Source organism: Lepidochelys olivacea (assembly GCF_965140295.1).
Source record: "Lepidochelys olivacea isolate rLepOli2 genome assembly, chromosome: 15".
In the NCBI taxonomy this organism is placed as follows: domain Eukaryota; kingdom Metazoa; phylum Chordata; order Testudines; family Cheloniidae; genus Lepidochelys; species Lepidochelys olivacea.
In genome coordinates, this window is record NC_140425.1 from 12848280 (window position 1) to 12910017 (window position 61738).

The following is a 61738-nucleotide window of genomic DNA, read 5'->3' on the forward strand; positions in this document are numbered from 1 at the left end:
TCACAGGAAGCCTGGATCTCACAGTGAATCAGAAAAACAGGAGGCAGACTGTTGCTGGTGCAGGACTTAGAAAGAAGACACACATTTTAGTTCAATCCTAGCCTATGCAGGGAATTTAACCAGAATAGCATCTGTGCTTTAAATTCGCACCCTATCATAATCCAAAATCACTTTCAAATGAAGACAAGCCCTCATCAGAGTAGAGAAGGTAAAGATGGGACCCACCCTCCCTGGCCCCTGCGAATAAGGTACTAAGTGCCAATCAGGCTTTCTGGGATCAGCTAGGTGGCTTCATTTGGGAGGAACTGCCAGGTTTCAGGGACAAAGAAACACTCCACCTTGGATGGGAAGGTAAATAGTCAGAGTATTTTACGAGAGAGGCTGGGGGAAAAAGAACAGTACAACTAGTTGGGAGAGATCTGAAAAAGTTGATCAGGGCTGGGGGCTAGTCTGGGGAGGGGAAGCTAAAAGATGCTCCCACCCTTCACATAAAACCCTTCTATGTCCTGTGTCAGAGACCTAGCACATAAGAAACCCCAAATGTTTTGATTCACAGTTATCTCTGCAGGGGAGAAAGCAGACTTGCTCATTTTCAGTAACAGCAAAAACAAACCTAAATGAAAGAGAGCTAAAGGGCGATCTCCGAAGCAGCAGCTGCTCTGTCCTGTCCATTTTCAGTCTCTACCTAAGCAGCAAAGAGTCCTCTGGCACCTTATAGACTAACAGACATATTGGAGCATAAGCTTTCATGGGTGAATACCCACTTCTTCAGATGCATGCCCAGACATCCTTGTTCAACTATGTTAATTTAGCCACAACAAATTTTCCATTGTATATTAACAAATACTTCCCTGATTTAGGCCTGATCCTATTCACAGTAAAGTCAATAGCAAAATGCTCATCAACTCAACTGGTAACAGGATTTGGCCCTTAATTATTATTTTTAGAAGACTGAAAAGGTATTTTTCTTTCTGAATGTTAGCAAGCCACATGGAACACAAACACAAGCAATCACCTCCTAGACCAACCCAGGCTACTCTAAATCCCCTTGATCTCCTCTGTTTGAAATTACATAGGTAAAAGACATCCTGTGTGTTTCAGAGGTGAGTTTGTGGATCGTGTATGTTAGGGAAATTTTTTCCTGCCTATTTCAGAAACAATATGACCCTTGGAGACTTGCATCTCCAGGAGTGATCTTATCTCTTTTAGATGATGTTTAATCTCTTGTCTATGTCAAATGAGAACCTATCCTCCTGTTTCAGAATTTTGGTGCCATAGGAGCTTTAGAGGCAATACTGTCTCCTGCATGTTTCACTAAAGATCTCATCTCCTTCATATGTCTCCTGGCTGGTCTGGATCCCACATTCTGTCTATTCTATAATCAGATCTCCTCCCAGTGCTGTATGATCCATGAGCCTTTCAATACAATCAGTCACAATCTATGGGACCATTATATTCCCCTAATATCAACTATGTCTCACATACCCTCCCATGATATAATCCATACTACCTTCCCAAATGATCCAGAGCCTCCGTTTTCTTGCATTATGATATATGTACACATATACATCTTGGCTCTAAGTAAGTGTGCTTTCCCTATTAACAGTTCCTGTTAGCCACGTTCCAAATAGGATTGAATTCTATGTTTTGCAGAAGATTTTTACCTGTCTTCTGGGTTAAACCCATACACCACATTCCACATGTTGTCACTTTACTGTGCCATTATATGCTAGAATCAACAGCTAAGTCTGAACCTTTTGTCTTTATAGTAAAAAGCTACTAAAAACTGCTACATGTCTTTTCTTTCTCTCTCCCTTGCCCCGCATGTTCCAGTGTTCTATGATTCGCCAGCCTCCTTTATGTCTTAACAATGCCAGGCAGGCAGTTTCATGTGCACACAGATGAACTAGCTCCTCAAACTCACAGTAACTCAGCATGTTTCTGTGATTCCCAGAGACTGCATTCTTCTGTGCCCATGTCGGATGTCAAACTAGTGCCCTGGACTCACATCCCCACCGCCAAACCAGTCTTAACCTAACTCGCAGCTCTCCACAGGTCTTCAGAATGATCCCACCATCAGGTTTCTTCTCTTTAGGCTCATGTTACACATACTAAGGGAAACCTGGGTGGTGTTTCTAGGAAAGAAAGAACAGGCTTTCCCCTGAAGTAGTAGTGTGATTATGTGTCTTTTTTTTCCTGCAACTTACTGATTGTGGCTCTGCTCCATCTCACACAGTTCAAGTATCTCGTAACAGATTCGAAGTGTGGACAGTCCTCCTGAGGTATTTAAAAGAAAATGGAGACAGAAGCCACTAAAAACAATCTTTCACACATGGTGAAGATTGAAAAATAAAACTTAAACTTAAGCCCATTTGCCTTTCCACTTGTTTTCTAATTTCCTTCCTAAAACTGCTACATGATTTCTCTGAGCACGTGTCTGTCGCTCTCACTCTCCCTGGACCCAAGTCTCCAGTGCCTTGCACCCCTATACTCATTGGCACCGTTGCAAAGGCAGTGTAAAATGCTACTCTTCTGATCATGCATCACTTTATATCCACTTTGCAGAAGTGTAAATGATGACACAAGGCATCACATTGTGGAGAATCAGTCTCTTTGTCTTTGTTGCCCCCATTCTGAGCTGAATTCAGCAAAGATCAGGATGTGATGGCCAAAGTGGCTTTATGCCACCTTTGCAGACCCCTGGATTATGAAGGCAGCTGGGGACCATTCCAATCCTTGGTGTGTAAATTAGGCTATGTCTACACTGGCAATTGAACAACAAAACTTTTGCCTTTCAGAGGTGTTAAAAAAACCAAAAACCACACCTCCTGAAAGACAAGTTTTGCCTTGACAAGCATCAGTGTTAACAGCGCGTTGTTGGCAGGAGTGCTCTTCTGCTGACAACGCTAACACCACTCATTGAGTGTGGAAGTTGTTTGTCGCTAAAAGCTGTGTAGTGTAGACATAGCCTTAGAGTTGCCCATGGAATTCTCTAACTTTTGGTTGCCTAACATGGCTCTATATAGGCTGTTACAGCAGCCAGGAATAGCCAGAGCATAGTTCACTCTGACCTGGGCCTCCCTCCCTGACACATCCCTCCCTTCCCTGGTACACTCCCTGACCATAGCTTTGGCAAGTCAGGAGCTGCAAGGGGAAAGGAGCAGTGCAGAGCTGTTTCCACAGCTGTACTCCAAGAGGGAAGCTCCATCATACCAGGGGATTCCTCAGCAGCTATTTCCATCCCCCACCAAGAGAGATGGCATACAGATCACACATAAGCTAGAACTGGGGCCTGTGTCACTTTTTAAAGTAAATTCTCCGGTTTGAAATCATTGTTGCCAAACTTTTTTGTGCCATCATAACCTGCCTGTATAACATCACATATCAAAAATGGTTCCACTGTGATCTATAAGAGAAACTGAAGGTGCAAGTAGTGGGAGATGAAAGTGAAAGTGCCTGTTTGAAACAACTTTGTCCTAAACAAGCAATTTGTGGGAGAGGAGAAAAAAATAACTGGCCGCAAACAGACACGTCTATCCTACTTAAATGTTTAACTAATAAAAATACTCCGCTTTTACACAGCACAGTTCATGCAAGAATCTTAAAGGACTTTAGAAAAAGTGTGTCAAATATTATCCCCATTTTATTGATGAGAAAATGGAACCACAGAGGTTCCTGACTTGCCCCAGCAAATTACGGATGGAGTCAAAATAAGTTAGGTGTCTTGATCCCCATTCCCTTGATTATGTACATTATTTTACACCTAGCCCTTCAATTTACTCACACTAGAATGCAGGTTACAGGAAAGGCAGTTCTGAAACAGAGTCAGATATGTTTCAGAGTAGCAGCCGTGTTAGTCTGTATCCGCCTAAAGAAAAGAAGTACTTGTGGCACTTTAGAGACTAACAAATTTATTTGAGCATAAGCTTCCAATGAAGTGAGCTGTAGCTAATGAAAGCTTATGCTCAAAGAAATTTGTTAAGAGTCAGATATGTGTGTTCTACAACATAAAGACAAGATGCTCCTTGTGGAATTCTAATGAAGAATGCCATGAAGCCAGATGTTTTCCATGTAGTTCTAAACCACCCATTTCCCTGGCTCTGCTCAGCTAGGGAGGATAACTCTCATTGCATATACATTCACAGTGCATGGAGTGGAGGGATATGACAACAAAAGCTGTGAAAGAACTCCATCAGGAAAGTCCTTTCAGTCCCCATTTCCATCAGCTCATAAAAGGAACTGCCAGTGCCCACATGCTGGTCTCTGCTAAGGCTGCTCCAGCTCTTCATTTGCAAGAGAAATGATCCATTCATTTCCCTCTGACCTCTTCAAATGCTTCAGACTGCTGACCTCATCTGGGATGGCTCCCATGACTACTACTTGCTGGGACTGCTTCCTCAAACAGGTGCTCCCAGACAAAACAGCCCAACCCTTCCTATACACCTTAGTTCCTGCAATTTCAAATCCAGTGTACTTGGGAGTCGGGCTTCCCTGGGGCCATTCCATTAATATTCTGAGTGGGGCTGATTTTCAGCCCCTGAACAGTTTAATTTCTAATCTAGAAAGGTGGAGGCAACCTGAACAGGGGCGGCGGTGGAGGGAGATAAGAGGAGGCAATTTGACTCTGTGGCAGATGAAGGAAAAGATATGTTTTCGGAGGGGGGGGGGTGTTGTGCTGGACAACACATCTAATCTCTGATGCAAATGCTGTTTGCAGTTGCCTCGCAAATCTGGGTGTGGTTGAAGAAGAAAGTCTTGTGGTTCAGGGATAGGACTGGGGGGCAGGAGATCTGGGTTCTCTGCCTCACTTCCCTGTCTGTGAAAAGGAGAGGAGTGTCATGAGCCTTAGTTCGTTAATGCCGGTAACAAACTGTGAGAGGCTCTGAGGGAAGGTATTGCACGAAGGCAAAGTGTTACTACTGAGGGGCTCTGTCTTTATGGAGACACCAGCAAAGGGGATGTACAAGGTTTTGTTCTGTGACCTGATTTGCTCTGTTACCTTGAGATAGTCATGTAGCCTCTCAGTGCCTCAGTTCTAAATCTGCAAAATGGAGAGGTGGTAGCAAAGTACCTCCACTGCATTCTGAGAATTACATTTAAGCCCATACCTCCTCTTTACCAGCATCTCCATCCAGGTACTTGCAGTGGCCTATCACCACAGGACCTAGAAATCTCACAGTGCTCAGTGGATTTTTACCCTCACAATACCTTTGTCAGGTAGGAAGTATTATCCGCATTTTACAGATGGGGAACTGAGGCACTGGATCATTTAATTTACTTACCTAAGGTCTGTTGATGAGCTAGGACTTTAACCCATGCCTCCTGAGGTCAAATCCGATGCTTTGTCTACTGGCCCCCTGTCTATGTGTACAATAACACTCCTCTGCCTCACAGGGGAACCTGGCAGCTTCATATAAGTGAAGTGCTTTGGGCCCTCAAATGGAAGGCTGTAAATGTGCACAGTAAATCCAGCAGGTATAAGTGAATGAGTTAAACTGACTTAAAACAAAACTAGTATTAAACAAACACATAAAACTAACTCAGCTGGCTTATCCTGTGGTCCCCGGGGAGCACCTGCTCTGTTTGTGAGAACGAGTATAACCTTTCCCCATGGGAAGAAACCCAGTGTGGAAGCTGATCTCGTTTGCTCCCAGTTGGCAGTGTCATATATGCAGCATCTCAGCTGGAGGAGGAAGAAGGGGCCTCTGCAGAAACACTCTCCCAAGGTTCTGACACAAGAGAAGCTTGGGTGTCTCAAACTCCTTTCCCTAGTAGAGAACAACACTCTTAGCTTGAGAAAGCCTCCTGTCTGCTTTCTCTCAGAGTAATTAAGAGTGAAATCCTCCTCTCGATGACCCCAATGCTCCCAGCCTGGACTGATTTACACATGAAAGGAGCCCTCTGAGGGGCTTTCTCCCTTTCACATTCACAAAGAGGCAGGGCCTATAAATAAAACCTTTCTGAAAACAAGAGCTTTTTAAAATGTCTGTGTGTGTGGGAAAGAGAATGGATGTGTGTGTGACAGAGAGAGAATGTGTGTGCACGCATGAGAATGTATGTGAAAAAGAGTGAGAGCTTGTGTGAGGGGAGTGTATTCTTGGGTGTGCAGTGAGAGTGTACGTGAGTGTGTGTGCAGGTGTGAAAGTATGGGAATGTGTATGTGTGTGTGTGTGTGAGAAAATGTAAAGGGGCTACATTCTGATCTTAGTTACACCAGTGTAAATCCAGAGTAAGTTCACTGAAGTCAGTGGAGTCACTCTGGAGTTACACAGGTGTAACTGAGATCAGAATCTGGCCCCACGTGTATTTCTGAGCATGTGAGAGACAGATAGAGGACCTGAATCACTCACTTGCAATGTAGTTATTTACACCTGCGCAAAGTAGTTGAAATGGCAACATTTTACACTTGCATCAGACAGGCTTAAATAGCTACATAAAGTGCAAGGCCATGGAGAATCAGACCCACTGGTTTGTCTATGAGTGTGAGTGTACATGTGTGAGAGTGACAGTGAATATGTGTGTGGTTTCAAAAAAGCACAATCTCCTCCTGAGATCCAGGATTGAGCAAATGGTGCTGGGCATTACTGATTTGTCCTCATTCAAAGGCCATTTTTACAGTTTGTTGATAAAAAAAAAAGTTAACAAAACAAACAGTGCAGCTGTTGCCACTTCTAGAAGGGAAAATGAGCATCAGAAAATCAGGCAGAAAAGAGTGCCCATGGATGTCTTGGTGTGGACCTCTTCATGTGAAAATGCACAATTTGAATCTCCACTCTCTGTCCCCGATACCCCCACTCACCGATGTGTCTCCATGTCTTGGATGTCACATGAAGCCTGAGAAGGACCCAACACAGTTTCCAGAAAACTGGCAGCTAGTGTGACCCTGTCTTAATACAAAACAGGTGACACAGAGCCCTGAGCCAAGCCAGGGCAGAGCAGACTGTAGGATTTCCTAAAGCAGGTACTGGACTCTACCATTATCCCTGACAAGGGAGGGCTTTTAAGGAGATGGCTTCAGTATGATAGTTTAAGAAGTAAACTAGAACTGTTTCAGTAGAACTGTTTTACCCCATTTCTCCTGATCAGCTTAACCATTTGCTTACCGAGACTGTCTATGCAGTGGTATATAAATGCCAGCAGCCATCTACACTAGCACTCCCACAACTGCTAACGTGATAGGAGTTGCACCACTATTAATGAATGGTGGGAGATTTTCAGCTAAAGTTCAGTATAGACAGGGTGAGAGAAGGGAGACTGGGGAGGGGACACTGAAGTGTACAGATTTAACAACTTTTACATATGCCTCTTAGACTCCCCCAGATTCTCATGCAAGAACGACAGGCAGCAAGCAGAGAAACACACAGGGCAGTTACACGTGGGAATGAGAACATACCCTCCCATGCATGCACAATGCATGAAATGTTTCTTCAGCCTGTGAAAAACAACAGCCCTCTTCTTAGCTACTGACACTGGGCAGGAGTGTGTGTTGTGTGACCAGAGATGCACAGCTCCCCCTCCTCCAGAGTTTGCAGCTAAACTCCTCCCCCGGTTCCCAGGGTCTTCAAATGAAAATTTGCATAGTACTTCCAGATCATTCCTGAGAGAAGGGACAATGGCTTTCTGCTCTCCCCATTTCCCCCTCCTGCCTTAACATACAAAGCTGACAGTGCTCTGGTAATGAGACAGACAAAGAATTTGGGGATGACTGAATATTTATTTCTGATCAGTCATTTTTCTGACCTGTAGGGAGATGAAATGCTCCCTGAAACTCTGTGCCTAAACATTCATTGTAGTATGGTCTCTGCACTGGTCAGGTCAGTACCCCTTCCCATAGCTGACTTTGGACATGTTGCTTTTCTGGAGGTCTGGTAATTTCTCTCCAAACTTGAAAATGCACAAAACTGAGATTGTCCCTTGGAAAATCTCACAGTGCCATTTGTGTGTGGCCTTGGAGTTCCAAAATCCCCACTGAATGCATAGCTTGCCACCATGTGGAACACGGACATACTACACCCCGATACTACTATTTGTACTTGTATAGTGCCTTCCATCTGAGGATTTTCAGTGTTTTTGGAACATTAATTTATTCTCACATTACACCAGTGAAATATGGATGCATCATTATCCCCACTTACAGGTAGGGAAAATAAGACACAGAAAGATCAAAGCCAACATTGTCAATGGTGATCTTTGATTTGGAGTTACTCAATGTTTGGATGACAAATTAAAGACACTTGAAACCAGATTATCGAAAGAGCTCATGGGCATATTTTCCAGTACTCAGTATCCACAACTGGGACTAAATTTTCAAGCATGCTCAGCACCCAGAACCTCCCATGGTGATACTTATGGTCAGATTTTTAAGAGCTCAGCACCCAACATGCAACTGAATTGTTGGGCTTTTTTGAAACACTAGCCCAATTTATGAGTAACGAGCCTTAAGGATGGACTTTATGAGTAAAAGGTTGGCCTTAAGGATGGACTTCCAGAGGTGATGAGAAGCTCCAAGTAGCTTCCAAATCAGACCCAAGCAGGCCACTTTTGAGAATACTTGTCTTCTGCAACGTCATGCAGCATGCTAGGGAATCCAAATGGCAGTTCACATGCCACATTTCTCTAAGATAGAAGAGCCTAGTGAGTCAGTGGCAGAACTGGCTCCTTGTCCATTGATTCTCTGCCCTGTCCTTTGAGGAAGTCATGCAATATGAAACACAGTCAGGATGATACTAATAATAATACCTTACACAGCTATAGCACCGTTTATCCAACCATAATACTCAAAATGCTTTTCCAAATTCAGAAATTTAGGTCCAGATATGCTACATAACAGAAGAATGGCCAGCCAGAGTCAGACCAATGGTCCACCTAGCCCAGCATCCTGTCTTCCAACGGTGGCCAGCGCCAAATGCTTCAGAGAGAATTAACAGAACAAGGCAATTATGGAGCAATCCAGCCCCTGCCATTCAGTGGTTTAGGGACACTCAGAGCATGGGGTTGTGTCCCTGGCCATCTTGGCTAATGGCCATTGATAGACCTATCTTCCATGAACTTATCTAGTTGTTTTTTAAATCCAATTATAGTTTTGACCTTCACAATATCCGCTGGCAACAAGTTCCACAGACTGACTGTGTGTTGTGTGAAGAAGTACTTCCTTATGTTAGTTTTAAACCTGCTGCCTATTAATTTCATTGAATGACTCCTGGTTCTTTTGTTATGTGAAGGGGTAAATCATGCTTCCTTATTCACTTTTTCCACACCATTCATGATTTTATAGACTCACTTAGTTGTCTCTCTGTCCTAAGCTTTCACTTACAAGGGGTTTTACATTGATAGGTTTCAGTGACTTCAGAGAAGAGCCACAAGAATGATTAAAGAATCAGAGACCATTCCTTATTGTGATAGCCTCAAGAATTCAATTTAGCTTAACAAGGAGAAGGTTACCTGGGAATACTCACTATCAGTGCCACCTAGTGGTCAGTCAGGGGTATGGCAAGTTGTTTTCCAGCCATTCCGCTTTCTCAGGTTTCAGAGTAGCAGCCTTAGTCTGTATTCGCAAAAAGAAAAGGAGGACTTGTGGCACCTTAGAGACTAACCAATTTATTTGAGCATAAGCTTTCGTGAGCTACAAAGTGAGCTGTAGCTCACAAAAGCTTATGCTCAAATACATTTGTTAGTCTCTAAGGTGCCACAAGTTCTCCTTTTCTTTTTGCGAATACAGACTAACACGGCTGCTACTCTGAAACCTTTCTCACTGTAACTCCACTCTGTGGTAGGTTGTCATTTTAGTGACTCCATCCTCTGGCCAGGTTACACCTTCAAGTCCACCCTTCAGGATACACATAAAGAGTTCACTAATGTGGAACTCCTCAGAAGTCAGCAAGGGATTCAGGGCTTTCCCCTTTATTTGGGATCTTGGGGCCTGGACCCTTCCACCTTCAGGGTATTCCCCGACTTGGTTCCCTGTCAAGGTATAGACTTCTGTCATTGTCCCCTCTTTAGAGGTTGATAGGGGAGTCTAGGTCCACCCTCTCCACAAGGCTCTGATCCAGGGCCCAATGATAGGCAGCTAAGCCCTGCACTTTAGGGTGCTATGCAGCTGCCTCCCAGGAGCACGTCCTATCAGTGCCCCTCTTCCCACTGGGTAAAATAAAGAACTAACACAAAAATAATGTTTCTGACCTTCAAAAGTCACTAGTTCCTCCTTTGCAGCTGCAGGTTTGTTTAAGTCAGCACTACCAGACCTCTTAACAACAAGAGCTCCTATGGTGGTCCTTCCCAGGAATACAGGTCATCTCACCTCCCCTCTCTGCCTTCCGGCAAGCTACTCTGCTTCCCTTTTAAAGCTCTTCCCCTACCTTGCGCAGACTTTACATGTATGGTGGGGAGGGGCTGCCTGGGCCCAGAGCAGGTCCATAACCCTCCTTCTACAGTGTGGGATTTGTATACCCCACCACATTTGATCACAGTCTGTAAGTACCTACATGGGGAACAAATATTTGATCATGGGCTCTTCAGTCTAGTAGACAAAGCTATACCAAGATTCAAGGGCTGGAAGTTGAAATTAGACAAATTCAGACTAGCAATAAGGTGTACATTCTTAACAGTGAGGGCTATTAACCACTGGAACAATGTACCAGGAATCATGGTGGATTCTCCATTCCTGGCAATTTTTAAATCAAGATTAGATTTTTTTTCAAGATACACTTAGTTCAAAAGGAATTATTTTGGGGAAGTTTTATGCAGGAGATCAGACTAGATGATCACACTGGTCTTTTCTGGCCTTGGAATCTATGAATCAGTGAAGTCTCTCCTGATTTACCGCACTGACTGTAAGTGAAAAGGGAATCAGACCTTTAAGTCTCCCAACATCCCTAACAAATATGGATAAGAACTATCATCTTCATTTATACAGACGGGGTGCTGATTCACCTCTACAGTACTTCAATTTTAAATCAATGTAATACACAGATTTCAATGGAGTCAAACCAGCACAATGCGGAGGAACATATGGGTAGTGAATCAGATTCAGGATAGCTAAGCCACAGAAGGCCAGATTCATATTTGCTATCCTAGGGCTATACTAGCCTATATCAGAGATGACAATCCCAAATAGCAAAGGGAGCTGATAGCAACCTGGCCCAGAATGACCTGCCCAAGATTACACAGAGTCAGTGTTAGAGGCAGGAACAGAACCGCAAACTCTTACGTCTGTTCTCTAACCACTAGATGAAGCACACATCTTTCTTCCACTTTATGTTTGTTCTGGACGGGATAGTTTACTTCCAGCATTAGGGAGATGAGTTTCCTTGTCCGTTGAGACTCTTAATCTGCTAGATTAATAAAGATGCCAAGTACTATCAGTGCCAAGAGCAGGTTAGTTTTTGTGTACTTTCGTTACAGTGTGTATGGTAATGCCCATTATTTCATGTTCTCTATGTATATAAATCTCCCCACTGTATTTTCCACTGAATGCATCCGATGAAGTGAGCTGTAGCTCACGAAAGCTTATGCTCAAATAAATTCGTTAGTCTCTAAGGTGCCACAAGTACTCCTTTTCTTTTAACAATTTGTGGTCATTACAAGTGTGGGCCAGGTATGAACCACTGATATAGAAGTGAAAGAGTTCTTATTCCATGAGCAATTATTTGAGTTATTCAACCGAGATAATGCCAAGTGATTGAAACTGCCACCTAAAGAAAATGTGAACCCCAAAGTTTGGTAAAAAATTGTGACTAATGGCGGAAGATATTAATAATAATGAACAATGACTAATTGCATTCTATTAACAAAGTGCCACTCTCCCTTTGCCAAGGATTGCTGTACATCAATAAAGAAATTAGAAAACATAATTACATTTAAAAAACTCTCTTAACTAAAACCCCAGAAACCAAACATTGGGAGTGGTATGAGAGGGAAGGAAAAAGGAAGGTTCTACCCCTAAGGCCAAAAGTGCCCATGATACACAAAAAACCCATCTTTGAAACAGAAAAGCATTCAAGTGTTTCTTAAAAGTGGGGAGGTATGATATCAACTCTAGATGTCAGTCTAATCAGGATTCAGCATACATTACTGAAACCTGAGCACATTTAAGTCCTTGAATTTGTGATGAAATTGCCTAGGACTCTACCCAGAGCACTAAGATCTTCAAACTTTTGCTCACACAGCTACTTTGAATATTCCCATTTTATGCTTTTCCTCTGATCTTGGTGGAGCAACTTGCTGTTGGTTTAGCTAATTCACCTTTTCTGGTTTCTCTCCTTTTTCTTTGCTCGACTGGTTCCATTTGTATGGCCAGCACTGATGTTAGCCGGGGTATGGCTTGAAAGTGTAGATGTCTGTTACTTCTTTACATTTCTCTTCTCTGGCTGTAAATATAGGAGTGTACTGTCTATATGGAACTTGCTACACAAATGGTATTTTGTTTTATAACTATAATAAAGCACTTAAATCTTGGTCTAGTCATTTAAACAACATTATAAAATATGTGCCTTCTGTTCATAAAAATATTAACTTCAAAACCTCTTCTTAGAGCCTGATCCTGCAAGCCTGCCACATGCTGAACTCCAAATGAAATCAAATGGGAGCTCTGTATTTGGAGGAGCTGCAATATCCAGGCCCCAAATCCAGAAAGAGTTTAAGTATGTAATAATCCCATCCTGATTCAGCAAGCCTTAAGCATGTGCATAAATGCTTTGATGAACCAGGGCCCAAATCCTTGGTGTACAAATGTGTATTAATCAGGGGCATGCAACGTACTTTGAAGCATAATGGTCAGGGTCTTACAACACAGCTAGTGAACTACTGTGTAATAAAATAATCTTGACAAAATTTGCCTGTGTATTTGGGTCCTCACTGTTCTTTCTTTCTGTGCCTCATCATTTCTCACTGACTTTTTTCAGCAGACACCAGCACCTCTTTTTCTCTTAGGAAGTTTCTTCTCTATCATTCACACACAGATCAAACCTTGCTGTTGTCCTTAGTTTGAACTCCACAGTCTCTCTACTTTCCCTGTTCTCTGTTGCTACCTGTACTACCAAGAACAGGAATCCTCTCAGTTTACTGCAGAGTTGATGAGTCTTTGAAACTGTACCTGCTCCGTTTACATAGCTTCTCCCTGAGGTCTCATGGGCATCAGTCAGACTCCAATAAAATGGTGCTACTAGAAGAGAACTCAGGAACTGTGCTGCTTAAGCACACAAAATTGTGTTGGGGCCAAATTCAGACATCGGGAAGCAGGCACAACATCCTTTGACTTCAATGGAAGCTGAATTCTTTTTACAGCAGGGCTAAATTTGACCCTTGAAATTTAGTACAAAGGACTAGTGATTAATTCAAGGGTGGACAGAGAAGAATGGGTTTTCTCTTTTAAATTTAGTTCTAAAAGAGCAGCCAGCAAGAGAGAAGGCAGTGTTTGTGACTTTTTTATCTTGTGATCGTCTATCCCAAACTCTTTTGTGCTTTCAGTCAATAAACCAACAAACCCCAAATGCAATACTTAAAAAAAGAAAAGTGCCATATAGGGCCCGTAATAGGGTGACTTGACATATGGTCTGGAGAGCCTGGGGCTAAGTAAACCCTTATTACAGGATAAGTCCACCTGAGAGGAATCCGGTGATTCCAGTGTACAAGGAACATGATGTTTCAGTTGAAAGAGGACAGGAGGAGGTGCTCAGGAAGCTGTGGTAGAAAGTACAGAGTGAAGAAAGCTCTCCAGGCAGGATGGACTGGGAGAAAATCTGACCATGTAGGAAAGTGATTGCAAAGGTCCAAGACAGGAAAGCCTGGGAGGAGGAAGAAAAACTTTGGGTTGTGTGGACTTGGACTTTGTTCAAGAGGTTTATTTACAGTTTCTTTGATATTAATAAACCCAATCCCCAAGGAGGGGTATTCTGACCAAGAAAAAGCATCAAGTGAAGTTTATTTGAATAGTCCAAGACGAGAAACTGAGTTGGACTGCCATGATCCTAGACCACGAGGGGGCACACGGGAGACAGCTGGACAGGTTACAAGGCCTACGCAGACATTTACATTCCATCGTTCAAATTATATTCTTGTTTACATCAGTGTAAACCCAAAGTAACTCCACTGACTTCAATGAAGTTCCTTAGGATTTACCTCCATCTCGCAGAATGTAGGATTTAGGCCAATACATATACAGCTGATGATTTAATAATGTACAAATAGTATCAGAATGTATAATTTATATATTTTTAGGAAAATGTCATAAAATACAGAGGTCCCAGTCCTATATATTTATTAGACTCAAGTTCTGCAGCTATTTGCATTCAATATGTTTTCTTTGCAACCACAGAGTCTAGAATTTTTTTTTAAATGAAAACACAGTATGTAGAAAATAAATTAAAAAAAAAAGAACAAAACAGAAAAGTTTGTCCACTCCAAAGATGAGAACCACTCCTTTACTTCTGTCTAGTTGTAAAAGGGGCAAAAGACTGTATACTTCTTTTAGACTGTACATTTATTCTATTTGTGTAATCAAATAAACATTAGAACCAGAATATGAACCAATTTTTTAGAAATGAATCAGTGGGGATGGTAAGAGTATGTTTCATTAAGAAAATGTACTTTTACTGACATGGTCAGCAGTCTTCACATCCCAAAGTGATAAGTTAAGGCCTAGCAGAACAGTGGCTACAGAGGCAAATGCAGCAGCCATTCTGCACTCAGAAGTGGCTCACACAGAGCTGTGGGCATTGTGATCTCTTTTACTGGGCTAGAACCAGGGCACCAGGATTTTCTCCTACTCTTCCAGAGTGCTTGAACGGACCAAAGATCCACCTTGATAGCAAGGTTTTCCCTGCAGCCCAAAGGGTAACAGCTTATCATACTTTCATTTCTACCCCACTTCCATACAGCTATTTTCAGTTTCCTGAAAATTATGTAACTTGCTCTAAGTAACACCACTGTTTCTCTTGTCACTGGGGCTTTAAAGAAAACGTTCCCGCTTTCTGGCCACACCTCGCAGAGAAGAGGGTTTGAGTTGCCCCACCTCCGCTGGCTTCTAGATGAGAGCTCATGCTGACTTTGGATACTGTGCAGGGCTGCTAGAGTCAGGGGACTTGTTTTGCTGCCCCTCTCCATCCATCACCTCCTACTGGTACCTGTAGTTCCAAGAGTCACATTCTTCTTCGGCTCCGGCTGCTCTAGAACCCCACAGTGCTCTTCTGGAGCCATCTCCGGCCTCTCAAGAAACCCGCCTTGACTCTCCCCCATGCTGCTCCAGAACGCCCCCTCAGGCCCTTTCACTGTCCACAGCACCTTCCACCCCAAGCCTTGCTGTTCTAGCGCCCGCCCTTCCCTGCTCTGGACCCCCTAGGCCAGCCTGCTGCTCTAGAACGCCCCATCCTGCTAGAGCCACCGCCCTCGCGCTCTACGAGCCTCTCCAGTTCCAGCCATGACGCTCGGCGGCGCTACACCGCAGGGGGCGCTGTCGGTCTAGCTGAGCACCCAGCGCAGCGCAGGTCCCTCTCAGAGGGCGCCGCGGACAGCTCGACGTCCAAAATGGCTGTCAGCCAGGTGAGGCGCCAAAAGGAACCACGTGATTGATGAGAGGCCTCCCATTAGCGCATGCGCAGTAAGGAGGACTTTGAAAACAGTCGAGTGCAATCCTCAATGTCAGCCTCGAGGTGGAACCCGTTCGGAGCAGGACGCATGCTCAGTACGAGTCTAGGGGCAATCGTCACGTGGGTGCGGACGTAGATGGCGCCCGCATTGGAGCACATGCGCATGGTGTGCCGGCGTGTCCCACGCAGGCCGCCGTCTTCCCGCCCGGTTATTGCCTGTTCCGGGGATTGGGGAAGCGACCCCACCCACAGCCGAGCCTGAGCGGTAGAGATGGCGGCGCTCGCAAGAGTCTCCCGGCTGCTTCTCGCCGGCGCTCCCCGGGCCCCGTTGGGACGGCTCATGTCGGCAGCGGCTCACGGGGAGGCTGGGGCAGGTAACGGGGGCGCCGCGACCGGGCGGGGCCGGCGACGGCCGGGTGACCTTGCGCTGAGCGAAGCGCCCGCAGGCCAAGCCCCTCAGCGGCGTCTCTGGGGCCTGGGCTGAGCCCGCTTCCCCGGGCGCGCAGCGACGCCACCCCTCGCTGCGGCCAGGGAGACCCGGACCCAGCCCGAGGGAACGGGCCGTAAGCCGCGGTTCGAGCCCGTCCTTGGCCGGGGGCATTTCCCCGTGTGCGGCGGAGACGCCTCTTCCCTGCCCCTCCCCAAGTCCGTGCGTCTCCCTCCCCCTGGGCTGGGGGTCTGTGCCTGCCGCTGCCGTCTTGCTCCCACAATAACTGTAGAAAATCGCAAGGGTGTTCCTCTTTGGTCCGAGGGCCTGCTGCCATTAGGGACTCTGCGGTGATGAGCTTACGTTGGTGCAAAACCCTCATGTCCCAGAGAAGTCTTCTCTGGTGCAAGGGTGTGCACCGATTGGTGTCGTGGGGATAGAAAACGGGAGTCAAGCGGCTACTGCACAAGAGATCCTAACCCTTATGCAGTAACTGTTTTGTGCAGTGACACTGAGAATGCAATGCACCATACAACCAAATGCATTCCTCCTTGGCCACGCTCTGCATAGTTCTCTAAGTGCATCAATTTGCTGATAAGGAAAGTGTTTGTAGAACATTGGTAGTCCTGTTCGAAAACCATTGTATCCGGAGAGGTCTGTCCAGGGTGCTTCTCAGCTGAATTAGTGCTGCACAGATGTATGAAATATTCAGGGAGTTAGTGCAGTATAAGACCCTTGCTACTGTCTCAGAAATTACTGTTAACTAGCACTGATCAGAAAATTTTAATTAAGTCTTCTGCCAAAACACTTGATTAAACCAACTTTTTTTCACAACACTGAAGACTTTGAAACTTCCTTTCAAAATGTTTTCAATACAACTTGTTTTGGAAAATTTTCAAAATAGAATTTTTGAATATGGTATTTGATTTGTCATTTTGTATGTAATACCAGATGCTATATCATGTGAAATCATCACAACTGCTTTAATATAAAAATTGAATACAAATTTTGAAAAACTGTGTTCAAACCTCAAATTATCCAAAACCAAAATATTTTCATAATCTTTCAAGTCTGAAAACTTGTTTTCATTCTAATTCAAAACAGATTTTGAAATGCATCACCACTTGGAAATTCTCATTTTTTGGATAGCTGTACTGTTGAGCATCTTCATGGTATTTTATTTCCTTCATTAGCTCAGACATGGAAGATCTTGTCTTTTGTGGTTGCTCTTCCTGGTGTTGGTGTATGCATGCTGAACTGCTACTTAAAGATGCAGCATGAACATGAAAGAAACGAGTTTGTTCCTTATGCTCACCTCCGCATCAGGACCAAGGTATGTGCAACAGTGCTTATAAAGGTGCTCTTATCTTCTCCAGTCACTGAATTATTTATTCCAAGCTGACTACTGCTTGTATCGTTTTTTGCAGTAAGTATAAGTGATGTGAGGTGGAATTGACTGATTGGGAAATATGTGTATTTGTAATACCATGAATAAGAGCTCACACCTGTTAAGGCAGGGGGAGAGCTTTTAGGCTGTCAGCTGTGGTATTTATATGTAGATGTGGAGTTCTCCTTCCATCTTAAAGTTTCTTACACTCACGCATGAGTGTAAAACTTTAAACATCATCAAGGTTTTGGTCCTAAATAGTTTTTCCACTTAACTTACATTCACGCAGCTCAAAGGGCAGCTTTGTCATGAATGAGAGGGTGGAAGGAACTGGAGTGTGAGTTCTCAGTCAAGGGGTCACATACAAGTGTTGGGTTGAGATCACCCTGTCTTTCCCAAATTACTAAATGGGAGGGGAGGACTTGCTATAAAAACTATTGAGAATGCCTGAAGTAATGTCAACTAACTGGCATCCCTAGCAGAAGCTATTGATAAAAGAACCCTAAAGGGGTGGAAGTAGTGGTGGGCTCTTTATTATTCTTGAGTCTACTGCTACTTATAAGTAGAATGAATTTGTAATATACTGCCTCTAGTATTTAGTTCAAAATACCATGGCTTAGATTTTGTCTTGGGATATTGGTAAATCAAATTCATTTCTACATTTGTGTGTCTATTTACCATAGTTGCTTGTAAACATTACAAGAGGTGCAGTGCTGACTAGATTATCAAGTTTAGAATTGTAGATTTACCCAAGCATTCAAGAAAGAGTTCTGCTCTGTTACCACAAGTGGTGGGTGTAAATTCAGCTTCAACTTACTTACTCCAGGCTTTCAAATTCTGTAATATGTACAGACCCAAACATTGTTTGACAAATCTGCTAAGGCACAAGAAGTCAACTCCTATAACAAACAGTTACCAAGCAATCTTGTCAATTACTTCTTTCAACAGCCCTTCCCATGGGGAGATGGGACCAAAACTCTGTTTCACAACCCTCATACAAATGCTCTCCCGACTGGCTATGAAGAGGATCACTGAACACTTGGACCACAGCATCAATTGCTCTCTTTGGACCAGAACATCGTATGGGACCCTCAATCTAAAAAATATTCTGCATTCCTTGTACTGTCATTATAAAGGCATTCTGACCTTTGGCTCTGTACTTGAAGGGGAGGTCACTTAACATAAATAAATCCTAAACTTCCATTTGTGTGTGGACCTTTGTAAAGAACTAGAAATCCTTGATCTAGTCTTTTCCCAATTACAGAGTTTATTGTTATTTTTCTTGGGTGGCTGGAAAAGGTTTTGTAGGCAGTAGTGTAGTGAAGGATTTAATTGCTGCTTATCTCCTTTAAGCAGCTGTTAGAGGTAGGAGTGGCCTATAACACTAGTGGTAGGAATGCATACTAGAAAACCAAACTCTAATGCAAGCAACAGGATTGGATCTAAACTGCAATTGATTTTCTCCCTAAGCCATTACTCATGTTGAAAGGAGCATAAGTGCTAGATAAAATTCTTGAAAGCTATTGAACTGAAGTTGTTTAATGGGAACTGTCATACCATATCAAGGCAGTGGTCCATCTAATATAGTATGTGGTCTGCTGAAAACTACTGCTCTTAAAGAAAGATGCAAGAAATCCTACACTGGATAACTCTGGAAACACATCCATAAACAAACCTTGTCTCTGTGAGAGGTATGCTCTACTGGATAGCACTGTCTTCCCCAGCTGTAGTGCTCCTATATTGTGGCAGAGCAAAGTTCTATTCTTGCAGCATCCTGAAGAATTTGCACTGTTCTGCACCTTGCTAGTACTTGTGCCTTCTGTTTTCCCTATGCAATTTTGCCAAATGACTTCATAATCTAATACTGCTTCATACGTATGTTACTGCATAAGTTAGAACCTAACATGCCCAGTTAGGAATGAGGTGCTGTGCAAATTCATAAAAACTAAGATGTCCATCATGGACAACAAAGTAGTAACACCTGTGAAAGAAGCTTCCTTTTAATTCTAACTAGTTGGTTCTGAAGCAGCAGTGTTTTCATATTCTATCATAAAGTCTTATCCTACAGAAGTAGAGAGGAGTGAGCTCTTTAGTTATGACCTTGTAGTACTAATTAACAAGAATCTATGCTGTAATGCAAACAATTCAGTTTAGCCAGAGCTGAATTCTCCTTGACCCTGCACTTTCCATGAATAGGTCCCACCCATTCATTGTGGCAAACTTAAAAAAAATAAAACAAGCTTAATTCACAAATGAAGGGTGGTACCATATAGATGACGCAATGGAGCAACAGCTTGTTTTCTACTATGTTCCTGTACTTACCAGTCACTTTACCAGAGTCTTATTTCACTACTGCTCCTTTATAACATTAAAAGCTAAAGCACAGGTCACGAGTACTCTAGCTGCAGACTTTGAAAAACAACTGTATGACTACATATAAAACATAATATGGGCCAGAAACTCTTAAATGCTGCAGGACTGAAGGCTTTGTCCTCACCATGAGTAAGTTATACACTATTGTAAAAATAAAGTTAAAAGTAAGCATATATTCCTCCAATACAGTAAGGGGAAAAAGCTAATTTATACTGTTTAGGGATCACTACTACCCTTCTCTAAAGAACTTCAGCTATTCTATTTCTACCTATCTTCTAGCTGGAGGGAGAATGACAAATAAGCCAAAAGAAAAATTCTAAAGTGAACATTACAAGACACTATTTACCCCCATTTCACAATATTTATTTCATCCCCATTATTACAGCCCACACAGCATCTTAGCAGAATACATGTGGTTGCTAAAGCAAGTTTCCTCCTATGTTAAAGCTCAGTATAAGGCACTTTCTGGCTTAATCGTATTAGCTGATGAAACAGTTTTTCCAGAGTTGGGATAGTAATACTCTAACGTTAGCATAACTGCCTCTTTCCTCCCACCCAAAACACTTCATTGAGGTGAAGTGCAAGTTGCAGACAGGGCTAGAGTGCACATTATCCTTAAAGAATGTTAAGTTATATCTCAAACAGCATTCCCAATAAACATTAACTCTGGCTCCAAAGATGCCATCCTACCATCTCCCTTTCTCTGTATGGAGTGCTCCAAAGAAAACTAGCTTTATAACTTGTTTCATATATAAATGCCTGATATTTATTGGTGACTTTTATCATACTATTTTTTTTCATGTTAGCTCTCATGAGTGTATGAGGCTGAAATATAAGCTAGTGCTGTTTTTAATAATACAGCTAGTGCTGTTTGGAGAACAAGGTGCTAGCACCTTACAGGATCAAACTGATTCCATCTAAGTTTTTGCTGTAGGAAGCTGAATGCCCTCAGTAGCTGGCAGGATCAGGCCCATACTGAAGATGGGGGGAAGGATTGGCTCCCATACACTATGATTATTTTTTTGGGGTGCTATGTATGGCCTAACAGCCACACAACCCCTTAAGGCATTCTGAAGTGTTCTAGTCACTGGGCTAATGAATCTTCTGAATATATATCACATCACAGGAGTTTGCTATTCTCAGAGCATCACTAGGGACAGTTAAGGTAGATCAGGGACTTTGTTTGAGAACTGCAACCTTAACTGTATTTTCTGGAGGTTTTTTAATGGTAGCATGTACTTACAGCAATTAAACAGCTGAAATATTAACTTCATCTTACTGAAGTTATGGACATTTCTTTAATGAGTTTTTTTAAAGTGTTATGAGGACTAGGAGACAAACTCAATTCCTGCAAACTCTAGTAACCTACAATAGTAGGCACACTGCAGCCTCTAGAACAGAGGTGGGCAAACTATAGCCCATCCTGCCCATCCCCTGAGCTCCTGGCCTGAGAGTCTAGCCCCCAACCCCTTCCCTGGTGTCCCCCCTCCCCTGCCGCCACACAGCACAATACTCTGGGCGGCAGGGCTGCAGAGCCCGGACTGACCCGGTGCTCTGTGCTGTGCAGCTGTGCTGCCAGCCACCGGTGCTCCAAGCAGCACGGTAATAGGGCAGGGAGGAGTTGGATAGAGGGCAGGGGAATTCAGGGGGTGGTGAGGGGTGTGAACAGGGGTTCCAGGGGGGCAGTCAGGAAGGAGAGGAGGGGTTGGAAGGGGCAGTCAGGGGCCAGGGAGGATGGATGAGGCAGGGATCCTGGGGGGTAGTCAGGGGCAAGAGGTCTGGGGGCAGTCTGGGAGAAGGGGGGGGTTGGATGGGGCAGGCGTCACAGGGGGGGCAGTCAGGAAGGAGACAGGGGGGTTGGATGGGACAGCAGGGGCAGAAGGTGCAGGATGGGGCAGTAATCCCAGGGGGGGGGTCAGATAAGGGGCAGCGGCCAGGCCATGTCTGGCTGTTTGGGGAGGCACAGCCTCCTCTAACCAGCCCAACATACAATTTCAGAATCCCGATGCAGCCCTCAGGCCAAAAAGTTTGCCCACCCCTGCACTAAAAAGTCTAGGAGAAGTCTGTTTTCATCTGTTGGTCAAAAGGCTCACGCATCATCCTCTGTGCCAGAGCACGGTAGCTGCAGTTCTCCTCTGGCCTGTAATAAAGAAGTTCCAATTTTTACAAAAAGTCTCATTAAGATAAAGGTTTGTCCCCTTGTTTAGATCCTACAAGGTGCCTAGGAACAGAGCTCCTGTCCTATTAACTCACTCATTTCCAAAGGACTGAAACCGTCCTATGGTCCAAAAGAATGGAAACAGTTAACATGTCTGGTGGAGAGGAGAAGCAACATCAATAGAGGAGACTCCTCCTCTCACTCCTTCAGCTTCTCCCTGTACTCATGATGGGTTCTTGGGGAGGAAACTTCCTCCCCCAACTCCTTCATAAGGCTCAGGAGGGATTTTCTCCTTTTGCAAACCTTAGGTTCAGAGAAGGGGGAAACTAACTGCTGTTCTGAGTCACCTACACCTCTTGCTTTCTCCAGCTACATTAAGGTCTGCAGAAAAAAGGATCCATTCTTGAAGACCTCCAGAGGGATTTAGGGAGGAAAGGCTGGGGGCAGAAGGGGGAAGCTTTGTTTCTCATAGACTTCAGGTTGACTTGAGTTAAACACCATTAGGAGTCTCCTTAGGGGAAAAAGTCTTTTTCAGTAGGAAGGCTAAAGGGCAAGGTGCATGGGTGTAAGGAAGGAAGCTAAACAGAAGTCTCTAAAGAAATTTGGAAAACAAGCTTGGTTCTTGATTAATCCTTTACATGCTACACTAAGCTCACCACTCAACATTTCCTGATGTTACTAAATCAAATTTAAATAACTCTTGAAAACAGACTTCAGCCAGCTACATTTTGGTTTAGGACATCAGTTTTCATGCAGAGGTATATCGTAAAGTTGCATTTCTCCCTCTCCTTTCAGATTTCTTATTACAAAGCAGGAAGACAAATTTCCAACTGACAGTTGGGTACCGTTTTAGAGTGTCACAGAGCAGGAATCCCTTGTCTAATTCAAATATTTAACTTAAGCAGACATTTAACTTCATGATTTTGAGGCTAATCTGTGGAGTGTTTCTGGGCATGTGGGGTGGGGGCACCTGTTAGAGAAGGACAAGTGAAGTGTAATTGAATCACTGTTGAAACTTTATTTATGGGGCAACAGCCATTCAGTAGTATAGAGTTAAGTTCAAGGTAGTGTCAGTGCCTTTTCAGCTCTGTGCATGAACTGCCCAAGGCTGCTGAAAATACCTTCTGAAAGCAGTTGCTCCTATTCACTTCTGTGACAGGCTGGCCCCTTCCCATCTTAAAGATCACAGGCAGGTTTAACCGGACAGTTGTCTCATTTAGTCAAGCATAACTTTAGTTGACTGATGTGTATTCTATATTAAAACAACACCTTGTGCATTCAAACAAAAATCATTGCAACTTCAGCAGTGGGCCTTTCATGGCAGCATTACAGTTGCACAATATGAAGCAAAGGTGTAGCACATCAGTTTTCAGGAAACTGAAACCAACCCTATCCCCAATAAAAATCCAGCAGCACACTCCAATACGTAAATTAACCCCTTTCACATTAATTTCAGTATTTAAAATGGTCTTAATGTTATATAAATAAAAAAGCAACTGATCATAGATCAGCTAATATCTAAACCCATTTCAATAAATATTCCCCTGTTCAGAGTACATTCACTTATGATTATAAATTGATAAAAAGGCTATTCACACACCGCATGATGCCAGACCACCAACAACATTCATTTAGGATGAAACAGTAATTGCCACACAACCTAGCTGAAAGGAACTGCAGAAAAGACTTCTTGCTTCTTAAAAAGCCAGGCAGAAATAACAGCTAATTCAAGGCAATCATCTAGTCTTTGTGACGTTCTTTTTCCAAGTCCAAAAAGGTCATTGTAATGGCACAAGATGTCCAAACAAGATCAGGAGGAGTTTTCAGCTTTTCCTTTCCTGGGACCCATGAATTCCAGCCCTTCGATGGGTATGTCTTTCTCCTTAATAGCTTTCTAGGAAGGGGGGGAAAAAAGCAAATTTGTTTTAGTAATGTTTTGTGGTTCTACATAAAGACATGTTCCCTGCCTGGTATAATTTAAGACCAATCAAGGTTGCTATTAAGGTTTCCATCAAACCATACCATCAGACACGCTCAAAGAGCTACCGTGAATATAGTATGACTTGTAGCCAAGACTCCATCAGATAAATTTATCCAAGCCCTAGACCAACACTTCTCATCCATATGTTGAGAGGAACACCTGGTGCAGTGAGTGAAAGAAGCTAGAGGGACCTGAAGATGAGGTCTCAGTGCTGTGAGCAGAAGAACCAAGGCAACAGATGAAATCTTCATGGAGTAATGTATCATGAAAGAAATTGACAGGATGACTGTTACAAAAGCACTGACTGCTCGTTCTTTCAACTGGAATGTCAATAGTAGTCTGTAAAGCTTCATGTAGGAGGGTCATAGAAGAAAGGGAGGAAAGAACTAATACATGTTAAAAATGTGTATATATGGAGTAAAAACATAAGTAAAGGTGACTGCAATTAAGCTTTATAGGAGAGATTAAGGAAGGTACAAATTTAAGTTTTATATCATAGAAATGTAGGACTGGAAGGAACTTTGAGATGTCATGAAGTCCACACTGTGCCCTATCTTCAGTGGACACAGAGAACAATTCATCACCATCCTTTTTATAAGAGCCCTTAACATATCTGAAAGTTTTATCAGGCCACCCCTCCCCCCTCAGCCTTCTCTCAAGGTGACACTTAGGTTTAAAAAAAAAAGTTTCTTCGTAGGTCAGATTTTCTCAATATTTTATCATTTTTGTTACACTCCTCTGGACTTTCTCCAGTTTGTCCACATCTTTCCTGAAGTGTGGCACCCACAACTGGACACAGTACTCCAGCTGAGGTCCCACCAGTGCCAAGAAGAGTAGGACAATTACCTCCCACGTCTTTATATACGACACTCCTGTTAATACACCCCAGAATGATATTGGCGGTTTTTGCAATTGTGAATTTAAATCACATTGTTGACATGTATTAAATTTGTGATCTATTATAAGCCCCAGATCCTTCTCAGGAGTACTACCTCCTAGTCAGTTATACACTATTTTGTAGTTGTGCATTTTTGCCTTCCTAAATGAAGTACTTTGCACTTCTTTATTGAATTTCATCTTGTTTAATTCAGATCAATTCTCTAATTTGTCACAGTCCTTTTCAATTCTAATCTTGTCTTCCAGAGTGCTTGCAACCCGTCCCAGCCTGGTGTCATCTGCACATTTTATAAGCACTCTCCACTCCATTAGCCAAGTCATAAATGAGAACATTGATAAAGAACTCTGAGTACATTCTTTCAACCAGTTGTGCACTCAACTTACTGTCATTTAATTTAGACCATATTTCCATAGTTTTCTTATGAGAATGTCATATGGGACTGCGTCAAAAACCCAGAAAATCAAGATATATCATATCTACTGCTTTACCCCTATCCACTAGGCCAGTAACCCTGTCAAAGAAGAAAATGAGGTTGGTTTGGCAGGATTTGTTCTTGACAATTCCATGCTGGCTATTCCTTATGGCTGTATTAACCTCTATGTGCTTATAAATTGATTTTTAAACATTTGTGCCAGTATCTTTCAATGTATCAAAAGGCTGACTGGTCTATAATTCCCTGGGTCCTCTTTGTTCTGCTTTTCACTAGGGCCATATCTATTGTTGGCCCTTCTCCAGTCTTCTGGGATCTCACCCATCCTCCAGAAGTTCTCAGACAATTACTAACGGTTCAGTAAAAAGAAAGGGAGTACTTGTGGCACCTTAGAGACTAACCACAAGTACTCCTTTTCTTTTTGCGAATACAGACTAACACGGCTGTTACTCTGAAACCTAACGGTTCAGTGTTTGCTGCAGCTAGTTCCTTAAGTATTCTAGGATGAATTTCATCAGGCCCTGCTGACTTGAATACACCTAACTTATCTAGATAGTCTTTGACCTGATCTTTCCCTATGTTGGCTTGCATTTCTTCCCCCTTGTTGTTAATATTGTGTTGAGTATTTGGTCACCATTAACCTTTTTTAGTGAAGACTGAAGCCAAATAAGTGTCAGAAACCTGAGCTTTCTTGAGGTCATTAGTTATTTGCTCTCTTCCCCTGCTAACTAGAGGACCTATACTTGCCTTCATCTTTCTCTAGTTCCTAATGTATTTAAAAGGACTTCTTATTGCCTTCTATGTCCCTTGCTAGCTGTAACTCATTTTTTGCTTTAACCTTTCTGATTCTGTTCCTACATGCTTGTGCATGTCTTCTGTACTCTTCCTTAGCAATTTGTCCAGGTTTCCACTTTTTGCAGGATTCCTTTTTGATTTTCAGGTAATTAATGAGCTCCTGATAGAGCCATATTGGCCTTTTACTGTTCTTATCTTTCCATCACATGGGGATAGTTTGTCTCCTGGAGAAACTGCCAGCACTCCTGAACTACTCCCCCCATCCCCACCACACCCACCACTTTAGATTTTCTTCCCATGGGACCTTACCTACCGGTTCTTTGAGTTTTGTTAAAAAGTCTGCTTTTTTAAAGTCCTTTTTCCTTACTCTGCTGCTCTCACTCCTTCCTTGCCTTAGGATCATGAAATCTATCATTTCATGATCACTTTCATCCAAATTGCATTTCACTTTCAGATGCACTATCAATTCCTCACTGTTAAATCAAAATCAAATCTAAAAGGGTAGTCCTCCTAGTTACTTCCTCTACTTTCTGGGAAAAAAAAAAAGTTGTCTCCAATACTTTCCAGTAACTAATTGGAAGTTTTGTATTTTGCCATATTACTTTTCCAACAGATGTCCAAGTAGTTAAAGTCCCATGATTCTACCAGGTCTTTTGGATATGGAGATGTCTGCTTCATTTATAAATATCTTATCCACCTTCTCTTCCTGATTTGGAGGTCTATAGTAGACCCTTACCATGTCATTTTTTTTAAAACACCTTTTTTCTTTACCCAGAGATTCTCAAGTGGCCTGCCTCCCATTTTTTAGACTTCAGAACACATGTATGTGTAATATATATACTGTAAGTCAATAAAAGTACAAAAAGCATTTCTTAATGAGAAGAGCATCAAGAAAGTAGCCAGTCAGCAATTTTAGCTACTCAAGTGCTATACCTATTAGTGAAACACACACAATCAATTTTATAATAGAAGAGTTTTGTCCCGTCCCCCCCGCCGCCAACTTTGTTCAGGATCATTTATTTCAGAACATTGTGAATGCAACAAGGTGAGATATCCTTTCCTCTCAATACACAGTCAAAGGCTAACAGATGTAAAAGCAAAGGCAAGGGACCACAAATTAAATGAGTTTAGAGAAGAAAATAAAGGAATGAGTCAAATTAAGGTACACCCCTTAAGAAGATAACTTTAAACAAAAAAAAGAGCATAAGATCATGCTAACCAGGAGAGTAAAAGAACATAAGATACTTGTCCATATACATCTGAAGAATGATTAAGAGTTAGGATGAAAAATAGGAATATTAAATATAAAGCAACCAATAAAGTGTTTAACCATAAGGAAGAAGAGAATGCATATTATGAGCAAACGTAAGAGGAGGACAGCAAAACAAAAACTCAGCTGGAATCCATAGGTTTGGAAATAGTAAATGTCTCAAAACAAAAGGCCTGAAGAGGGCATCCAAAGATTTTTAATGAATAGAAGGAAGTACCACCAGTTGTAATTTTTGATTTGGAATACAGATGGAATAATTTGCAATTGAACAAAAAAGCCAAATATTGTCACAATTTTTAAACAAAGGAGACCCAGAAATATATCAACCAATTAGACTTCAATTTCAAGAATGCAGAAATCTAGGGGGCAACAAATCAGGCCCTGATCATGTGGTCAGACCTCTATGCCTGCATGGAGTCCCAATGAAGTTAATGAGGCTCATAGCACAGGGATTCACCCACTTGCAGCAGCATGTAGGACCTGGGCCCTTACATGAGCCAATAGTGAGATGAGCCATGTAAGAAAAAATAAAGTAATAATGCCTCTTTGGACAGCCGTTCTAAGTCCATTGTTTTAAGAAATTTCAGCCATTCAACCCCCCCCACAATCCTAGACATAGCTAGCACTCAAAATAACCTACTATACTGAATTACATAGGGCACCCATAAATTGTATCAGCTTTTCACTATCACTGCACTTCCAATAAAGATATCTTCATTTCACTGAGCTGTTCTTTATGGAAAGCTCAATATAATGAGGATGTTTCCTCTTCTTGTTAATGAAAAACAAAACACTGGAGAACATACAGAGAAAGACAAATCAATGATGCAGAGACTACAGAATATGGTATACTAAGGGACCTCTAAAAAGGCTCCAGAAGTGACCCTGGCAATTACAGGCCGGTAAGCCAGACTTCAGTACCGGGCAAACTGGTTGAAACTATAGTAAAGAACAAAATTCTTAAACATAGGTAAACACAATTTTGTTGGAGAGGAGTCAACATGGTTTTTGTAAAGGGAAACCATGCCTCACCAATCTACTAGAATTTTTTGAGGGGGTCAACAAGCATGTGGACAAGGGGGATCCAGAGGATATAGTGTATTTAGATTTTCAGAAAGCCTTTGACAAGGTCCCTCACCAAAGGCTATTAAGCAAAGTAAGCGGTCATGGGATAAGAGGGAAGGGTCCTCTCATGGATTGGTAACTGGTTAAAAAAACAGGAAATAAAGGATAGGAATAAATGGTCAGTTTTCAGAATGGAGAGGTAAATAGTGGTATCCCCCAGGAGTCTGTACTGGGTCCACTCCTATTCAACATATTCATAAATGATCTGGAAAAAAAGGGGTAAACAGTGAGGTGGCAAAACTTGCGGATGATACAAAACTACTCAAAATAGTTCAATCCTAGGCAGACAGTGAAGAGCTACAAAAGGATCTCTCAAAACTGGGTGACTGAGCAACAAAATGGCAGATGAAATGCAATGTTGATAAATGCAAAGTAATGCACATTGGAAAACAATCCCAACTATACATATACAATGAGGGGTCTAAATCAGCTGTTACCACTCAAGAAAGAGATCTTGGAGTCATTGAGGATAGTTCTCTGAAAACATCCACTCAATGTGCAGCAGCAGTCAAAAAAGCAAACAATGCTGGGAATCATTAAGAAAGGGATAGCTAATAAGACAGAAAATATCATATTGCCTCTATATAAATCCATGGTATGCCCACGTCTTGCATACTGCATGCAGTTGTGGTCGCCCCATCTCAAAAAAGATACATTGGAATTGGAAAAGGTTCAGAAAAGGGCAACAAAAATTATTATGGGTATGGAACGGCTGCTGTAGGAGGAGAGATTAATAAGACGGGGACTTTTCAGCTTGGAAAAAATATGACTAAGGGGGGATTTGATAGAGGTCTATAAAATCAGGACGGTGTGGAGAAAGTGAATAAGGAAATGTTATTTACTCCTTCTCATAACACAAGAAGTAGGGGTCACCAAATGAAATTAATAGGCAGCAGATTTAAAAACAAACAAAAGGAAGTATTTCCTCACACAACACACAACCTGTGCGACTCCTTGCCAGAGGGTGTTGTGAAGGCCAAGACTGTAACAGGGTTCAAAAAAAGAACTAGATAAATTCATGGAGAACAGATCCATCAATGGCTATTAGCCAGGATGGACAAGGATAGCATCCCTACCCTCTGTTTGCCAGAAGCTGGGAATGGGCAACAAAGGATAGACCACTTGATGATTACCCATTCTGTTCATTCCCTGTTGCACCTGGCATTGGCCATTGTCAGAAGACAGGATACTGGGCTAGATGGACCTTTGGTCTGACCCAGTATGGCCGTTCTTATGACTGAAAGTTAAATTCCCCCTGCATAAGAGGCAATTAAAGAGAGGGGAAAGAGAGGTCATCACTAATGTTTGAGAATTTAATGATGTATGAGTGAGTGAAATATTCTATCAGTACTGACAGTAACAAAACAGAATACACACACCATGGAAATCGTGAATAGTCTCTATAACATCAAGTCTCTCAGATTAATGTGAGTCTCAAACGAAGAGAAGTTTGAAGAAAATTAGTCAAATCTGACTGATTCCTGTCCCAAGAAGTCTTGCAAACTATGAACATTTTAATAAGATTTTAAATGTCTCATCACAAGTGATTTCTTCATCTTCAAAATGATACTTAACAATAGTGAGACCTACTGTAATACCTAGGTCTCAAAATACTAAGGAATTTAATCTTCACACCACCACCCTTCTGAAGTGGATAAGTTTATCCCCACTTCACAGAGTTAAAAAAAACAAACCAAAAACCAAAAACCCACAACAAGGAGTCCTTGCAGCACCTTAGAGACTAACACATTTATTTAGGCATAAGCTTTCATGGGCTAGAACCCACTTCATCAGATGATCAGCCACAAGGCCTCCCCGTTGTTTTTGCTGATACAGACTAACACAGCTATCCCCGAAACATTTCACAGATGCCTTTTCTGAGCCCTGGGTTTGCTAAGTGATTTCACCAGGGTAACACAGCAAGCCTTCCTCTTCCATCTATGGTACTCCCCAGTCACTCTGCCCCAATGAACCCAAAGGTAACCACGCCTTCGCAGCCGCGCTCAAGGGCAGGCGGGGCCGGAGCGCCGCCAGCTGAGACGCCAACTTGCCCAACGCAGCGCTTGGCTAGGCAGGGTTTGTGCGGGGGAGGCCTCCCCCCGTGACGGAAGAGGAAGCCAGGGGACACCCCCACCCTCCCTCTTCCCTTCGAGGGTCCTTCCCCACGGTCACTCGCCCCGCCCAATGGCGACTCGCTCCCCTTCCTCTGCGCCGGGCCCACTTCCCCCACCTGCACGCAGAGCTGGTAGCGCTTGAAGAGCTGCACGCAGGGGTCCCCCGCGTTCTCCCCCTTGAGGAACTTCTCGGCGAACCAGCGGTTGAAGCACTGGTCATACTCGCGCTTCAGCTCCGTGCACGCCTCCCCCACGCTGTTCATGACGGAGCCGCAGGCCCAGGGAAGCGACAGGGCCTTACGCCGCCCTTCCCGCCGCCGCCGCTGCTAGGAAGTGCGGCGTTCCCAAGTGACGTAGTTCCTGTTCACCTAGGACGCTAGTGAGCGCAGCGCGATGACACACATCCGCTCAGCTGCCTAAGAATGGATCCCGGATGCGGAAGTCCGGAGGGGGGGGGAGGGAATGTGGGCTCTGCGGTTCAGCCGCTACATCAGGGGCGCTCCCCTAGGAGGAGGCTCGCACTGGGCCGGCCTTTCCTTAGGAAGCCGCTTCACGCAGGCTGCTTCGGGACGGAGCGACAGCCGGCAGGAAGCGGCGGGGGACCCACGGCAGAGAGGCCTGGTGAGACCCCGGAGCTACAGAGGAGGGGTTAGGTCCGCGCCCATGACATCCGAGTGGTCTTCATACATTGCGGGCCTTATAGCAAGACACGTGGGGACATCAGCCGCCCGCCCCAGGAGGGAAGGAGAAGCGGGGATTCTGTCGTGAATGGGATGTTTAATCGACTGCCCCCATCCAACCTCCATACAAGCGGTGGCAGTAGCATAGAGACGCCTTGTAGGAGTGGTGGTGAAAGGGTGACCGTTATAAGCGGGAGCCTTATGGCATTATGGCAGCAGAATACATAACACTGGATAGGTCAGTCTCCACTCTGTGGACTGGAGCAAATCCCAAAGCTGCGTAGAGGGATCAGGATCTATTCAAGGGGCTACACTTAGGGTACTGTCACATACAAATACAGCAAGGAGACTGTAGCTAGAAGACAGAATTTCTAACGCAACTAATTTTCAAAGCTTTTATTAGTCAAATTAAAAGGTGCAAAACAATAGATTACAAAATATAATCCACTTTTTACGTCAAATTAATAAGCATGAGTATTATACCAGCTAGCAAGTTTCAGACAGCAAATATTGTTTAATGTTTAAAGCATACGACTGGGAGTTAGACTCCTGGGTTCTGAACCACAACCTTATTTGTTCCTTTGGCAAATCACAATTTCAGTTGGCTTCCCTGTCCTTAAAGCATTTTGAGATGCCCTGAGCTGCAAAAGTGCAAACTATATTTTGGTTTGCATCTTCTGATTCATCACTACAGCCAATCTTTCAACTTTATTTCTTGGGACATGTGGGTTTAGTTTCATTCTCTCTAGAACTAATTTCCCCTACAAAACAGAATCCATTTACAAGTATTTAAGACAATGTGTCTATAATCTGAGATTATTCACGCTAAATATTTAAACAACTGTTGCATATTTATCACTGCCCACCTCTTCCTCTTTAGGTCTACCAGAACCCAACATGGCAGCATGTGGAACAGAGACCACTCCCTCAGGTATGGTGAATTCAGCAAAACATTTAAACATAGACCTGGCCAATGTAACTTTCTTCTGTTAGCTAGCAATTGCAAATTTGAGAGGAAATAATGGTAAAATTAATCAAATCAAAACTCAGGACAGTTTCTCTAAACCAGGGGTCTCAAAGTCCCGGCCCCGGGCCATCTGCAGCCCGAGAACCTCCCCACTACGGCCCGTGGAGGAGAGACACATGCGGACATACTGCTGGCAACATCTGCTGCAGGCACCGTCCCCCACAGCTCCCAATGGCTAGGGGAGAGGGACAGAGATACCATCACTAGTTGCCGGGCCGAGTCAGCCATGGAGGCAGCATCATTAGTTGCCAGGCAGAGTCAGCCATGGAGGCAGTGTCACTTTTTTCCCCCACAATGAATATAAACAAGTCAAAATAGCGAACACAACTATCTGATGCACACCTTGCTGCAATCCTGAAGTTTTCAACTGCTCAGTCACGGAGGCCAAACATCAACAAACTGACAGAACTGAAGCGTTACCAGGTGTCTGACAAACACTAAACTCCCCAGCAGGCAAAGAATTGTATAAAATTTTATGACAATTTTATTATTTCTAAGAAATTTGAAATAAAAAATACAATATAAACGTTTTCTTTTCTGAACACCATCTTCAGTGATGTTATTGGCCTGCTGGGAGGATTTGGAGGACTGGCACTGGCCCTAAGGTAAATTGAGTTTGAGACCCCTGCTCTAAACTCTATACCCAATAATTCTGCCATGTTAGTGCAGATTGGAACTTGGAAGACAGAGCTACACAAAATCAGTTTACTTTGAAAATTAATGACAACCTAAATAATTAAACTAACCTGATGGTGTTCTGGGGCAGCATTTGTTTAAATCAAGTGTTCTTGTGATAGCATGATAGTTCACAGATCACTCAAACTTAGACAGATCTCAGCTGCTATAAATTGTCAGGCTCCACTGAAGTCAACAGAACAATGATAGTTTACCCAAGTTGAGGATCTGCCCCACATTGCTAGGTCTATGGAGAGAAGATCAATGGCTCCTCTAGCTCAGTGGTTCTCAACCAGGGGCACATAGAGGTCTTCCAGGGGGTACATCAACTCATCTAGATATTTGCCTAGTTTTACAACAGGCTACGTAAAAAGCACTGCCAATGTCAGTACAAACTAAAATTTTACACAATGACCTGTTTATGCTGCTCTATATACTATACACTAAAATGTAAGTATAATATTTATATGCCAATGGATTTATTTTATCATGATCAAGGTAAAAATGAGAAAGTAAGCAATTTTTCATTAATAGTGTGGTGTGACACTTGTATTTTTACGTCTGATTTTGTAGGCAAGTAGTTTTTAAAGTGAGGTGAATCTTGGGGGTACTCAAGACAAATCAGACTCCTGAAAGGGGTACAGTAGTTTGGCAAGGTTGAGAGCCACGGCTCTAGCCAGCTACCTTGTGGAGTTCTGTGTATTGGTTATAAGAGTAACAGCTCTTTTGACTTACCTTTGCTAGACACCAAATGAGGAGGGGAAAGATAGTGGGAATGCTGGTTCATACAAACAGCTGGGCACTCATGCTACATTGCTGTATCCATTCGGCAGTGTGCTTTTCAGGAGCTTCCAATCTGGTTTCACTAAAAATATGAGGAAATATAAAATACAGCAAAAGAAATCAAGATGCTTAAATATAATATTTCTTGAACAAGAAATGCTTTTACACTAAAGAATTTTAGCAGCAATATTTATAACTTACTCATCTCTGCCCACACCAACTCATCAGTATGTGGCAGCCTCCTTCTAGGACCTAGATCTGTGACTTTGTTTCCTTCTTTCTGCAGAAAAAAGTAACTGTGGAGGTGCTTGATCACCTGGAGCGTCTGGCACTAGTTGACTTCCGCGACTGGGAGGGTGTACAACGGCTGGAGAAAGCAATCCAATTTGCTGATCAACTTCATGCTGTCAACACAGAAGGGGTAGAACCCATGGATTCAGTACTAGAGGATAGGTAATAAATCATGGCTAGTGACCTGCTTATCTGTTAACTTACCAAGACGTTTATATCCATAGTCTCAACAGAAACACTGTTTTCACTAATCATCCCAGCTATGAAACTGGTTCCTTTTCCACAAAAAGCTTTATCTAGTGTTCTATGTCAATGTGGTTCTATGTAGGAAAAGCATCTGTGTAGCATCCCTGAACTAGGCACAGAAGCATGACAAAGATGTACTTCAATTCCTTAATGTATCTTGCACGGATTCTTCATGTCACAACATGCTGTCCCCCAAATGCCCTGGAAAAAGATCCTCAGTCACTTCAAAATGTGCTTATCCCTGCTGCTCTTGTTATAAAGTAGGTAGCCTGTGTATTGCTGTCACATCTTCTGCAGCTTTAGTTGGTCAAGAAGTCATCTTGACTGTACACTTTCATATAGGGTTTGTCTCACTCAGCTTTTTACAAAGTAGTGCCAACAATCTTCAGCAGTAAGTCCAATGCAGCACTTCTGTGCTTGTGTCCATGTACAGCTCAGTGCTGAAGGTCCTGCTGATTTGAGGACATTAAGAAATTTCCCAAGGTTTCACTGTAGTTTACAGTAGATCATTTGTATGGTTGTATGTGGAGCCTGACAGGCAGGAGGGAAGTTGAGGTTGCTCACCTACCTGCCAGTGGCTCCAAACAAGAACTATAAGATATGCTAATAGCATTTTGAACTGGAACAAGGTTAGAAGATAAATGTTAATTGTTTCAGAGCCAGGCAATCTCCCCCTGGCTCTAGGGGCATGACTTTATATCCAGTACCAGATGCTCCTGTACTTAGTTGGCAAAGAAGGTAGTGTCTCAGAAATTGCTAGTAGTCTCCTATGCTCCTCAGATGTCTGTATCTCAGAGAAGATAACATCACAGAAGGCACTTGCACTGAGGAGCTTCTGCAAAATGCCAGAGAAACAGTTGAGGAATATTTCATAGCCCCACCAGGTACCACTTTTTTATATATAACTCATTTCACTTGATAAAGCCCAGGTAGATGGCTTGAGAGATGTAACCTGCCACAGTTGAATGCACTGGCCTGTAGCAGAAAGATACTGAAATACGGCAATGATAGCTTTGGCCACCCATGGAGAAACACTGGTGTCTAGCTTTTTATTACTTGGCCAGTAGTTGTGTAGCAAGTAAACGGTTTTATCCTACCCTGTTACTGAACACATTTGACTTTTTCTAACTGTCCGTAAATTAAAGTGGAGTTTGTTTGCAGGGGAAAAGCTAGTCAGTTGTAAGCTTTTAAAGTGAGCCACATGGGCAAGTGTATGTTGAGTAGTACGAATGACTAAATAAGGAACAGTTTGTTTCCTGCTATCATTGTTTGTTTTGTTTGCTATTAGGTAACATCCCTTTACCAAAGCTAGAGGAGCGAGACACTTTTCTGCAAGTCTCCGAGTGAAAGTCAAGGTCTGGAATGCTGCTTCAGCTTTTAAGTCATCTGTGAGAATTGGCATATATGCAACCATGGCTATGGAGTATCTTGATGCAAATGTCTAATCCCAAGAACAACACCCTCACATAATTATTTGATTTTTCTTCCTTCCTTTCTTCTGTAAGATTACTTTGAAATTAAAGGTTTGGTGTCTTTTTCCAGTATACATAAAGGTGGAAAGCTATGGGCCATTTACAAGTCTAGAAGTTTGGCCTCAGTGCCTCTGATTAGTCTGTATTTGGTGAAGCTTACTGAATGTCAACCTTCAAAATATCATGCAGTTAGCACTCTAGAACCAACAGCTGCCTACATCAACCCTGCTGATTGGGGGAGGGAAACTGGTGGTATTTTACTTTCTTGTCAAATTACCTAAGCAGAGTGAGTAGAATGTTGCAGTACTTAGATTCATTTGGTGGTTCTCCCATCTTGTCACTTAGTGATCTGATACTTACTCAAAGTCCCACATCGGAGAATGCTACATAAAACTGCTTTTTGCCCCTACTAGGTACAGTAAGGGCAAGAACTCACTTTTCTCTACAGACTAAGAAAGCACTTTATTTATTAGCTGCTGCAATCTTGAAGAACTTTTTTGCTTCTACCAAGCACCTTCATGTCAACGCTATCTTGTTCCACATCTATATACACTGCACTCTAACCAGTGCTTCGTCCAGTTGGGTGCTTGTAAATTAGGTACCTAAATTTGTTTTTAGGTTATATAGGAAACATGCTTGTTTCTTAAGTGAAATAATGGCTTTACGGTGGAGATCCTTGCTCAGACAGATAACTGGAAAAATTCTAGGGCCATTATGAAAGTGTATTCCGAAGACTAGTTGCCCTGGTACAAATGAAGTCCCACTGCTTTCTGTCCACGTTGATAGCGTGGTGAGCTGGTGCATGATGCAACCATTGTGGGTTTTGCTCAGAGCGACTGTAATTGCAGTAACGCTGCCAGTGTCTGTCCACCACTAAAAGCACTTCTATGGGATACAAAAGGTGTTAAGCATTGCAATTGCTTGCACTGCTGAAATTCTCTAGCTGAGGCAGCAGAACTGTCATTTATTTTTAATAACTCCACTACATGGAAGCTAGACATCATGTGCAGTCAGGTGTGAAATAAAGATGCACAATAATGTTTTTGATCACACATCAGAGCAGATTTTAGAAAATTAAGCAGTCTATCAAGCTTCTGTAGTCTAGGTAGACACTGTGAGCCACGAGCTCCAAGAGAAGCCTCGGCTAGAAGCACTGTGCTAATGGTTAGAGCCATGGACCGGCATTCATTAGATCTGGGTTCTATTCCCCGCTCTACTACTACCCTCCTGGATGACCCTTGGCAAGTCACTTCACCTCTGTGCCTCACATATGCTATCTGTAAAATGGTGATAATGATACCAGCCTCCTATGTAAAGCACTTTCAGATCTATGGATGAAAAGTGCTCTATTATTATTTAGAGAAATTTTAGTAGAAGAGCCGTGGCTCCTGGACTTTATTATTTGTCCTATCGTTGACTCTGTAACTTCATATAAATCACTCTAGCTGCATTGTAATTTTAGGCATTTGTAAAACAAGTAGTACTTTTGCATAAGCGTAGAGATGCTTGATAAATGCATAAAGCACTTTGAGATTTCTAACTGAAAAAGATGCTATAGCACAATTTTATTTTCCCTTTTTTTCCCCCTCACTAAGTTATTGTAAAGGGGAGAAAGCCAGCTCATTAAGATTAATACCATCCCCTGTGTGAAAACGCCCTCAGGCAGTTCAGCCCTCCTCCACCTGCCATTCTAGAGTGCACTGTTCTGATGCTGCAAGAGAGAATCACTCTCTTAGTACATATTTAGGCAGCTAGCAGCCCACAACCTCAAGAGTGGCTTGCACCTGTTCCCACCTCCTCTTAATACAATGATCTTCCTCTAATTGTACAAAAGACAACCACCGCTTGTGAGTTACTAAAACATTTAAATATATTTCTACACAACAGGCTGAGTCATACAGTCACTCCATTGCTTTTTATCACCATCCTGCAGACAAGCCACCAATAGTTACTGCACTAATTCTCAAGCTTATTTTTCCTCAGTTAGGAGGGGGAAAAGTACACTTGACATTTTCCAAACCAAAAACAAAACTGAACTCCAGAGGTTCAAAATATTTCATTACCAACATTTCCCTAGTAAAAACTAAGTCATTAAAAAAAAGATTTTTATTGAATAAAAAGGAAAAACAAAGAGCTCCTACGAAAGACTATATCCATCAGTTTTGGAATGTAAATTCCGAGCAAAAAAGAGGCTCAATTCACATTTTTAAAAAGTCCCTGTTGGATGGAATCAGTATGGCCTGAAGGGGGATGAGTAGCGTGGTGATCCCCTGCTTTGGTATGGAGAATCGCGACCCCTTGAACCAGAACGGGACCGCGAGTAGCCATAGCTGGTACTTCTTTCGGGACAGACTCTGATATAGGAAGTTTCACCCTGAAATTTAAACAAAGAAGAAAACCCAAACATTTACATTGCATCCTGATTAACAGTCCTCCACTAGTATGAATAACACCAAATGGAGCTTAAGACCAAAGCATAAATAACCAAAGACTGGAGTTTCCACAAAGAGGGCAGTATAAATCCATCTGCTGCTGCTTGGGTCAAACTCTGCGCTGGCACTTGATGCCTTGACGAGGTACGTTACAAAACAATATTGTGCATATACTAGTGAGAAATACCTTGCTAGCCATCATCATCTGCAAGGGCAGAGGCTCAGCAGCCAGAAGAGGACCATGGACAAGTGCCTCCTACATCCAACCACACAGGAAGAGGCTGTGGCAACCAGTACAACCAGAGGGTGAAGGTCCCAATGGTCTGACTCCATCCTTAACTGCTGGAGGGAAATAGCTAGAGATACTAGTACGGTCCTTCAGCACAGGAAGGAGAGGCCGAACTCTCAGGTCACGATCATGTATCAGCACCTCAAGTTCTGTAAGGAAATCTCCACAGCAAGCACACTCAGCCTTCAGCTGAGGGGATGGTTGGAGCAGAACAGCTCAGCCATGGGAAGGTGGCTGCAATGAAGTAGCACAGCTCCAAGAATGAAAAAGCTGTGGTTTACTGGCTCAGATACCAGGAGACCACCAGAAGAAGAGGCTCCATGCTGGGGCATGGGAAAAACAGCTATAGCAACCAACACAGCTGCTCACTCAGCTTGTTCTTTGGGGGAGTGCTGTAGTTTGCTGACAAAGCCCCCAGCTGGCAGAGGCAACATGAGTTGGCTTAGTTGAAAGGAGAAGGCTGTGAGCCACTGTGGCCAAAGGGAGAATGCCACAGCAAGCTAGCTTGCCCTGTAGAAGTCAGAGGCAAGAAGTCCAAATTCTTGGCTTCCAGGTAATGAAGGGTGCAGCCAACAGTACAGCTCTCAGCTATGATAAACGGGCTTGTCTGAGCCCTGCCCCTTCCAAATGTTATATTTTTAAAAAATCCAATATTAGTTACTTCACTCACTGAGCCAAGACCCTAACATGCCAAGCCACAGTGGGGTATGTGCCACAAAAGGTAGGAAAGACCCTTTATATTATAACAGGTCACTATTAACCACCAACTCCAATGTTATCACTAGGTTCTGTTCTTATGCCTCCTGAGAGCAGCATGACAAGGAAAAAAAAGTGTATGTTCCTCCATGACTGTACACACATATGCTCTTCCCCTGAAGGCACGAACCCACCTCATGAGAGCGGAATTTGGTGTCATCCAGTTTACGCAGTGCATATTCCATATCTTCCTTGCGGAGAAACTCAACTACACCCATTCCATCTTTCTGTACATCTGCATAACAAACATCACCAGCTTCACGCATATGATCCTTCAGGTCCTGCCAGCTGCCTGACGGAGGAAGCCCTGAGCATGGAGAACACAAAACATAAGACACCATATAAACAAAAAGGCCATCTACTCAGGCTGTCCCAGGGATGCTGACCCTGCCATGCCAAGGGCTCCATCACTTCCATGTGCTTTGTGACTTTTCCATAGGATCAGAACTGCAATAAGAACGGAGAGATCCAAAAAATAGCACTAAGTTCCATTCCAGAAAACCAGCAGCAGAGCCCTCCGTGGAAGGTACAAAATTTGGGCCTCCTGTCAGTAAGATAGTCCCTGGGTCTCTCTGGAATTCATAGTGCTGAGATTTCAGAGGAATCTGCTATTTGTGCTGTTGTAAAGTAATCCAGAACCACCCCTCAAACCCTGTACGTCTGTAATGAAGATTTTGCTCTCAAAGCAGGACTTTTTTTTTTCCTTAAGGTTCCTCAAGCTCAGCTCCCCATCCAAGATTGGCTTGTCCCATTCATATCAGTTGTATTAATTTGAGATTCCAGCAGTTCCATCCTCTGGTAGTGAGCAAAACCACATGCTTTTAGCTTGTAATTATCAGCACATTTACCTAAAGGAAGGCAAAGGGTTGAGTTTCCCTGCCCCGCAGCATGCTGGAGACTCTAATGTACTGCTGGTCCTGGCAATTTTCAAGAAGGCTTCACAATACCCTTTACCAATGCAGGTTTTCGTTCTCATGTCAAAAAATCGGACGATTTTCAGTTATTCTCCCCCAGCCCTCCCAGGCTCCTGAAGAGGAGATGTACTCCTGGTTTCAATGGATAGCGTTCAGATCCTGCTGCAATGCTGAAGATATTTTATTGCTACAGTAGAGTGGCTTCCTTACAAGGAACATTTTATTTTTTTAGCCATAAAGTCACAGGAGCATGCAGAGAAATGGAGATGTGGGTATTTTAAGGTGATGCATGGAGATAAGCATGTTTTCGGGAGAGACATATAGGTATGGGTTTTTATGGACTATTCCAAGCATCTGCTGTCAGGGAGTACTGAATTTCCTCCTGGGATTTCATATGCATTGCAGAACTTCCAAACATACTTTAATTTCTCTCCCACAAAGGGCCCCCTCCACTCCCATTTCCTAATGTCAACTCACTACTTGAATGGCCTTTTCAGTTTGTTTCTTTGTTTTTTTGTATGAAGTCCCTTAGGAATCCTTTGGTTGATTGAGGGGGCTCCCTTCCACAGTGCCTTAGTCATTCTTTCCCATAGTGAGTAGATCATGTGGAGGTGCTGAGGTACAGACCACACTTTATTTATTTTTTTAATGAACAAAATGTCAACACCTATCAGAGCGTATTACGTCACAGGATATCTCTAACAAATCCTTTCTAATTATGATGAAATGTTAGGTACCATTCCACCTAGAGACCAACTGTTTTCATCATGCAAGAATGGTGCCCAAGTTCTCCCTCCTTCTACCCACCTGTCCACTCACACAACGCTGGTACATTTCAGAATCCAAGACTGAGTTCACATCTGGCCCCTTATGAAGAAATTTCTGCTCACCATTCACCAAGATGCACTCCAAAAAGCAACAAGACTCCTGCTCAAGTCAAACCGGAAAGGGAACTACACCGGGATACTCCTTTACAGGAAGAGGTTTCATGACACAGGAGAAACCTTAAACTATTCCAGTGATATGAGAAGCTCCTTTTTCCCGAGACAAGGACACAATACAATGAGGCACAGCATTAGGATGAGTCCTAGCCAGATTGAAGTGTGGAAGGTAACATACCTGAAACAAGGACTCGAAATTCAGAACGTCGTGACGGAGGGCCATTCCTACCACGCAGCCCCCCACCAAAACCTCCACCCCGACCTCGGGAGGATCTGGGGAACTCAACACGCAGTCGGCATTGACCATAATCATAACCATTTCTCCCATAAACTGCATCTTCTGCATCTCTGCAAACAAATAACATGAATCAGTGATTAATGATGCTCAGTCAGTGGTTCCCAACATCTCAGTGGGCCATCAAGCGGGTTAGGAAATATTGCAGTTTTAAAGTAGCTGCAAAAATATTTGATGATTTTTTTGATGGAGTTTCAAATGGGTTCATCAGCCAACAGTGGCTGGCTCCACTATTATATCTGTAAATTGTTAAAAGCTTTTTCCAAGCTCTTATGTTCCTGTGCACCATGTATTTCAGGTTACAGCCATGTTCACTGGAAAGAACACAGGAGAGTCACATTATCTATCTTGCATTTACCAACAGGTTCAGCCTATCCACTATGCTTAGAAGCAGGGGCCATTTTCCACTTAATTTCTCAGAAAGCCTGCATTCTGATTGAAGTCTGATCCACATGGAACAAAGCTCTTTCATAATCTGGCAGGCAGTGAGGGCAAATACTTTACCTTCACTAATAAGCCTCTTATTAGAAACTGCCTCATTATGGTGGTTTGGCTTGCATAATTATATACAAGGGATATTTGTTCTCCTGAGAGAGTTCTGATGTTGTATTAAAAGACTAGACCTAATCTCACTTTCCATCCCAGCAAGTCTACGCTAATGCGTGCAGAAGGGCATGAACTGAAAACTAAACCTTGAAACTAGTTGCAAAGTTGTATACAATCACAAAATAACTGTTTGTTTAAACATAAATCTTTTCAAAATTCAGACCCTGCAAGCTGAACTTTACACGTGTGCAAACCCTCTCTAAAATGAATTTCAAAAAGTACTGTGTAAGGTCAAAGTAACACTGGAAGATAGTGAGAACAGAGAGTGCATTAGCAGAGCATCCCAATCCTGAGACGTTTAGCATCTATTGTTATTAGTTGCTATTTGTATTACCATAGCGCCTATGAGCTCTAGTCATGGAACAGGACCTCATTGTGGTCACCCTTATCAAGGTGTGGCTTTCTCTTTAGACTGTCACAGGGGATGGGAGAAAGGGTTATTTTTATATGTTTAAAAAAAAAAAAAAAGGCAGGAGGGACTACAGATTTAAACTCCTGTGAACCATCAACAAAATATCTATAAACAAAACAATCTACCCAATAACCTAGTTAAAGAACACCCCTTCCTCTTAGATTGCCTGAGTGTTACATGGGCTTATTTTAGAAGCGTGGTTCCCAAACTGGGTCTGATCCACCAGTGGTCCATAACACAGTGGCTCATGGTCCATGGAGAAATTGCTGGTCACATAGTTCCGACTCTTATGCACCTCCCCGCCAAACTGTTAATCTACATTAAAAAAGAGCCAAAAAAACCACATTGTTTTCTCAGTTAAATGTTTTCTTTTCCCTGAAAATAAGTGGTGTAACTGCCAAAGGGATGTTGCTTTCCCTGTCACTGGCAATCTGTGAGGTAGTGTCTCTGCTAAGCCAAAAGTGGTTACAAGAGATAAGTGTCTCTAATGTCTGAGGAGGCATCTACAATATATCCATAAAACCTGATTCAAAAATAATGAATGCAGACATGTTATTCACTGTCATGGTGACATTTTAAACACAATATTAGGAAATTCAGATGCATTTCACCAGTAATAACTGTGCTTAGCCACAGTATACACATATTAGAGACAAAATCATATACCTGCATGGTAAATAGTGGTGGAGGTGAATAGTTATAATTGCTGCAGGAAAGCATCTGTTTGAGTTTCGGAGTTGTGCTTAAGTATCAACTAGAATGACTTCTTTTTTTAAAAGGGAAGAGACGAAGAAGATGATAAGACCTTTATGTGTATAGTCAGATGAACAGAAATTCTGCTAGTACTGGAACCCAGTGAAAACATTCCCCAGGCTTGCCAAAGCCCCTTTGATGCTACCTGAAAAAGTTAAGATAACTGTCCTCTGAATTCTCCTTATCTAGACAGCTGCAATCAACTTAACTCATTAAAGAGGACAATAAACGAGTATGTATTCCTCCCTCACACTTGTCCATTAACTTATTAACTGTGTTGTGCAAAGCAGTATTCCTGGCTGAGGACTACAGCCATACTGGGTTTAAAGTTTTCAAACCCAATCCATCTGTGCTCTCTCACACACACACACACACACACACACACAATAATTTACATGGCCAAAGTGAATCAATTCACTTCTCCTGCAAGCTCAAACCTTGGTGTCTGTAATATTACAATTGCTTCCATGCAGATAAAATTGTGACATTACACACTGGACTGTAGCATCTTGGATTAGAAGTGGAAAATCTACAAATTTTAATTAATACAAAGGGGAAACTAAACGACTTATAGGGCCGTTTCTGGGTGTTCTTTTAAGAGATGATGTAACGGTGTGACTTAGGCAGAGTTGCGGCAGCTCGGAGGGGGGAGAGCAGGTCCCCAGTCACAGATTTGCTGTGCGCGTCACTGTCATGTATTCCTAGGGAAGACTGCTGGGCGGGGGAAGTGGGCGATTGCCTGGATACAGATGGAGAATGGCCGGGAGTGGGGCGCGCACAGCGGCCCGGAGCCACGCATGGGGCAGGAAGGGTGCCGGAGGACTTGGGGGAGGAGGGCTTTGCCCGCTAGGAGACAGCAGGCCGGTAGGCTCCTTCTCCGGGGGAGGGGCGTCCGGCCAGGCCGGGGGATCGGGGGTGCGCGCCCGGGCTCTGGTGCGGAGGAGTTTCCTGTCGAGGGGCTGGGGCGGGAAGCGGATGTAATTGCCCGGGCGGGACGTCTCCAGGCTCCGGGACCCGGGGGAGGGATTCCCCCCGCCTCAGGCCGAGCTGGCTCTCCCGGGGGCCCTCTCCCCCGTCCCGCTCACCGCGGGTCCTCGAAGCGCACGAAGGCGAAGGGCACCAGGCCGCGCTTGCTCTTGAGCTCGATGTCTCGGATGCGGCCGTACTTGTAGAAAAGCTCCTCCAGGTCCTTCTCCCGCACGTCCGCCGGCAGGTTCCCCACGTAGATCCGCCCGTCCCCCGCACCGCCCCGACCCGAGCCCCCGGGCCCGAAGCCCATCTCCCGCTCCCAGCCAGACATCTTCGCCGCGCCGCGCGCGCACACACACCCGGTAGGCGCGAGCCGAGCCACACACCCAGCCCCCAAAACCGCGTCGCCACCTCCTGACGGAGGACACTAAACAACCCGCTTAAAGGGGAGGAGGCGCCGGCAACCGCACACAACTTTCGTTACGCATGCGTTGTGCTCTGCGCCCCACTATTGCGCATGCTCGCAGCTCGCTCCGGCGCGTAGCTCTTACGCCTATCTTACTGCGATTGCGCAAGCTTCCAGCCTTGGCGGGCAGAGCCACTTGTCCTGGGGGTGTAGACGCAAGTTTCAGTCACCCTGGGCTGTGATTGTTATAGGCGTTCCTCGTGGACATGCAACCTTCTCCTTTCATTTCCCTTTTGCGTAAAGTGACAGAAACAATTTAAATGTTTGTGATTTTTCCAATACCATGTAAAAATACTTTCTCTCCCCGGCTGTTCTATGAAAGACACAAAAGGGAAAGACTACAGGGAAACTGACTGAACACAAAATACTGACAAACAAATGAAGGAAGCAGACAAACAAAAACAGAAATACACTTTCCCCATAACCCCAAGCCCTGATCCTGCATTTATGTGCTTATAACATTTTACAGTAGAACCTCAGAATCACCAGAGTTATGAACTAACCAGTCAACCACACACCTCATTTGGAACCAGAAGTACACAATCAGGCAGCAGCACAGAGAGAGAGAGAGCGAGCAAAAAGCAAATACAGTATAGTATTGTGTTAAATGTAAACTACTAAAAACATAAAGGGAAAGCAGTATTTTTCTTCTGCATAGTAAAGTTTCAAAACTGTATTAAGTCAATGTTCAGTTGTAAACTTTTGAAATAACAACCATAATGTTCTGTTCAGAGTTACGAATATTTCAGAGTTATGAACAACCTCCATTCCCAAGGTGTTCGTAACTCTAAGGTTCTACTGTGTGTATGTAAATCCTATTGAGATTGTGGCCTTACTGATACTTGGTGTTACTTACAAACACAGAAAGTGCCATAGCGGATCAGATCATTGGTCCATCTAGACTAGTACCCTGTCTCCAGCAGTGGCCAGTTCCATATGCTTTAGAGACATAAGGTGCAAGAAACCTTAGTATAGTTAGTTATTAAATAACCTTTGCACAAGGAAAGTTTCTTCCTAATACCATCACATAGAGGCTGGTTTTTGTCCTAAAAATTAGGGTTTACATCCATTCCAAACTTTTTGAATAAAATCCTATGATTGTGACTTTGGATATTCTCATTATCTATATAAATGTCCTATCTTTTTTCTTTTTTTATTCATGTCGAGGTCTTCTGCATTATGTAAAAACAAATATTTCCCTTTTTCAGCTTAAAATATGTTACCTTTCAGTTTTAACAAATATCAGACAGAAAAGTGATTTTAAAACTATTAGTTTTGCAAAAATTATAATTCATAGTGTGAGAAGCAACTTGGTCTAGTTTGTGCTCCTGAATTCTACTCCAACTCCCAGCTCTACTGCATACTCAGGGTTTATCTACACTTGAAAGGCTGCAGCAGAGTGAAGACACTACTTATGCTCATGGGAGGGCTTCTTCAGTCAGCATAGGTAATTCACCTCCCTGAAAGGCAGTAGCTATGTCGACAGGAGAAGCCCTCCAATCAGCATAGCACTGTCTATACTGGGAGTTAGGTCAGTATAACTGTGTCACTGCACAATACTTACCAGACCACAAAAGAGCAGGGCCAGCTACAGCACAATATAACAACAAACACTACTCTGATTCACTGTAGAAATGTTTCAGAGTATCAGCCGTGTTAGTCTGTATTCGCAAAAAGAAAAGGAGGACTTGTGGCACCTTAGAGACTAACCAATTTATTAGAGCATAAGCTTTCGTGAGCTACAGCTCACTTCCTCAGATGCATATCGTGGAAACTGCAGCAGGCTTTATATATACACAGAGAATATGAAACAATACCTATTCCCACCCCACTGTCCTGCTGGTAATAGCTTATCTAAAGTGATTTCCAGCACAAATCCAGGTTTTCTCACCCTCCACCCCCCCACACAAATTCACTCTCCTGCTGGTGATAGCCCATCCAAAGTGACAACTCTTTACACAATGTGCATGACAATCAAGCTGTAGAAATGGTCTTTCAAAGCCTCCCTGAGCCATTTAGCTCCACACTGAACTCTTCTAATAGCTCTAAATTTAGCAGTCAGCCACTCCACCTCTTCCCTCCAACCTGGCAGAAACTTTTCCTCTTTGCTTCACATAGATTATGTAGGACACAGCAGGCAGCTATAACCATTGGGATATTTTTCTCATGGAAGTCCAATGTTGTGAGCAAACAACACCAGCGCCCCTTCAAATTACCAAAAGCATATTCAACTATCATTCTGCACTTGCTGAGACAAGAGTTGAATCATACTTTGGTGCTGTTGAGGTGGCCAATGTACAGCTTCATAAGCCAGGGGAAGAAGGGGTAGGCTTGGTCCCCCAGGATCACTACTAGCATTTCAACATTCCCAATGGTAATCCACCAGTTGAGAAAGAAAGTCCCTGCTTTTTGCTTTCTGAACAGTCCTGTGTTCTTAAAGATGTGTCATCCACCTTCCCTGACCAGCCCACACTGATGTTGAGGTATCCCCGGTGATCCACTAGTGCTTGCATAACCATAGAAAAGTAGCCCTTTCTGTTGGCATACCCGGTGGCAACGTGGTCTGGTGCCAAAATAGGGATATGCATGCCATCTGTTGCTCCACCACTGTTCAGGAAATCCCATTGCTGCAAATCTATCCACTATGTCCTGCACATTACTGAGCGTCACAGTCCTGTGCAACAGGAGGCAATTAATGGCCCCCACAGTGGGTTTCCTGACTCCAAATTGATTCCTGACTGACAGGTAGCAATTTGGCTTTGCAAGTTTCCACAGTGTGATCGCCACTCGCTTCTTTACTGTCAGTGCAGCTCTCATTTTGGTGTCCCTGCACTGGACAGCTGGGGTAAGCTCACCACACAGATTGAAGAATGTGTCTTTGTACATCTGAAAGTTCTGCAACCACTGCTCATCATCCCAAACCTGCATTATGATGCAATCTCACCAGTCAAGGCTTATTTCTTGGGCCCAGAAGCAGTATTCCACCATCCGCAACTGTTCCGTGAACGCCACCAACAACCTTGAATTGGTTTTGCTATGTCCCACAATAATGTGTCCTCCAAGGCATCATATGGTTCCCCACTCATTTGGTTCTTCTTGCGGCTCTGCAAATACTTCAAGATTGTGCGCCCTGTGCTTCCAATGCTCATGAAAATAGTGCTAAGCTGTGCAGGCTCTCTTCTGTCAGAGAGGGAGGACAGCAAGGAAGGCCACATGGGTTTATGAGATGTTTTTTAAAGGAATGAAAATTATGGGCTACAGATAACATTATGGGATGAAAAGAAAAGGAGTACTTGTGGCACCTTAGAGACTAACCAATTTATTTGAGCATGAGCTTTCGTGAGCTCACGAAAGCTCATGCTCAGATAAATTGGTTAGTCTCTAAGGTGCCACAAGTACTCCTTTTCTTGTTGCGAATACAGACTAACACGGCTGTTACTCTGAAACCTGTCATTATGGGATGAAGACAGTTGCAAACTGGAAAATTGACCCCATGCTCCCAGTCACTCCTGTGCAACTCATTCTGGCACTACCATGCATTGCCAAAACTTTCAAAAGACAGTTTTCTGGATGGTGGTGAGCTGCATAGTGGGCTACTTCACCATGGTGCACTCTGCATCAATACAAGCACTCCTGCTGAGTATATACACTGCCAACACAAGGAGCCAAGTATGCATAAACACAAGCGATGTACTAACTGCAGCGGCTGTATGCCAACGGAACTTGAGTCAACATAAGTTTGTAGTGTAGACATGGCCTTAATGTCATGCCCCATGACAGCTAGTCAGTGACCTTATGTTAAATAAGGTGGTGATTTCAGCCCACTATACAGTTCAGAGATGACAGCAACACAAAAAACATTATTACAGTTGGCCATTTCCCTTCTAATAAAAAGGTACAGTATCCTATAGGGTTGTTTGCAGTATCAGATGAGGCCTGGCACTGACTGGACATTGAGGCTACGGCTACACTAGAGAGCTTACAGTGGCGCAGCTACACTGATGCAGCTGCTCCGCTGTAAGCTCTCTAATGGAGCTGCTCTAACCTGACAGGAGAGAGCCCGCCTGTTCCCTTCTCAATGAGCAGCAGCAGCTATGTCGGCAGGAGAAGCTCTCCAGCTGACAGCGCTGTCCACACGGTGCTTCAGTCGGTGTGACTTATGTCGCTCAGGGGAGTGGCTTATTCACACCCCTGAGTTACATATGTTATACCCACATAAGTGGTAGTGTAGATATAGCCTGAGACTGAATTACACAAAGAGAGACTGCAAGTTAGAGAAATAAAGCTTAACAGGTCTTTGTTACAGGGCTCATCATTTGCAGTTTTCCTTCCTGTTATAGGAAACCACATATACAAACAACCTCTTTTTCTTGTTTACCTTCACCCAATACCTAATTAACTAATTCCTCAGGCTGCTTCCCTGCAATGGATTAATTCTCAGATCACTGTCTTGTAACTTTCAGCCCTCTACAACATCACCATTACAAGTTCACCTCTCACATATGTGCAGTCCCTCCAGGGCACGGTTGCGGCAGATTGACAGGGAGGAATTATGAAGAAGTTTGCTAGTTTTTAATATTATGATCATGAGCAGAAAGGAGAATCCAATTTGCTTTCATTATACTATTCATTATTTTGTATACCTCTGTCATATCCCTTCTTAGTTGTCTCCCTAACAGTCCCAGTCTTTTCAATCTCTCTCCATATTACCCTTCTACATGACATAATTTCTACTCTAGTTACCTCATCTCCTTGTAATGATACATAGTACTTATATAAATCTCTTTATCCAGAGGTCTCAAAGTACTTTACAAAGGAGGGTAAAATTACCTCCATTTTATAGTAAGGAACAGGCAGATGAAGTAGCTTGCCCATTATCACACTGCCGGTTAGTGACAGAGCTGGAAACAGAAACCAAGTTTCCTTTATTCCCTAGCTAGTGCCCTGGCTTAGCCACAGTTCCCACTTTAACTGTATGATATGCTCTGTGATCTAAATACATCTTTCTATACAATACCATCTTCACTCTATTTACTCAACTTCATTGTATTGTTATAGATTGGGTTAAACCCCCATTGAAACTGGTGAGCATAATCTGCCCCGCCTATCAGACTAAATGAGGGAGCAGTTGCAGCAGCCACTCCTAGAAGGACCAGCGGTGTCCCAGCAACCCCCAAGCCGGACCGCATCTCTCTGACCACGAGCAACTCCAGCATCCCGCCAGAGATCCCGCCCCAACATCCAACCGAAGGGAATCCTGACCCACAAGATAGACAGCAGGCCAACCATGCAGGCTTTGAGCCTGCACCAGATGAGGCCAAGGACCATGAGGGCCAGCAGCCAATGGTGAGGGCTGCCACTCCGTAGCAGGCTGCCTGGACCGAGGAGCTACAAGTGACAGCTTCCTTTGACGACTTCGACCTCCTCGTAGACAGGCTCACCCAAGAACTGTCTGCGGAAACCGCTCCCAGGAGAAGTTCCGACCAGGAGAACGCCCCGCCTGCCCACAGAACGCCTGCTCCAAACCTCAAAACCACCACCAGGGGACCCAGAAGTAGAGACGCCAGCTGCCGCTACAATCCAGCAGCGGCCTCAAGGATCCAAAAGCTGTACCTGGCAAACCGCTCCAAAGCCATGAGGGAGATCGTCGATGGGCCCTCGCCCTACTGCACGATCCCATCTGAACGTCTCTACAGCTACTTCAAGGATGTATTCAACCACTCAGCCCAGAATGACACGCAGCACCCAGAGTGCCTCCGCCCCCTGCCCCATGTCGACGAAGCAGGTGTCCTGGAAACTAACTTTACGCTCAAGGAAGTGTTGGCTAGACTCTCAAAAACAAAAAACACAGCTCCTGGGAAAGACAGCATCCGCTACAGCCTCGTGAAAAAAAGCGAGATCCCGGCTGCCTGGTCCTCACCACACTCTTCAACTGGTGCAAGTGATTCTGCCGGACTCCCAGCTCCTGGAAGAAGGCCATGACGGTACTGGTGTACAAGAAGGGTAAGTGGGATGACCCCAGCAACTGGAGGCCCATCTCCCTCTGCTCCACGATGTACAAGCTCTATGCCAGCTGCCTGCCGTCGAGGATCACAGAGTGGTCGGTGAGCAGTGGAGCTATCAGCTCCACCCAGAAAGGCTTCATGTCCTGCAAGGGCTGCTATGAACACAACTTTGTCCTCCAAACCATCATCGAAACGGCCAGAAGGGCGCGAAGGCAGTGCACGGTAGCATGGCTCGACCTGGCTAACGCCTTTGGGTCCATGTCCCACCACCACATCTTTGCCACGCTCCAGGAGTTTGGGATGCCAGAGAACTTCCTCCATGTGATCCGAGAGGTGTACGAGGGATGCAGCACCACCATTCGCTCGGTTGAAGGGGAGACCGCCGAGATCCGGACCTGGAACGGAGTTAAGCAGGGCTGTCCCCTCAGCCCCATCATCTTTAACTTCGCCATGGAGCCATTGCTGCGAGCGATCTCCAATGGCGCAGATGGCTTCAATCTCCATGGTGAGAGGGTGAGCATCCTGGCTTACGCGGATGACCTGGCCCTGACCGCGGACGACCCAGAGAACCTCCAACGTATGCTAGATGCCACCAGTCGAGCTGCCGATTGGATGGGACTCCGCCTCAATGCAAAGAAGTGCGCATCCTTCCACATAGATGGCAGCAAAAGGGACTCGGTGCAGGCGACGGAATTCCAGATCCAGGGCGAGCCCGTCATACCCCTGGCAGAGGGGCAGGCCTACCGGCACTGCAGCACACTGACAGGTTTCCGTGTCCGGCAGATACCAGAAGACACCATCCAGGAGATCTTGCAGGATGCCGCCAAGATCGACACCTCCTTGCTAGCACCGTGGCAGAAGATAAACGCCCTGAACACCTTCCTGATCCCCCACATCTCGTTCGTCCTAAGGGGATCTGCCGTGGCAAAAGTACCCCTCAACAAGGCAGACAAGATCACCCGGCAGCTGGTGAAGAAGTGGCTGTTCCTTCCCCAGAGAGCCAACAATGAGCTGGTCTATACTGCCCACAGGCATGGCGGTCTCAATGTCCCCCCCATGGGTGACCTGTGTGACATCGCAGTGATCACCCACGCCTTCCTCCTGCTGACGTGTCCCGACACCATGGTAAGGAGCATCGCAGCAAATGCCCTCCATGATGCAACAAAGAAGCGGATCGGCAGAGCCCCCTCCAACCAAGACACCGCCAGCTTCCTGAGCGGTTCCCTGGATGGCGAATTCAGATGGGACGGGAGCGACATCGCTTCACTGTGGTCCCACGCTCGCAATGCCTCGCGTCGCCTGGGGAAGCGCATCGGCTGCCACTGGGAGTGGTGCGAGGAGCACCAGGAGCTGGGAGTCCTGGTGCCGCAGATCAGGTCTGAGGGCAACACCATCGTCACCCCAACTGCCAGGGGAATGCTGGAGAGGACCCTGAAGGCAGCCATCCACTCACTGTACATGGAAGCCCTGAAGCATAAACCGGACCAGGGTAAAGCCTTCGAACTGACCAGCAACTGGGACGCCAGCAACCACTTCCTCGCCGGGGGCGGCTTCACCCGCTTTGCCGACTGGCGGTTCATCCACCGCACCCGGCTCAACTGCGTCCCGCTCAACAGAGCCGTCCGCCACGGGAATCGAGACAAGCTTTGCAGGAAGTGCGGCTACTCCAGCGAGACCCTGCCCCACATCCTGTGCAGCTGCAGGCCCCACTCCAGAGCCTGGCAGCTGCGCCACAACGCCATCCAGAACCACCTAGTGAAAGCCATCGCACCGCGCCTGGGGGAGGTCGCCGTGAATGGTGCCATCCCCAGTACTGACAGCCAGTTGCGACCTGACGTGGTAGTCACCAACAAGGCCCAGAAAAAGATCATCCTCGTCGACATCAAGGTCTCCTTTGAGAACAGGACCCCGGCCTTCCGAGAAGCCCGGGCTTGTAAGCTGGAAAAATACGCCCCTCTGGCCGACACCCTGAGAGCGAAGGGCTACAAGGTGCAGCTGGATGCCCTGATCATCGGAGCCCTGGGCGCTTGGGACCCCTGCAACGAGCGTGTGCTTCGGACCTGCGGGATTGGTCGAAGCAACACATGGCTCATGCGGCATCTCATGGTCTTGGACACCAACCGATGGTCCAGGGACATCTACATCGAACACATCACTGACCACCGACAGTACCAGGAGGTGTGAGCCGGTACGACATCGTGCATCCACTATGGGAAAGGGACTGAGAGGCTTTTTCCGCTGGACCGTATGAACTGGAACCATAAACTCACTGAACATTAAATCCCACCCAATGAGGGTAGATCCATCCCCATCATCGTATCCGCTCATTATACTCCACACCTGAACTTAGCCGTTATATGGACAACATATCCCCATATCTCAATGTCTGTACTTTGACCGGTTAAACTTTTACCCCCAATCCGGCAGATTGAAGATTATGTATTCCTTACGCCACCAGCTCCTAAACCAAATTTCGCACCCCTTGATAATTTGTACCTTGTTCCCTGATAACCAGAAGCTTCTATGCTTGAACTCTGTACCGTTTTCTTTTTATTTCAACATTATCTTAATAAAAAGAGAACACCCCGCCCCAGACCTCCATGGCACGGCTGAGCAGAATCTGTGCCATGTAGGCTGAAGGGTTTTCTGGGGATTCAGAGAATGATATAGCAAACACAGGAGGAGCTTGGGCATTGATTGATGGAGCTGTGTGTTTCTGTGTTTTTGAGAGAAGCAGGAGAAAACACCAGAGAGCAGGGGCAAAAAAGCCAAGTACACATAGTCAGACCAAGACTGGGATCATAGCCCTGAGAAAAGCCAAGAAAGAGAGCTTTTAGACTAACTGCTGACTGGAAAAGGGGTTGGAACTGTGAGCAGACGCTGTCTCTTGCTTGATTCCTGCTGTGTTCAGGGACTTCATACATTCTTTATAAATAAATACCTGCCTCAAAGGAACACCTGACTCCATGACCAATTTTTCCTCCTAACTGGAAGAACCCACAAGACCCTGAATTTTTGGCTAACTGGTTGGTTCAAAAAGGGTAGTAGAGGTAGGGTACCTTCTCATTCTCCAGAACAGATTTGGAAAAATACTCAGAAGCCACAACTGGGACCAGAGCTTAATAAAAGCTCAGTTCCCATGTTTGAAGTGGCAACATTTTCAAAAGTGCTCAGGAGCACACAGCAGCTCCTGTTAAAATTTTGATACTTCATCTAGAAGTCTAAATGGGAAATGTTGGGGCTAATCTCTTGAATATCTGACTCTTAAAGTCAGGTTTTAGAGTAGCAGCCATGTTAGTCTGTATCCACAAAAAGAAAAGGAGGACTTGTGGCACCTTAGAGACTAACAAATTTATTTGGAGCATCAGCTTTCGTGCATCCGATGAAGTGAGCTGTCACTCACGAAAGCTTATGCTCAAATAAATTTGTGAGTCTCTAAGGTGCCACAAGTCCTCCTTGACTCTTAAAGTGTTCAGATACTAGTGATAAGCACAGTATAAAAACTTAGACAGATGGGTAAGTTCTACTCTGTAAAAAAACTATGTAAAATGGTACCGTCTTTCTCCACAGATCTCAACCTTGTGTATGTTCAGAGTCATATCTACTTACTTTAGAGACAAAAATGTTTTTTTACTACTTTTTTACTCTTGTTAAGCTCATCAGAGCAAACACAGTGTTTGCTGGTGGAATGACTAAGCAGAAGAAAAACATGGTTACAGTAAGCAAGGTCTTTTCTTCAGTAATGAGCACTCACAACAAAAAAGCAAAATATGCTTGTTGGCGTGTTAGTTAAAGATTATGGGTCATATTCTCAGCTGATATATATTGACATAGTTATACAGAAGTCAGTGGAACTATGCTGATTTAAACAAGCAGAGAATCTCCCCAAATTGTGCAGAAAAGTTGTAGGCTCACAAAATTTTACTAGAAGTTGTAATGTGTATGTCCTGGATTTCCTACAAATTCTCAAAAGGGATCATTAAATTCTATGTAATAATTCTTTACTATTAGTATTAATCATTAGTATATTATAACAATACATTATATTAATAACTGCTGGAATACTGTGTCTAGTTCTGGTGTCAATAATTCAAGAAGCATATTGATAAATTGGAGAGGGTTCAGAAAAGAGTCATGAGAATGATTAAATGATTAGAAAACATGCCTTATAGTGACAGACTCAAGGAGTTCAATTTATTTAGTTGAACAAAGAGAAAGCTAACGGGTGACTTGATTACAATCTATAAGTAACTACATAGGAAACAATTATTTAACCATGCGCTCTTCAATCTAGCAGAGAATGATATAAGACAATTCAATGGCTGGAATCTGAAGCTAGACAAATTCAGACTGGAAATAAGGCATACATTTTTAATGGTGAGAGTAATTAATCACTGGAACAATTTACTAAGGCTTGGGGTGGATTCTCCCTCATTGACAATTTTTAAGTCAAAATTGGATTTTTTAAAAGATATGTTCTATTAATTACTCTGCAGAAGTTCTATGGCCTTTGATAAACAGGAGGTCAGACGAAATCAGGGTTTCTCAACACATGGGTCAGGAGTCAGGACCCAAAATTGGATTGCCAGAATGATTCAAAGGGTTGTGTGGCTGTTGGCAGCTCCTGAGGCTCCTATCCTATGGGGCTGGCTAGGCTTGCCTTCCTGCTTCAGGCACTGTAAACTCTGGGGTCCCAGAACCACTCAGGTTTGGCCCAGCCGTCATGATGATGGGAGTCCAAGGTAGGCCAAATTTGAGTGAGTGGCACTGCAACCCCATGAGCCAGGTCACAACTCCACTCATGCAAATTTGGTCCAGTCACGGGGGCAGGTGGCAATGCAACCCAGGAGGCTGCAACACCCAGAGTGGAGAGCCAAGCCCAGCCAGGCCCACAGCATAGAAGCTGCAGGAGCCATTACTGTGGGGTGAGTGCCAGACATGACCCAATCCCCCAGTGGGGCAGGATCTGACTGAAACTAGTCCAGGGCCTCCACCCACAGACTATTTATGGGTTGCAACAGGCCATAAACATTTATAAATGGACACTGAGGCCAAAAAGGTTGAGAACCACTGGAGTAGATCACCATGGTCCCTTCTGGCCTTATAATCTATGAATAGTAGCACCTCAAGGACCCAGCACAGATGAGGACCCATTGTGCATGGCACAGTACATACATATAGCAAAAATCAGCCTTTGTCCCAAAGTTCTTACAATCTAAATAAATTCCATTTATGGTTTGAATCCCTTGACATCTCACTACACAATTTTCTTTTATGATATCTACCTTACTCTAGCTATCACCTTTCCCTTTCCCTTTAGCTCTCTGCTGAGGGTGAGGTGTATATTTATGTTGTTGATTAACAAGCAATGCTTTCATGTTTTTGTTTAAAGCCATTGTATCTCATATACATTGGTGTTTCCTGCAGTCATCATCAAAGCCTTTTTTCCAGCTCACCATTGTTTAAGGAATGCTTAGAAATTTGCTGTAGCCAGCAAGCTCAACCTCTCCCTGTCAACTCTTATTTATGGGCATTTCTAAAGATTGCAGTATGTGCTGATCAAACTGCAGGATTCTGAATGGTTTATTTCTACAATTCCAGCACTGTGTCTACCGTTGGAAGAGGCACTGATTGCACTGCAGATGCCACACCTATCCAGTGCTCACCTCAAGACTATCCGTAGCAAAGGGAGGTTCTTCCTGGTACGTACAGAACCCCTGCTCGCCATGAGAGCCCAGAGCTAGAGGATGTGGCCAGGCATCCCCTATGCCTTTGCAATTCCCCACTGCTTCAATATCCATAGGGTCATGGCACCTCAGAGCTGCCCTAACTGGCATTGGGAGCCAAAGCAATCTCCAGCAGCCCAAGAATTGTGATGATACATTGAGGAATTCATGCCATGGTTCAAAACTGATCCAGAGCAGACAGGACCCAGGCAAGATTCCTCATCGACTATACCACCCTCCCCTGTTGCACTATCTTCCTGGATGGGGCAATAGTGAAGAGAGAGAGAACCAGTTCCTGTTTCAATGGTTTTGTTGTGGGGCAGGGAAGCGTATTTTGCTTTTTCAAGTTACAAGCAACACAAGGTCTTTCTTGACCCTTTAACTGTTGCATTACATCACACTGTTTGTTAGGCAGGATTCCTTAGTTGACCTTATGATTTGCAGAGCCCCAAACTGCTAGTGGAAGTGAAGGGAGATCAAGCTGTAAGTTGCTTTTGAGAGACTCTAAAGTAATCTCTGCAATAATTTTCCTTTTTCTGTCATGAGAATAGCCATGCTTTGCCGAGGTTACCTTCACCCTTCACAAGAGCATGGAGTTGTAAGCAGTTGTGTTGCTTATGGGTGACACTGAGCCTATATCTGGATTTTATTAGCATGAAAAAATATTTGTATTTCAGAATGAGGTGGATGAATACTCTTGAAACTCTTTATGTAGCTTTTCATTTCTGCAGAGAACTTCCCATCAAAAAATTTTTCAAAGAGCTCTCTCACATGCTGCCCCCTATGCTATTTGCTATTTTTGGTCAGACCCAGGGGACCCAGGGTAGGGCAGGGCTCAGATCTGGGAACACATTGATTCCTAACCATGGGACTCTCACCAGCAACTCTAGCTGTTGTTGGGCGCTTAAGCAGAGAGTGCCCCAGGGAGAGTGGAACAAGGTAAAGCAGAAAGTCTTGGGCCTGGCAGAGATACTTCCTTCATGTTGCAACAGCAAAGATTGAACTAGACATGTGCCAAGAGATCAGACAGGAAGGAGAAGCCCCTATACAGCTTTGCATGAACTCCCATTATGAATAGGTGAACTTCAGGCCTGTATCAGATAAGTTTCCAAATGTGCAGAGGCTTATCTGGAACTATATTCTATATTGACTACATGAACCTTTTGTGCCTAACTATACACTACCTTGAACCTCGTATTGTCATTTACATGTGTGCAAAGAGGGGTAAAATGCTACCAAATCAGAATTCTCCACTCATCCCAGTGATAACATTTTAATATCCACTTTGCACTCACTAGGACAAATCCAAACGTAGTGTAGCTCCATACTACTCCAGGTGCGGATCTGGCGCAATGTGCGCAAAGTGTGTGTAGAAGGCTACAAATAGTGTGAATGGCAAATCAGGACCATTGAGACTGCAAATATGGGCTGGAAAACTCATTGACTCCCAGCACTTCTGATTCCAGGAGGAAAGACATTGTCAAATCTTGTGATGTGTCTGTTGTAAACTGACAACATTCCAACCAACAATCATTGCCTGTGTTCAGTTCAGTAGCTCTTTCCCAAATGCACATGTATCAGGCAATTCAAAAGATAACAAATGTAACAATGGTTGAATCTCACTAATCTGCACTTCGCTGAATTGCCAAAAAAACTGTCCATCTCTCCACCTCTCAGGAAAGATTTAAATGCAGAGGATGTCATGAGCTGTCACATTACTAAGATTTAATTCATTTTACAAACAACACAACAGAACATTTACTAGAGCATTATGATGTACATCATTAAAACCAAACTGCCATTGTCAAAATAAATGAACTAAGCACATTTTGTGATATATCATCCTTTATTTTGTTTATGTACTTACCTGCTAATTCACAACATTCAGTAATTTTCAGTGAATTTCTTTGCCATTAGTGTGAATTAACCATGTTCTAATCTGCAGCTGACCAGCTGAATGGATGACCTGAATAAAAAGCACTTTGAAAAATTAACCCCTTCTCCCACTTCTGTGCTGCTATAGTGTTTCAGTGTAGACATTACCTGTGCTGATGGGAGGGGTTCTCCTGTCGCTGTAGTTAATTCACCTCCCTGAGAGGGGGATTGTGAGGTCAATGAAAGACTTCTTCGATCAACCTAGTGTTGTCTACACTGAGGGGTTAGGCCGTCTTAACTATGCCTCTTGGGGGGTATGATTTTTCATACCCCTGAGTGATGCAGTTAAGCTGACAATGTTCTAGTGTAGATCAAGCCTTAGTTTTCCAAGATTGGGGTCTGGCCACAGTAGAAAATTAAGTCATCTTAATTACTTGACTCCAGGGTGTGAAAAATCCACACCCCCTGAGCAACATAGTTAAACCAGCCTAATCCCCAGTGTAGTCAGCACTAGGTTGGTAGATTCTGTTGACCTAGCTATCTCTTCTTGGAGAGGTGGATTACCTATGCCGATGGGAGAACCCCTCCCGTCAGTATAGGGTAGTGTCTACATTGCAGCAGCGCAGCTGTGCCACTGTAGCATTTTAAGTTTTCTTTTCTTGGTTTTCTTTTCAGTTTCAATGCCGTAAAATTTAATGGTCCACCATTGTCTTTCCCTATGTTGTACAATGTCTGGAGCTTGCAGTTAGTTTTATATAAACAATTCTCTTGGGAGGTGACCTTCCCTGACTGATTACTTCACAGCCTGTTGTGAGGTGATGCCACGGTTGCATCCTAGTTACAATTACAATGTTCTACACTTATATGCATGCATCCATTCATAACCATAACCTCTATACATATCTCCTCCTAATGACCATCAAGTTCAGAACAATTCAAGCTTTCATAAAAGACTTTACTTGGCATCTATTTCTACTCAATAACATTGTGTACAACCAGTTGATTCAATTGCTTATTCTTTGGGATTCAGACCCACTGTTCTCTGCTGGGAGTGTCTGGAGCCTGATTGTCACAAGCAGCAATAATTTAAAAAAATCAAGATATAAAAAATGGAAAAATGTGAAAGCTGATGGTAAGGACAACAAATTAACAGTTAGGAAATGTGGACAATTAATAAGGCAGACTAAAGGTGTAAATGAAAACCCAATGGCCACTAGGATTAAGGACAATAAGAAGAAATTATTTAAATATATCAGGAACAAATTAAATCCTAATAACGGCATATATTCAATATTAAATAAGCATGGTAAAAGTGTCAATTGTGATGTAGAAAAGACATGAGTATTCAATAAATATTTCTGTTCTGTATTTAGAAAAAAGCAAGATGATGTATTAATATTTCCAATGATAATGAAATACTTTCTATTCCATCAGTAACTAGGGAGGATGTTAAACACCAACTATTACAGTTAAATATTGTTTTGTCTGCTTGACCAGATAACTTGCACTCAAGAGTATTGAAAGAATTGACTGAGGAGCATTCTGAAACACTGTTTCTGATTTTTAACAAATCTTGAGACACTGAAGTTCCAGAGGACTAGAACAAAAAGCTAAAGTAATCTCAGTATTTAAAAGGGGCTAACACATTGACCAAGGTAATAGGCTGGTTAGCCTGACAAAATCATGGAAAGGATGATTTGGGACCCAATCAGTAAAGAATTAAAAGACATAGCATTTTTATCAAAAATAGTCCTTTGTCAAACCAACTTGTTATAATTTTAATTTAGATTACACATTTGGTTGATAAAAAGAACTGTTCACATAATAGACTTCTGAAAGGCCTTTGACTTAGTCCTGTATGACATTCTAATAAAAAAATAGCACTATACAAAATCAAGGTAGCCCATATTAAAAGGGTTAAAATTGGTTAATATGAAGATTGCCAAAAAGCAATTGTAAATGAAGAATTGTAATCCAGTGTGAGTATTTCTAGTGGGGTCCTGCAGTAATTTGTTCTCTGCCCAAAGATATTCAATGTCTTGATCAATAATCTACAAGAATACATAAAATCATTCCTGGTGAAATTTGAGGATGACACACAAATTGGTGGAGTGGCAAATAATGATAGAGACAGGTCACTTATATAGGTTGATTTAAATTTCTTGGTAAGGTGAGTTCATTTGAACAACATGCATTTTAATAAAATCTAATACAAGGTCATACATCTAGGAACAAAAAATGTAGGTCATAAATGCAAAATGGAGAACTGTATCCTAGAATACACTGACAATGGAAAGGATTTAGGAGTCATGGTAGATAACCAATTGAACATGAGCTCCCAGTGTGACGTTGTGGCTCAGAGGGCGAATGGTACCTTTGGATGTATAATCAAGAAAAGATCAAGTAGGATTAGGAAGGTAGTATTATATTTGTACAACAGCTTTAGTGAGACCATTACTGGAATACTGAGTCCAAGTCTGGTGCCCACATGTAAAAAAATGTGTTGAAAAATTGGAAGGGTAGAGAAAAGAGCTGCAATTATTTGAGGTCTGGAAAACATGCTTTATAGTGATAGACTTAAGCTTGATCTATTTTGTTTACCAAAGAGAAGGTTGAGAGGTGACTTGGGCCACGTCTACACTACCTGCCGGATCAGCGGGTAGTGATCAATCTATTGGGGATCGATTTATTGTGTCTAGTGTAGATGCAATAAATCAATCCCCAATCGCTCTGCTGTTGACTCTGGAACTCCACCATGGCGAGAGGCGGAAGCGGAGTCGACGGGGGAGCAGCGCCCGTCAATCCCGCCCCGCGAGGACGCGAAGTAAGTGATTCTAAGTCGATCTAAGATATGTTGACTTCAGCTACTCTATTCTCGTAGCTGAAGTTGCGTATGTTAGATCGATTCCGCACCCCCCTCCCAGTGTAGACCAGGCCTTGGTCACAGGCTACAAATACCTACTTAGGGAAAATATTTCTGATTGTAGATGGCTCTTTATCACAAAAAAGCATGAGATGCAATGGTTGGCAACTGAAAATTGAGACTAGAAATAAGGTGCAAATAGATAGCACTGGGGGTAATTAACCACTGGAACAACTTACCAAGGGATATGGTGGATTCTCCATAGCTTGAAGTCTTTACATCAGGACTGGATATCTTTCTAAAAAGATATGCTATAGTTCAAACAGATGTTATGGTCTTCATGCAGAGTTTACTGGATGAGTTTCTTTGCCCTATATTATGCCTGAGACAAGGTCAGACTAAATTATCATAATGCCTCTTTCTGTTCTTATCTCCTGTATTTGTTTCAAGCTGTAGTCACGCTGTTTTCATATGTTCTGAGTCACCTTGTCTGACAGTTATTAGAAATTAATATCTGGTCCTTGGTCTTCCATTGTATTTCCAAGGCAACTCAATACATATGTGGTATGCTAATTAATTCATACCAACCCAGACATGCCAACTGTACATTAATCTTACCAAGATTCCTGTTCCAAGAAATAAATTAATTGCCTCATATCCAGTGGGTAACAATAAAAGTGAGTTGAGACACGAGTCACATATTTTTTTCATAACAATATTACA

General features: G+C 43.6%; 4 protein-coding genes across 5 annotated transcripts; 2 read left to right on the forward strand and 2 right to left on the reverse strand.

Moving 5' to 3' along the window:
• Positions 1-15732: 15732 nt before the first annotated feature.
• Positions 15733-18598, forward strand: COX6A1 (cytochrome c oxidase subunit 6A1). The gene is made up of 3 exons (XM_084649304.1): positions 15733-15955; positions 17202-17341; positions 18344-18598. The coding sequence occupies exons 1-3, from the start codon at positions 15853-15855 to the stop codon at positions 18428-18430; spliced, it is 330 nt and encodes a 109-aa protein (XP_084505430.1). The 5' UTR covers positions 15733-15852; the 3' UTR covers positions 18431-18598.
• An 82-nt stretch (positions 18599-18680) lies between these two features.
• Positions 18681-30906, reverse strand: TRIAP1 (TP53 regulated inhibitor of apoptosis 1). Of its 2 annotated transcripts, XR_014714259.1 has the most exons (3): positions 30656-30906; positions 23527-23820; positions 18681-21908 (listed from the first exon to the last, which is right to left on the reverse strand). XR_014714259.1 is itself a non-coding variant. In XM_084649307.1 (2 exons), the coding sequence occupies exons 1-2, from the start codon at positions 30800-30802 to the stop codon at positions 23737-23739; spliced, it is 231 nt and encodes a 76-aa protein (XP_084505433.1). In that variant the 5' UTR covers positions 30803-30906; the 3' UTR covers positions 22920-23736. The 2 variants fall into 2 exon arrangements, 1 of the variants encoding a protein (XP_084505433.1); XM_084649307.1 differs by lacking the exon at positions 18681-21908 and having other exon boundaries at positions 22920-23820.
• A 51-nt stretch (positions 30907-30957) lies between these two features.
• GATC (glutamyl-tRNA amidotransferase subunit C) lies at positions 30958-35711 on the forward strand. The gene is given in 6 exon segments (XM_084649303.1): positions 30958-30988; positions 30991-31160; positions 32100-32150; positions 33991-34157; positions 35022-35125; positions 35530-35711. Coding segments are annotated over 6 exon segments (567 nt in total). The 5' UTR covers positions 30958-30972; the 3' UTR covers positions 35589-35711.
• A 1847-nt stretch (positions 35712-37558) lies between these two features.
• SRSF9 (serine and arginine rich splicing factor 9) lies at positions 37559-44582 on the reverse strand. The gene is made up of 4 exons (XM_084649302.1): positions 44197-44582; positions 41224-41393; positions 39325-39497; positions 37559-38087 (listed from the first exon to the last, which is right to left on the reverse strand). The coding sequence occupies exons 1-4, from the start codon at positions 44409-44411 to the stop codon at positions 37944-37946; spliced, it is 702 nt and encodes a 233-aa protein (XP_084505428.1). The 5' UTR covers positions 44412-44582; the 3' UTR covers positions 37559-37943.
• Positions 44583-61738: the final 17156 nt, after the last annotated feature.

Excerpts from the sequence above, each read along its gene's own strand:
- SRSF9 (XM_084649302.1), bottom strand. The coding sequence starts at position 44,411 with ATGTCTGGCTGGGAGCGGGAGATGGGCTTCGGGCCCGGGGGCTCGGGT. Across the intron at positions 41,394-44,196 it reads GTGCGCTTCGAGGACCCGCG|AGATGCAGAAGATGCAGTTT; the intron begins GTGAGCGGGACG and ends ATTTGTTTGCAG. Across the intron at positions 38,088-39,324 it reads CCAAATTCCGCTCTCATGAG|GGTGAAACTTCCTATATCAG; the intron begins GTGGGTTCGTGC and ends TTTAAATTTCAG.
- COX6A1 (XM_084649304.1), top strand. The coding sequence starts at position 15,853 with ATGGCGGCGCTCGCAAGAGTCTCCCGGCTGCTTCTCGCCGGCGCTCCC. Across the intron at positions 15,956-17,201 it reads TCACGGGGAGGCTGGGGCAG|CTCAGACATGGAAGATCTTG; the intron begins GTAACGGGGGCG and ends TTCCTTCATTAG. Across the intron at positions 17,342-18,343 it reads ACCTCCGCATCAGGACCAAG|CCCTTCCCATGGGGAGATGG; the intron begins GTATGTGCAACA and ends TTCTTTCAACAG.
- TRIAP1 (XM_084649307.1), bottom strand. The coding sequence starts at position 30,802 with ATGAACAGCGTGGGGGAGGCGTGCACGGAGCTGAAGCGCGAGTATGAC. Across the intron at positions 23,821-30,655 it reads GCTACCAGCTCTGCGTGCAG|AAAGCTATTAAGGAGAAAGA; the intron begins GTGGGGGAAGTG and ends CCCCCTTCCTAG.